Source organism: Manihot esculenta, chromosome 14, assembly GCF_001659605.2.
Source record: "Manihot esculenta cultivar AM560-2 chromosome 14, M.esculenta_v8, whole genome shotgun sequence".
NCBI lineage: Eukaryota > Viridiplantae > Streptophyta > Magnoliopsida > Malpighiales > Euphorbiaceae > Manihot > Manihot esculenta.
This window is the reverse complement of record NC_035174.2, coordinates 1263561-1320723: the sequence shown is the minus strand read 5'-3', so window position 1 is coordinate 1320723 and position 57163 is coordinate 1263561. Positions and strand designations below refer to the sequence as shown.

The window sequence follows — 57163 nt, the reverse complement described above, 5'->3', positions numbered from 1 at the left end:
TAACATTATTTATAAATATTTAAAGGCAGTAATAAAATTTTAGGAGATTATTAATTAATTGTATTATTTAGTAATTTACAAGGAGACAATATAAAATAATTACAAATTAAGAATATATTAATATACGGCAATTTTTTTTAAGGGGAAATTTGGGGGGATCAGGCCCATCCCTTGTGTCCCCTTGACTTCAGCCCTGCACATAAATAAATACAAAAATAAACCACTTTTATATGTTATTAAGTTTATAATCCACTGGTTTTCTTGGGTTGGAGAGAGTGGAAATTAGGCCAATGCCCAAGACTTGCGAGAATGGATTTTATTGGGCAATCTTTAAGTACATGGATTTTAAGATAATCTGAGCTCAACTATAAGATCCATTTGGGTTTTCTTTTATGATCTAATCGATAATTAATTACACATTTTTGTATTAACGCAAATATAAAGTAATCATATCCATAAAAGATTTAAAATTTGCATTAGTTACTGTAATCAACACAACCCATATTTTACACAGGATAATAATAATAATAATATCATCACCACAATATTTAAACTTAATTATTTTGATGAAAACTGGCAATGATAATATACTTGAATTCCTTCGTGTCATTATGTTTCAAAACAATCTTTCTAATAATTAATACTCCACAAACAAAAATGAAAAAGCAGAATTTATATAGAAACAAAAGGCTTTTTTCTTTAAAAAAAAAAAGAAAAAAATGTTAATGTGAGGTAGGTGCATCACCATGCAGGTCCTCCATTAATGATGAAATTGCAGAGACCCAAACACAATTCTCAATTATGAAAAGTGATGCAAACATCCATACACATATATATGATATGATCGATCAAAGCATGCCCATGTAATCAAAAGGCTGCAAAAGATTCCAATCATAAATAAATATCACTTTTTTTTCAATAATAAACAGGCATCATTGACTATAATTTATAGACATGATAATAAATTTAAAAAATCTTATTCTATTTAATTTTATTTTAATAAAATAGTTTGTCTATATATATATAAAACAGTATACATAAATTTATTACATTTATGTGAATAGTAATTGAAAAATACAAGATATTTATGAAGAAAAAAATTATAATTAAATACATTTATGTTTAAATTTTTTCAATATGTCTAATTCAAAAATATTAAACAACATGTGGAGGGTTTTTGGTGGGTCATTGTTGCAACAATGTATGTAAATGGTGCCTCCATTTTATGCACAATAATAAAAGTAATGTAAATGCAAGATCTCCACTTTAACCATTATAGAAGGAGTCTCTCCAAATAATCTCAAAAAAAAAAAGTTACTATACAATAATAATTTTTCCTATATGGGGTATCCATATGGCATTAATTTATACTTTTTAATTCCTTCTTCCAATGGGTCAACCTTTAATAAGTTTCATGTTATAATGCCCAAACACTTAAATAATAAAACTAATACTATTATCATGGGGATGATAATAGTTTAATATGTGATAATATATAAAAAAATAAGACACATTATAACACCTATATATATATATATATATATATATATATATATATATTTAAAAGGCTCGTTCTGAATCTTTTTATTTGATCCGATCAGTCCGATAAATCTTTCAAAACTCGTACTACAACGGGATATTAAATGTCGATACTATTGACTCAATAACAGAAATAAAAATTCACTTCTACATAAATCGGATGAGTTAGGCATGATCTTATCAAATCATGATAAGATATCGATCTCCACACATTGGTCGTTTCGCCAATACATCACTGGAGTCATAAATGCGCAAGCAGTAAAATAATAAACGTGATGCATATGATAGATATGGTATTGATTAACTTGACTCTATATTTATTAATTGACTATCTACCATTAATAGGTTATTTGATACACTTGAAAAATGATATTTTTATTCAGTTGGGCAGGATATGACATAAGAGATGTCAGAACAATCGACCAATATTATATCATTGATTTAACAAAAAAGAAGGGATCTCTTTCTCACACTCTCACATGCTTTTTATTTTTTAAATCTAGTATGGAGAGTGATAACTCTAAATCTCCTTGGGCTCCATATCCGATAGATCTGGTTCTCCCTCGTTCCCTGTTATATGGATCTGATTCCTTTTTGGGCTCTCTGATGGGTCTGTCAAATGGGTCTCTTCATGTTCTCTTTGAGGAAAGGACCTGCAAAATAAGGGAAAAGGGGGTCAGGGGTCCACCGGGGATGCCCTAGCGGAGACCCTCTGACGCTCAAGTCAGATTTACGAGCTAGAGTAGTGTGGATAAGCAAGAGTTGCAGAGAGAAAATAAAAATGGAGTTAAGGAAGAAGGAGCAGGAGAGAGAGTATCCCCTTGGAGGAGAAGACCCTCCAGTATATAGTGCTTTCCTGTCCTTTTCACTCAGGCCCGTACGTACGGGCGTGTCAAGCCTCTGCTCCATGCGTAACGGTCATTTAATGCGCTCCAGAGAGCATGCGGGTAGAGCTGGTGAGTGATTGGGCCTACTCCCTTATGGGGCTTGTGCTCATATCTGATCCGGATCATCCTGGGTTGCCGGCCCAGGCTCGTGAAGTCGAGCCGCCTCTCGAGCGTATGATCTGATGGGCTTTGGACCTGTGGCCTTCTTTTGGACCCGACCTTATTCCTAGGCTAGGAAAGATCTGGAGGTTATCAATTGCCCCTTTACCTCCTCAGCAGTTATTCCATGACTGGTGAGGGGGTAAATACTTAGACTCCACTAATGACCAGGCCGGCTCTACTGGGTCTTTACTGGTCGAACCGATCCGGGCTAAGAGTTTGGAGTCTGGTTAAACTTCTGACTTGCGAGTTTTTCTTATTCTCATGAGGGCATTTCTGTTTTTGGCTCATGATCTCGTCATTGTTGCGAGCTCAGGAATATAATACCTTGTTCCTCTTGAGATAACCTTTTGGTAGTCGGTGTGGTTTGAGCTGTGAGCTCCACTGGGATAGAGTACTCGTTCTTTTGTTGTTTTCCTCTTCCTGGGTTATTCTTGCTGAACGTCTGTTTATTGTGAGTTAATCCGAGCTGTGAGCATGGTCTTTCGCCTTCGTTTATCCTTTTATGCGTTCCTGCATTTGTGGGCCTTTTCGTAGAGGGAGCTCGGTTCTCTGTTATTTCTTCTGTATTTAGCTTTATTCTATTTGAGTGTTTTCCTGTTGCGAGTTCATCCGAGCTGGGAGCTCGGTTCTTTGCTTTTCGCTTAGGCTTTTGTGCCTATAGCCTGTGATGGTGTCTATATCGCGAGCTCCGAAGTTCGAAATTTCACTTTCTTCACTTTGGTGCCCCGAGCTCTTTTGTGAAGTCGGACTTAATTTCTTACTCTCTTGTTGAGCCTTATTCGGGCTGCCTATTGTGTTTACCAGTACCGAGCCCATTTTCTTGAGATCGTCATGGTGTTTTGACACTTTTGGCTGTTGTGTGAGATCAAAGTCTCTCTACCTGATGACTCGAGCTCCTTTGGGAGGTCGGAGTTTAGCTTTTCATTTATGGTCCCGTGCCCCAATCTTTTATGTGAGATCAGAACTATGTTCTTATGAGTTGTTTTTGCTTGTAGCACCGGATGATCTTGGGGATTCCGGCCATTTTTGCTCCGGGAGATCTTTGAGATCTTCGCCGGTCTTCTACCTCAGTGAGGTCTTCTGCCTCAGTGAGGTCTTCTGCCTCAGTGAGGTCTTCTGCCTCAGTGAGGTCTTCTGAGGTCTTCTGCCTCAGTGAGGTCTTCTGCCTCATTGAGGTCTCCTGCCTTATTGAGGTCTTCTGCCTCAGTGAGGTCTTCTGCCTCAGTGAGGTCTTCTGCCTCATTGAGGTCTTCTGCCTCATTGAGGTCTTCTGCCTCAGTGAGGTCTTCTGCCTCATTGAGGTCTTCTGCCTCAGTGAGGTCTTCTGAGGTCTTCTGCCTCAGTGAGGTCTTCTGCCTCATTGAGGTCTTCTGAGGTCTTCTGCCTCAGTGAGGTCTTCTGCCTCAGTGAGGTCTTCTGCCTCAGTGAGGTCTTCTGAGGTCTTCTGCCCCAGTTAGGTCTTCTGCCTCATTGAAGTCTTCTGCCTCAGTGAGGTCTTCTGCCTCATTGAGGTCTTTTGCCTCATTGAGGTCTTCTGCCTTATTGAGGTCTTCTGCCTCAATGAGGTCTTCTGCCTCAGTGAGGTCTTCTACCTTATTGAGATCTTCTGCCTCATTGAGGTCTTCTGCCTCAGTGAGGTCTTCTGCCTCAGTGAGGTCTTCTGCCTCTGTGAGGTCTTCTGCCTCATTGAGGTCTTCTGCCTTAGTGAGGTCTTCCGCCTCAGTGAGGTCTTCCGCCTCATTGAGGTCTTCTGCCTCATTGAGGTCTTCTGCCTCAGTGAGGTCATTGAGGTCTTCTGCCTCATTGAGGTCTTCTGCCTCAGTGAGGTCTTCTGCCTCAGTGAGGTCTTCTTTTGCCAGGACCTCACTGAGGTCTTCTATGGCTCAGTGAGGTCTTCTTTTGCCAGGACCTCACTGAGGTCTTCTATGTCTCAGTGAGGTCTTCTTTTGCCAGGAGATCTTGGGGATCCTGGTCTTTGTGCTCCGGGAGGTCTTTTAAAATCCTCGCCGGCCGTTTTTGTTTTGTTTTCTCGGGAGTTCTAGGGGATCCCAGTCTTCTTTGTTTTCCCGGGAGTTCTTAGGGGATCCCGGTCTTCATGCTCCGGGAGGTCTTTTAAGATCCTCACCGGCCGTTTTTGTTTTGTTTTCCCGGGAGTTCTAGGGGATCCCGGTCTTCTTTGTTTTTCTGGGAGTTCTTAGGGGATCTCGGTCTTCATGCTCCGGGATGTCTTTTAAGATCCTCACCGACCTTTTTGTTTTGTTTTCCCGGGAGTTCTAGGGGATCCCGGTCTTCTTTGTTTTCCCGGGAGTTCTTAAGGGATCCCAGTCTTCATGCTCCGGGAGGTCTTTTAAAATCCTCACCGGCCGTTTTTGTTTTGTTTTCCTGGGAGTTCTAGGGGATCCCGGTCTTCTTCGTAATTCGGGCTCTATGGCCTTACTGTCGCTTCATCATCTCAGCTGGTTTTGTGCCTAACTGAGGTCTTGAGCAAGATTCAGGCTCATTGGCCTTACTGTCGCTTCGTCATCTCAGCTGGTTTTGTGCCTAACTGAGGTCTTGAGCAAGATTCAGAATTCTTTCTGCAAAATAAGAGCTTGCACAGGGCGTATATAACGAGGATGCTCGTTGTTAGTTCAATAATATTTATCAGTAAATAATATGTCGCACAAGACGTGTAATACCCGGCTAGACTCCGGTATCGGAATTCCTACCGTCCGGTGGAATCTCGGATGTCGGAGACCTCTAGAAGGGTAGAACCATGTTTTTGTAAAATGTTTTCATGTTTTTAATGGTTTTAAGTATGAAATAAAATGAGTTTTTGCATGAAGAGTTCTTGGAGGAAAACCCAGGTCCGGCCGCCGAAAGTCAAGTTCGGCCGCCGAACATGCATGTGATTAGGAGGCACGTTAGGCCCCCGAAAGCATGAGTGAGGGAATTGCAGGTTCGGCCGCCGAACATTGCATGGATACGGAGGCACGTTCGGCCCCCGAACGTGGCCTGGCCAGCCACTATAAAAGGGTCCCCTTGGTCCGCACGGGCGAGCTTTTTCCCCTTCGTCGGCCAAGGTGAGTCTCCGCCGCTCCTCCCTCAATCTTGAGTGTTTTCCTTAGATTTTTCATGGTTTTAACAAGTTTATAACTTTTACTTTGAAGATTTGTAAGTTTTGAGCAAGTTTTGAGCAAGTTTTGAGCTTGGAGACCCAAGGAGCCGAATTTCTCCCAACTCCAAGTTAGGTCGCCTCTACTCTCGATCTTCAAGAGGTAAGGGTCGATCTTGAAGTCTTTTTATGTTTTAAACAAGTTTTATGCAAGATCTATGGGTAGAAATGCATGTTAGGGTATATGTTGAGTTTATGGGTTAATGTTGATGTTATGAACAATGTGTGTTGTTTGTGTGTGTTTGAAGTGTTGTAGTTGGGGTATATGACTGCTTGAGACCCCTAGGAACTTGTATGCATGCTTGGGGTTGAAAAATATGCATGATTGGTAGGTTTGGAGGCGAAATGGGCAAAGGGAGCCAAGTTTCCGCCCTTTGGCAGAAACCAGGTTCGGCAGCCGAAGGTACTTTCGGCCGCCGAACATGGCTGGGGAGGCAGGCCTTTCGGCTGCCGAAGTTGCCCCCGAAGAGAGACTTTCGTCTCTGTCTGGCACTTTCGGCCGCCGAAGGTGCCGCCGAACCTAGCTGAGTTTCGTCTCTGTCCAGGACTTTCGGCCGCCGAAGGTGCCGCCGAAAGTGCCCTGTTGAGCCATTTCATGCACATTTTCTGTGATGTTTTCATGATGTTTTAGGGGGTTTTTGGGGGATATATTAGAGTCATGTTTATATATGTTTGGTCCCTCATTGGAGTCCACCTGTGTAGGTTCGGACCCGAGGAACCAAGGACCCCAGCAGTGAGCCAGCTGCTACAGAGTTTGTCAGAGTCAGCCAGAGGTGAGTGGGACTATACTTAACCTTTTAAATTAAATGTTTTTATCATGCTTCATGCATCATGATTATATTATAGGTTGGTTGCATTAGAATCACGAATTATGTTGCATTGCATTATTATTTGATGTTGATGGGGGATGGACATTGCACGACTCACTAGCCCTTTGTACGAAGTCCTGTGGTGCCCATAATAAGGCCGGGCAATACGAAGTCCTGTGGTGCCCATAATAGGGCCGGGCATGGAGCTGAGGGATTTTTGGGTCAGTCCGTCCATGATGTGATTTGTTTGCGCAGTGACGCATTTCATGATGGCATGTTTTAAATATTCTTTTTATAGTTCTACTCACTGGGCATCTAGCTCACCCCTCTCCCCTAACCCCCAGGTTTGCAGGTACGGGATAGATAGAGAAGGCAAGAAGAGAAAAAGAAAGTCATATGCATGTAATAGCTAGATTGTGGACATGACAATTGTATTATGATGAATTGTAAAACTATTCAGTATGTTATGTAATGAGGTTATTGAGGATAGAGTTGTGCTTGACCATAGTATATTGTTAATCCCTTTTGTATGTACATGATCTTATGTTATGATGTTTATGTAAACCAGCTCAACACAGGTTATGTTACCCTTTGAGGGCACAGATGAGATCCCACAGAGGGATCAAAGTTATGTTTATATTAATGTTATGCACAGGTTGAGTTTGGTTGATGTTCATGGAAAGAAAAGTTTTAATTTTTATGCATGTTGTTGATCATGTATGGGATTATACAGGTTCACAGATTTTATGTCAGGCTTGCTACGGGTCCCGGCGGCCTTAAGTCGACCCGGATCCTAGCGCCGGTAGCGGTCCAATTTTCGGGTCGTTACAAGACGCTTAACTTTATGTTTCAATAAAATATTATGCTGGAACATGTAAAACATTGTAAAAGGTTTAAGTATTATTTATACTCTATAATTTTATAATCAATAATGACTGCAAAGCGATAAATATAGTGAAAGCAGTGCAAAAAGCTCTCGATTTTGATCCAATTGTAATGATTGATAGTAATTAATTGCTTGCAGTAGGAGTGAATTGTGGGTAAGCTAATTTTAGAAAATCATTTATAATGGCATTGAATGTAAATTATTCTAGATGGCAAATTATGACGGTCTCTCAATAAGCAGGATAACTAATTGTTATTTTTAATATTTTCCTTTTTCTTTTTAAGGATAATAGTAGAACTGAAATTAAAAATCATTACCTACCACTCTTGAAGCCCTTGCATACTTTCTGAGTTTAATTTCTTGATAGCAACCTCCATTCCAATGCCAGTTTTGGAGGGTGCAAAAGTCTTTTCATCTATTCATCCTTTGTAAACTTTACCAAAACCACCTTGACCTCACAAAGTGTCTGGCTTGAAATTCTTTGTGGCACTCATCAAATCAGCAAAGGTGAACTCCTTCAAGTTTGGTGCTTCCAAAATTTGGCCGTTTGGATTTGGCTTATTATTCACTTCACTTATCGCAACAGAGAATTGACTCTTACCTGCACTGCTGCTTGAGGCTGAGAAATTCCTGGTGGTAGTGGTGTTATTTGATGACCCTGGGATGAGAGGATTGGTGGTGGTGAAAGAGGAGCTAGAGGGAGACCCAAAGCAATTGCCCATGTTGACTTTCTCAAGTGTCTCTTCTCTTTCCTTCTTCCTTAGCAGATGCCGATCTCCACCCAAGTGCCTGCCTGGGTATTTGATCATTTTCGATTGTCTCCAGATTGCCCGATACTTGAGGGGCGCTGCTCTTCATCCAAGTTGGATGGCCCGGAATCGTGTCCCTTCCGACCTCATGCCCCTCCGACCTGAAATGTTAGTCCGACCTCGCCTATTTTTTATTTATTAATCTTCTTCCTAACCTGCTAACCTGAGATTTCACAACCGATCTGCCCTTCTCACCTTGACAATATATACACAGCCAACTCACAAAATATATATATCATTGATTCTTTTTTCTTTTTATAGAAAAAATTAAAATCTATATTCATAAACAAGCATTTCGTTCTGAAGTTTCACCTCGTCAGATCTCAAAGAAAAAGTTAGTAGTAATAAAATTTAATAAATGTTAAAATAAACAACGAGGGCAGGAAAATGAAGATTAAAAGACTGTCAAGATATTCTTGAACCAGCTGGGTCTTTCTTTTCAGCTAGGCTATTCAGCTGGGTTATTGTAAATCTCCAGCTTTCTTTTCGTATAAACTTTCATACCTCCATGTGGATCTCAATGGGTGGATTTAGGAACTCCGGTGACGAAAAGATCTCCTTCGTTCCCACAGACGGCGCCATTTGATAACTCTAAATCTCCTTGGGCTCCATATCCGATAGATGTGGTTCTCCCTCGTCCCCTGTTATATGGATCTGATTCCTTTTTGGGCTCTCTGATGGGTCTGTCAAATGGGTCTCTTCATGTTCTCTTTGAGGAAAGGACCTGCAAAATAAGGGAAAAGGGGGTCAGGGGTCCACCGGGGATGCCCCAGTGGAGACCCTCCGACGCTCAAGTCAGATTTACGAGCTAGAGTAGTGTGGATAAGCAAGAGTTGCAGAGAGAAAATAAAAATGGAGTTAAGGAAGAAGGAGCAGGAGAGAGAGTATCCCCTTGGAGGAGAAGACCCTCCAGTATATAGTGCTTTCCTGTCCTTTTCACTCAGGCCCGTACGTACGGGCGTGTCAGGCCTCTGCTCCATGCGTAACGGTCATTTAATGCTCTCCAGAGAGCATGCGGGTAGAGCTGGTGAGTGATTGGGCCTACTCCCTTATGGGGCTTGTGCTCATATCTGATCCGGATCATCCTGGGTTGCCGGCCCAGGCTCGTGAAGTCGAGCCACCTCTCGAGCGTATGATCTGATAGGCTTTGGACCTGTGGCCTTCTTTTGGACCCGACCTTATTCCTAGGCTAGGAAATATCTGGAGGTTATCAGAGAGATTCATATGAAATCTCAAATGCATCATCCACTCATCAAACCAATTATAGTTTACTGATCTGTTTATTAAATCAAATCACAGTTCAGTGCATCAAATAACTCCATTGAATCCCAGTTTGTCAGTATAAATACTAATTATTAATAAAAATGCATTTATTTTTTTTTAGAATTCATGTGATTATTGATCTATTGCAGAAAAATAATTTGATCTAAAAATTGTAATCCAATTATTCATGTTAATTACATATTAATGTTGTTTTCGTGGACAAACTTTGAAATCAACCTTGAAGTAAACAATTAACCCACGTCTCTTTTTTTGTATATAAGTGCTTGCTTACATATGAGTTGAAGACAAAACTAATTTAAAAAAAAAAAAGCATCCTAATTAACTTTTAAAAAGATAATAAATTAGTGTATAGACAGTTGTTTTTATTTAAAAAGTAAATATAAAAATAAGAAAAGAAAGGTAAAGAATGGTATTTGTGATGGTGAAATGATGGGCGGTAAGGGCATGGGCATCATCAAAGTATATTACATATGTTAACATTGACATTGCCCAGGCTGCAGCAATTTATCTTTCCCTCCTCCCTCATGAGCTTTGGTGGAAGCTTACAGTTTCTCCCACCAAATCATGGCAGACAGTAACATCATATACATATAAAGAGAGATATATATGAAAAAGCTGGTTGGTGGGGTTATCATGTTTCCCCCTAAACATAGCCTAAAAAGAAAACAGTATTAAAAGATTTTGTGTAACCTAAAGTTGGAAAATATGGGGCGTGGATCTTTTTTCCAAACAATTACTAGGAGATGACAAATTCTAAACCCATCATTGATGTTCATGCCTCCTCATCTCTCAATCAGTCTAGCCTTAGCCTAAAACATGTAATCTTAATCCAAAGGTCAAGTATTATAATTTGATTTTATTTTTTGTTGAGAATATTTTTTGAAGGTTAAATATATCTTTAATAATATATAAACAGATTAAAAAAAAAATGTAGGTTTCATCATATGATATATAAATGAAGACATTTAACCTTAAAGCTAAAAATGCAATGATTGTTAAAGGAAGAGCTAATTAAGTTTGTCGATGACATGGCCTACAACTTCACATGACAATTTGGGTGGCTTTTAAGTAAACAAATACCACCAAAATTACCTTTAATCTATTCCTTAATTAAGCATCTCAATTAAAAATAAAATAAAATAATTTCAATTTCTCAATGTCCTTCTCTTCTCTGTCGGACCTTATTAAACACCGCAAGATATACATACATATTTTCTCTGTGAAAATATATGTAAATTGATATGGAAGTAGTATAATATTTTAGTTTAATTTATTTATATTTAATAAAAATTAATTTAGTGGTGATTACATAAGAGATGAGTATGGCAATTACTATTAGGATGGATGCCGATGGTGAAGCAATTGAAAAGGACAAAAGGTTTCAGCTTAATTTGTTATTTTCCATCTCCGTTTTAAAATTAATTTGAAATCCTTCTAAACCTATAAGATAATTAATTCAGTTGAAGCATCATACATAATTAGATGATGTTATTAAGGGTTTGATCTACCAGAATTACCTAACATCAACCCCCTTTCACCATATTTACTTTTTTTTTTAAAAAAAAAAATTAATTAATTGGATTACGTGATCTACCTAATAGTATTTCAAACCAATCCACTTTAAATACTCTCAATTATTAGTTATTTCCACTTTTTAAGGTCACTTGAATTGCAAATCTTGTTTTCTAAAAGTGATTATAATAATTATTCTTTTTTATTTCAAAAAATATCCTTCTATATTTATTTTGAAAATCTCTTTAAAATTTTCAAAATTAAATTAGAGTTTTCTGAAGTATATATAAGACCACTACTCTCTTAATAAAAAATAAAATGTGTACAATAACAATTAACGCTTTTTTTTTTTTATTACTATGTCATGGGAAACTGCAACGAAGTTGCCTCCATTTTGACCAATCAATTATAAGGAAATATACACAAGAATAAATATATAAAATGTTTAATGCTCAACTCCAGAGTACCAAACCCTATACAATGAAGCGACACATTCCTAAATTTCTGCATTTGTATTAATCAAATTAATAATTTGTACACTAAAACAAATAATCCCAACTTATTTTATCAATTTAATATGGACTTTTTCATAATAATAAGATAAATTTTTATAATCTTGAGAGTTAAATTAAATTATAAGTTATTGATTGATAAAAATGGACTTTTATTTTATTATCTGATTTAATTAACTTTATTACGTTTACATAATAAATTAAGAATAATTGAAACTCTAAAGCCAAATTAAAAACAAAAATAATGAGAAGGTAAAGAACATTCCAACAACAAACCCTTAGCCTCAGGATCACATTCTTCCATAGATGATGGAACTGGAAGCCCCCATGTGGTGAACTATTAAGTATGATTCTACTCCTAATTAATTATTTGTTTAATTATGATAATCATACATAGTAAAATATCCAGCAAGGACAGTCAAATTGCTCGGCTTTCCTCACTCATTCCACCAGTAATTATAATTTCTTAATTATAAGAAACAAAACCTTAGAAATATTTGGGAACCGGCTGCTTTCTAATCACTTCTCCAATCTCATACTTACATTCATACCTACTCAAATGCCAAGAAACAAGATTGAGTATCCTTGTTAATTCCTTTAAGTTTCATCCACCTACAATAATTTTATTCTTAATCTTCACTATTTTTCTTTTTTCGAAATTTTTGGATTTAAATTCAAAAACACTAAAAGGGGTTTGCATTTTGCAACGCATGGTCTGTAAGAAAAGCGTGCAAAGGGTAGGACATCAATCATTTCCCCCCCTCCCCCCCCCCCCCAAATTAGCCCTGATATTTGTTCCTTCATACTGACTCATACTGTACAAAATAGTAAATGCACCCCCAATCAACCACTTCACTTTCAGACAAAACCCGAAAACAGAAATTGCACCCGCTATAAAACCAATAACGCACAACTCCAGGTTATACACCCTCCGCTTCAAGCTCCGTTCTCTTTCTCTCAAATTCCTCTCCCTCCCTCCCTTTATTCTCTGAAAAATGGACATACCGCCTCCAGAACAGCAGCATCAATCATCATCCGCTCGGTTAGACTTCGACAACCTTAGAGCCATCAAGGTCCTAGGCAAAGGAGCTATGGGCACTGTGTTTCTAGTTCACCACACAACAGCTGACCCTTGTGCACGTACCCCCTACGCCCTCAAAGTCGTCGAGAAATCCACTCTTCATACAAAATTCGAAGCCGACCGCCGTGCTCGCTGGGAGATCCAGGTCCTTACCAAACTCTCCGGCAGGAATACTCACCCCTTTCTCCCTCAGCTCATTTCGTCCTTGGAGACTCCAGACTTCCTCGCTTGGGCCGTCCCTTTTTGTTCCGGTGGTGATCTCAATGTGCTCCGATACCACCAAAATGATCGCGTTTTCTCGCCCGCCGTCGTGCGTTTTTATCTAGCTGAGATAGTTTGCGCTTTAGAACATCTGCACGAGATGGGGATTGTGTACCGGGACCTGAAGCCTGAAAACATTCTCGTACAACAGTCTGGTCACGTTACTCTCACCGACTTCGACCTTTCCCGTACGTTAACAAAAAGGACCGTTAAAACCATTTTTTCTTCTTCTGATCTACACCATTTTGATCAACCCTCGAATGCTCAATCTATGTCTTTATCTCTTGATTTACAAAATAAACACTGCCACCGCCACCTTATTCCCCACCGATTCCACCAACGCAATTTGACACGGTGGTTTCCTATTGTTCACAATAAAGATAAAACAGGCTTGAAAAAGACCAAGTCGGCCCGAGTTAGCCCTGTGAATCGACGAAAACTCAGTTTCGATAATGGAGAACGATCCAACTCGTTTGTGGGTACCGAGGAATACGTGTCGCCGGAGGTTGTACGAGGTGATGGACACGAATTCACGGTGGATTGGTGGGCATTGGGGATTCTAACGTACGAGATGTTATATGGGACGACACCGTTCAAAGGGAAGAACAGAAAGGAAACGTTTCGAAACATTTTATCGAAGAAGCCAGAGTTTGTAGTGAAACGAGACGAGTTAACGGACCTGATCGAACGGTTGCTTGAGAAGGATCCAACGAAGAGGCTGGGTTATCAACGAGGCGCGTGCGAGATCAAGGAGCACGTGTTCTTCAAAGGGGTAAGGTGGGACTTACTGACGGAGGTATTACGGCCGCCAATTATTCCCGTCAGAGAGGACAATAATCTAACTGAAACGGCTGAAGGAATGGATATTAGGGAGTACTTCCAGAATTTGAATTCGCCGGCTTCACTTCCTCCGTCGCCGTCATCAGAGTGGCATAGAAAGACGTCGTTAACGGAGTTCTAGTCACACGTGTGGCAGTTAGCACGTGTAAGAGAGAGGGAGTGTTAATTATTTTTTGGTATATACAAGATGAATGTAGTTGTGTACATGAAATAATGGGTAGAACGTGAAAAGAAAAGATATAATATTTTTGATGCGATTATATATGCTGATCTATCTCTTTTTTTAAATTAAAGATAAAAAAATGAATATCGCCACACGTCTTATAAGCTATGATTAGCAGACCAAATGTTCTTAAATTACGGGGTTTGCTGGAGATATTGGCCTCTCTAGTTGCTTTATATATATCATAATTACAGCTTTTCCCCTACTCCCAAATTACATTAATTTTCTATATGATAAAGAAAAGTTTTATTTTACAATTGGAGGAAGTAATTCATCATATTCTCCCATTTGATAATCCTAATTTTCTTTTTTGTTTATTAACAAAATAAAAATAAAAGAGGATGGGTTCTGCGCATTGACGTAAGCTTGTACTAATATAGGGGCCATCCGTGTGAAAAAGAAATGGTAAAGTAAGCTACCTTTGGAGGCTCAGACTGCTAAGCTATCATCTTTTACAGCAAAGCGGATTACAAGTATTTGCTTTTGCTAATATAATGAGACTACTTATAATTGTATATATGAAGCAATGATACATAGGTGATGAAATTGCTTAGAACCGCATATGAGGCAAGCTAAAATTATTCTATTTGTCGGCTTATGACTCGTAGGCCCATACTTCTTAGAGACCAAACCAACTGTGTCGTGTGTGTATACATATCTCCTAAGATCTTGGCATTTTTGCCATTTAATTCAAGTAGTAGTGGCCCTTATAGCCTATACATGGGATAGAGAGAGTAGCTAGCAGATAAGAAAAGGTTGCAGTTATATATCACTGTGTTTTCTGTCCAGATGTCTACCACCTTAATCTCCCTAGTGAAATAACCAGAAAATACCAGTGCTGTAAAACACATGTGCATAGTCATGAAATAGAATAAAATTATTGAGAGCAGTCTAAGAGGGGGGGGGGGGGGGGAGATAGAGCACGTGCAGTGTTAAATGCATGTTAAAGAGTCTTTGAGAATGATTGCGTCCCCTTAGTTTTGACCTTGATTGATGACTAGTAGACTAAGTTTTGCAAATACTCTCTTTTTCAAAGTCATGAACATTATCTGCTTATCAATGGAGCATATACAGGCTGGTAGAGTAATTGTGTATTTTATCATGATGGGAAAGGCTCCCAATGCTTCTTGTAGTGAAGGAAAACTAAATAAAATCAATATTTGGGGTTCGATGAATGGATCTCTAAGTACCCTTTTGGTGGGTTCAAATTAATTTTAAGAAAGGCTGGCCATTAAAATGATTTGAATGTGAGGTAAATAGGTTTAACTGCTTCTCAAAGTTGAAACCTTGTTTCTTTTTCATTTGGTAGGTTATACAAAAAGCAATGTTTTAATTAATGTTATATATATATTTTTTTTGAAAATGAAATGTTATATATATATAAATATTATAAAAAGTCAAATTGAAATAATTGATTAATATAAAAAAAATAATATACATGTGTGAAAGTCTTTTATCAAAGGTGTTATATTATAATGAAAAAATAAAAATTATATGCGTTACACAACCTAAGATTGAATTTTTTAAATTTAAAATTTAATGCTTAAAAGAACAATTACATTTAATACAGGAGAATTTTGATAGTAACTAAAAGAAGAAAATTACAAAATTAATCCTGAACATAGGCAATTGGAAAAAACGATTAGCTGAAATTATATGTTCTGAACTTGAAGTACAGAACACACTGCTTGTATACATGCACTACAAAAAAATGGACTATCAGCGACGGATTTAGCGACGGAAATTACTTCCGTCGGAAAAAAAAAATTTAGCGACGGAATTCGCGACGGATCAGCGACGAATATTTTATTTTAGTGTTTACGGTGATAATACCTTCCTAATTTCTTCCATTCCTTCTCTTGTGAATTCTCTTACATGCGAGCCAGAGGCTTTCTGACTGGAGAAAGGAATGTTACGTACGCTTTCGAAGGCTCTTTGAAGAGAATCTTGCAGATCTTTATTCCAGTGCAAATTCGGTTGGAGATGTTTGTCCCAATTCCGATTCTGATAGATTTTTGATGGATTAGCGACGGATTATAAAAATATTAGCGACCGAATAAATTCCGTCGCTAATCCGTCAGAAAATGCAAATAATATAAAAAAGAAAAACTCTAATCTATCTCTTTCATCCTCACTTCTAATTTTAGCCGCCCACTTCCTCTCCTCTCCTCTCATCTCATCTCCTGGATGCCACATCTTTCTCCTTGCTGCAATCGTTGCCGCCGCCGCCGTTGATCCCGTCACTGTCACCGCTGCTGGACGCTCGCCACTGCTGGACGCTCCTCTCGCCACCACAGCGTTGCCGCTCGCCACTACCGCCACTTCCGCCACTGCCTATCAAGTAAGTGGCTACTTTGATTTTTAGTTTCTTTTTATTATATTATTGAAATTTTGAGTTTTAATTTTTGAATATGTTATGATATAGTGAAAATATTATTCATTTAGGTATAAATTTGTATTAATCAAAATATATTTTTAATTTTACTAATTATATTTTAAAAAAAATATTGTTGTGGGCAGCAAGTACAGCAGCAGCCGATGCTGCTGCCGCTGCTGCTGCCGCTGCCCAGCAGCAGCTTGCTGCTGTGCACAGCAAGCTGCTGCTGCTGTGCGCAGCATACTTGCTGCCGCTGCGCAGCAGCTTGCTGCTGGGCAAGCTGCGCGCAGCAGCTGCTTTGCTGCTGGGCAAGCAGCTGCCTAGAGTTATTCTTAGATTTAAATTGTTACTCATTTAAATTTAATCATTAAATTATAATAATTTGATCATTTAAATTTTATTTTTATAATAATTTTATCCCTTTAATTTTTAATAATTGATAACAATTTAGCTTTAAAGTTGTAGTATTTGTAAAAATTGAGTATCTTCGATTTATGTTAACTTTTATAATTTACGATTTAAATTTAATAAAATAGCTATTTTACTGATAATATAAAATATTAGAAATTAAATTATTTATTATTTAAAAAAAATTAAATTATGAATTTACCTTTATATTATTTAAATATTTATAATTAACTTTAAATTTTAAAATAGATAATTATTTTATTATTTAAATAATTAAATTATTCATATATCACTGATTGTAGATATTTATCATTTAAAATTATTAAAATAATTATCATGATATCTTATCATTATATTTAAATTGTTAATTTTTTGAGTTTCATTAATTTTATTTGATAATTAATTAATATATTTTAATAATTATTATCTTAAATTTTTATCCTTGATATAATTTGTGCATTTAAAATTTTGATATTTTTTAACATATCATGATTCACTTTCATTGGTCAGATATTCCAATTGGAGATGAGTATCTGCCAATTGCAACTGCAAATGGAAGCATTCTGACTTGGTCTGTATTAGGCAGTGTATATCGCATACAGTAGTTCTGATTATTTTATCTTCTTTGATTTATATTTTATTGAATGTTTTGGTTTATACACGCACATGCACTCCCACTTATTTGTTATAAAAATGCTCATGGTTGGGTTATTTTGAAGTCAATTGATTTAAGCTTTTCGTTTACCTGATGGCATGGGAGAATTTGGTAGAGGTCAAGGTCATTCGGGTGAAAATGGAACTGTTACTAGAAGGGCCTATCCAAAAGGGCTTTATGGTATATTCTGCGAGGTATTTTTACTAATACCATCTTGTCAATTTCTCGTGGACCATTTGAATATTTTGAACATCTTATGATCTTATGCCTGTACAATTTCTAGGACCACTGGCCTTGATATATTATTATATTTATATCCTCATTCTGGTTGCCCTATATTGAGAATCCCATTTGTGTTGAAAAATTATTATGACCAAGGATATGTATTTGTACATCTCTATGCCCAAAAACCTTAGCTAGATCTATAAAATAATCAGTCAGGGTTCTTACTGTTTGTCGATTGCATTTTTAATGTTCCCTTGTTAGTGGATTAGTCAAAGATGCTTTTTGGTTAATTGCTATAAATTGCAAAACAGGAATGCCCTGTTGGGACTTTCAAGAATGTTAATGGATCTGAAATTTATTTTTACTTATTATATAAATTTATTTTTATATATTTTTAAAGACTTATTATTTGATCTTTTATTATTATTTACAATTATTGTTAATTAAAATTTATATATAATTTTTTTTTCATATGTCTAGAAGAGCAGTATTATCTTAGAGGTAGAGAGCATGGCCAGCAGCTCTCTATGAATGAAAGACATGAGGCAACAGAGATGTAAAAGGAAACACGAGAGCATACTCCACAAGCAAACGTTGTATTTTCATCATCACACAACTGTAGATTCTACTTCTCCATCAGATGTTTCAGCAAATTGATAGATTTATTTTAAATTTTATGAATATTGTTAAGTATATGGATTTGTTCTAAACTTTCGATTTTGTAAATATTGTGAAGTATTTGTGTGTATGAATATGAATTATAATGATTATGAATGACTTTTAATTTATATTAAATTTGTTTTTTAGTTGTAAACTATTTAGATTATAAGAATATCTAAATAAAATCGAAAAATATTTTGTTGACGATAATGAATATTATTGAAAATATAAATAATATTATTAATATTATTGAATATTAATATTTCCGACGGATTTCCGATGGAACTTTTCCGTCGCTAATTATTTCCGACGGATTAGCGACACGTGAATTAGGAATTTCCGAAGGATTTAGCGACGAACTAGTTCGTCGCAAAAATTTCTGACGAAATTATCCGTCGGAAAAGCCGTCGCAAATTTATCCGACGGAGTTCAGATCCGTCGGAAATCCGTCGCTACTATTTCCGACGGAATTCTGATCCGTCGGAAAAAATTAGCGACATGACTTTAAGCGACGGATTTGAGTCCGTCGGAAATCTGTCGCTGAAAGCTTTAGCGACGGATTTTTGACTTTCGGCGACGGAAAAATCCGTCACTGATAATCTGTTTTTTTGTAGTGATGTGAGTATGAGGAGAATTCCGGCTGCAATAATGGAGACAATGGTCCATGGAGTTTTTAAAATAATCTTGTCTCAATATTGCCTTCCACTTGTGCCAAGGGTTCTTGCAATAATCATTCAAATCTTCTACGAGATCACGGAAGCAGAAATTACTTGCGATGATAGCATTCTCCTGATCAAGCCTGTGAAAAAGATTAGACAAACCTTCGTTGTTTCTTAGCAGATTTTCTATAATACCTTTTTGAGCGAGCAACTCTACGTCCTTGGGACTCTCAAGTAGCGTAGCCATTAGAAAAGTATTAGGAATAGGATTCACATAATGATCAGTAGTGGAGCAATGGCATTACTCAAAAGCTTGAAGATTTCTGAGTAACATTTATGTGTCGTCCTCTATTGATATCTGTGGCATTTCCAGAACGCCCCTATCGGGCCCAGGCCCATCATAATAAAGAAAAATATTAATATTAAAAAAAAAACAAAAAAGAAGAAGAAAGCATTAAAAGCTGGTTTCGGGAAGGTCCCGAAACCACAGTAAACCTCCTCCTTCTCCACGAAGGAACAGAGCAGCCCTCTGTTATTAAAAAAAAAAAAATTTCCTTCTCTTTAAACCAAATCTCCTTCCCCTCAACCCAATCAAACCACAAACTTTTAAGATCCTTTGATTAAACTTATATCCTGCTCAGAAATTCAATAATTTCTTCCAGAGACTCCAAAATTGGATAGATGAGTTTTATCCTTTTATTTAAATTTTTATGATATAATTTATTTTCTCTACTTTTTAATAATGATTTTTGTGATTTGAGGATAAAAATGGATTATGTTTTAGTTAGATCCAATCAATGGGGTTTTATATTTCTTTTTGGATTATGTTTTAGTTAGATCCAATCAAACTCTTGTGCTCTGTAAAAATCTGGCAAGTCACGCCATAAAGATAATGCCTCCATGTCTTTAATGCAAACACAACTGCAGCTAATTCCAGATCATGGGTGGGATAATTTAATTCATGTGGTCTAAGCTGTCTAGAAGCATAAGCTATCACCTTCCCATGTTGCATGAGAACACAGCCTAAACCCTTGTGAGAAGCATCACTATAAACCACAAATCCATCTGTACCTGAGGGTAGGGTAAGAACTGGGGCTGATGTGAGACATGTTTTAAGCTTCTCGAAACTCTCTTGATGTTCATCTGTCCATTCAAAATTTGCATTTTTTCGAAGGAGTTTAGTCAATGGTGCTGCAATGATGGAGAAATCATGAACAAAGCGACGATAATACCCTGCTAAGCCCAGAAATATTCTAACCTCTGTAACATTAGTTGGAGGTTCCCAATTGACTACTGCTTCAATCTTCTTAGGATCAACCAAAACTCCATCTGCTGAGATAATATGTCCCAAGAAAACCACCCGATCAAGCCAGAACTCACATTTGCTCAATTTCGCATATAGTTGTTTATCTCTCAAAATTTGCAGTACTAACCGTAAATGCTTCTCATGCTCTTCCTTGCTACGGGAATATACTAAGATGTCATCAATAAACACAATAACAAAGCTATCCAAGTAGGGCTTGAACACCCTATTCATGAGATCCATAAAAGCAGCGGGTGCATTAGTTAACCCGAAAGGCATAACAAGAAACTCATAATGCCCGTAACGAGTTCTAAAGGCTGTCTTGGGTATTTCAGACTCCTTGATCTTCAATTGGTGATACCTGTAACGACCCGGAAACTGGACCGCTACCGGCGCTATGATTCAGGTCGGCTTAAGGCTGCCGGAACCCGTAGCAAGCCATACATACATCCTGTGAACCTGTTTAATCCCATACATGATCAATAACATACATAAGAATTAAAACTTTTCTTTCCAAGCCTAACCTGTGCATACATAACATATCATAAACCCCTCATTGGAGTCCTCATCAAATACTCCAATGGGCAACATAACATATGATAGGCTTAGATAACATAAACATCATAAAACATTTTTGGATCATATACACAAGGGATTAAAACAAACTCCAGTCAAGCACATTCTAACTTTCATTACATTACATAACATACTTTACATTACATTTGAACCATGTCCACAGCTATTCTATTACATAGACTTCTCTTACTCTTGCTGACTTCTCTATCTACACTGCACCTGCAAGACTGGGGTTAGGGGAGAGGGGTGAGCTATAAAGCCCAGTGAGCAGAAAGTAAAAACATTTGATTTAATTCCTCCATTTTTAGGTATATTATTATTCATTTTATTGATATTATTATTATTATTATTATTATTCATTCTATTTTATTTCATGCTTTCATGAAATGCAACACATCACAGCTAATCACATAAAGGATGGTATTGTCACCATTAGTCCTCAACATCTCCAAATGCCAGGGGCGTAGAATGGGCCTCACTGGTCTTTCTCTTACATAACATAACATAACATTCTAAAGTGCCAGGGGCGTAGAATGGGCCTCGCTGGTCTTTCTCTTACATAGTGCCAGGGGCGTAGAATGGGCCTCGCTGGTCTTCCATAACGCATCATCATAACATAACATCAGAGGACTATGGATCACCCAACAACCATCCACATCAACATCAAATTATGCAATGCAACATATTCGTGAATTTCTAATGCAAACATCCTGGAATATTTCATGGCATTAATGATGCATGAGTATGCTTTCAGATTCATTCATTTGATCATTTATTCAATTACTTTACTTAGAAACTTAGGGAGTTATCCCACTCACCTGGTGACCGAAGCTTTAACAACGGACTCTGAACGACTATCTCACAACCGGGGGTCTCGGTTCCTCGGGTCCGAACCTACACAGGTGGACTCAAATGAGGCACCAAACAACAAGAACATAACTCTAAACATACCCCCCAAAACCTCCTAAAAACACCTCAAAACATCCCTAGAAAACATGCAAGAAAAGGCTGGGAAGGGCACTTTCGGCGGCACCTTCGGCGGCCGAAAGTCCTTCCAGAGCCGAAAGTCAGGCAGGTTCGGCGGCACCTTCGGCGGCCGAAACTCCCAGACAGAGACGAAACTCATGCATGTTCGGCGGCACCTTCGGCGGCCGAAAGTCTCGGACAGAGCCGAAACTCCAACTTTCGGGGGCAAGCTTCGGCAGCCTAAAGCTGCCTCCCAAGCCATGTTCGGCGGCCGAAACTCCCTTCGGCTGCCGAACCTGGTTTCTGCCAAAGGGCAGAAACTTGGTTCTTCATGCCCCTTTCAACCCCCTACAACCAATCATGCATAAACTTGTTCTAAAACATGCATAAACACCATACATCACACCTAGGGGTCTCAAACTATCAAATACCCCAACTACAACACTTCAAACAACATACAAACAACATACATTGCTCATCAAAACATCAAAACCCATAAACTCATCAACAAGCCTAAACATGCATCTCTACCCATAAAACAACTTAAAACTTACTTAAAACATCTAAGGAGCTTAAGATCGGCTCTTACCTCTTGAAGATCGAGAGGGAGACGACCTAAACTTAGAGATCCACGAAAATGAGCTCCTGGGTTCCCAAAGCTCCAAAACTTGTTTCAAAAGTTCAAAACCTTCAATGCAAGCTTAAAACTCAAGAAAAATGGTGGGGATTTGAAGGAAGAACACTAGATTGGGAAGAGGGAGGTCGGAAGCTAGCTGTGGCCGAAAATGGGAGAAAGCTCGCCCATTTCGGCTAAGTGACCCTTTTATAGTGGCTGGCCAGACCACGTTCGGGGGCCGAACTTGCCTCCGCATGCATGCCATGTTCGGCGGCCGAACTTGACTTTCGGCGGCCGAACCTGGACTTCCCTCACTCATGCTTTCGGGGGCCTAACGTGCCTCCAAAACGCATGCATGTTCGGCGGCCGAACTTGACTTTCGGCGGCCGAACTTGACTTTCGGCGGCCGAACCTGGGTTTTCCTCCAAAGACTTTTCATGCAAAAACTCACTTAATTTTCATACTTAAACCATGAAATGCTTTAAAACATTTTATAAAAACATGTTTCTACCCTACTAGAGGCTTCCGACATCCGAGATTCCACCGGACGGTAGGAATTCCGATACCGGAGTCTAGCCGGGTATTACATTCTTCCCCCCTTAAGAACATTCGTCCCCGAATGTTCACCAAACAACACACAACATGGCAAACATATAACATACATATATAGCACATCAACACTTAGGGATCTAACCTTAAAAGAGATGAGGGTATTGCTGGAGCATAGACTCCCGTGTCTCCCAAGTGCATTCTTCCAAGTTGTGGTGGTTCCACAGGACTTTCACCATCGGGATTTCCTTATTTCTTAACTTTCTGATCTGCGTGTCTATGATCCGTACTGGCTATTCAACATAGGTGAGATCCTCTTGGACCTCCACATCAGGCTCACTAAGAACCTTGCTCGGATCTGACACAAACTTCCTCAACATCGAAACATGGAAAACCGGATGGATTCTTGCCATTGAAGCGGGTAAATCCAGCTTGTACGACACATTCCCAATCTTTTGCAAGATTTCAAAGGGTCCGATGTATCGTGGGGCTAGTTTACCTTTCTTCCCGAAGCGAACCACTCCCTTCATTGGAGACACCTTGAGCAATACCAGATCCCCCTCCTGAAACTCTAACTGCCTTCTGCGGATGTCTGCATAACTCTTCTGTCTGCTTGCAGCAGTCTTGATTCTCTCTCTGATTATGGGTACCACCCTGCTGGTAATTTCTACTAGCTCAGGCCCTGCCAAGGCCTTCTCTCCAACTTCCTCCCAGCAAACAGGTGATCTGCACTTCCTTCCGTACAAAGCTTCATATGGAGCCATCCCGATGCTAGCATGATGGCTGTTGTTGTAGGCAAACTCCACCAAAGGTAGATGCTGCCTCCAAGAACCGCCAAAGTCCAGCTGATCAAGCATAATTTAGCCACATTTTTATTATCTTCTTTATTGCTTATTTACACATTTTTCAGTTTAATTTATGGTTTTTACCTTGTTTTTACAGAAAAGGAAGAATTTGGAAAATGGAAGAAAAAGTGCAGAAAATTTACAAAAGGATGGTTTGCCCAGTGATTTGCCCAAAAATCTGCTCCAATCACTGCCCAGATCAAGCTAAAGAAAATACCCAGAAGCAACAGACAGCAGTGATATGGGCAGGTGATTTGACCAAAACAATCGAAGATCACTGGCCAAAGCACTCGCAAAGGCATAGAGGACTGACTCACAGAGAAGCGATTTGCCCAGTGATTTGCCCAATCACTTGAAGAAACTGGTCAAATTGCCGGGCAAATCACTTTGAAAGCAGAAAATTACAGCAGAGCGGGAAAATGGACAGCAAACAGAAATCCGAATTTTCAGAAGTCCAAATCCAATCCAATCACTTCCAACACTAATCCAAGAGCCACGAAAGAACTTCTCATCCAAGGAAATCCAATTGCAATCAAATTCAACATCAAAAGAGGAGTCCAACATCAAATCAAAAAGGGATTTCAAAACCCTAGACAATTCTTCAACTATAAAAGGGGAGTCTCAAAACCAGCAAAGGGACTATCTTCTGTTCAGTAACTCAACTCGCCAGAAACTCTCCAGCATCTTCACTTTTCTTTTCTTTTCATCCTTTTGTGTATTTAGTCCACCATGAGTGGCTAAACTCTTTCTTTTCTAGTTGAAGTTGGTGAATTTCAGATTTTGTGATGAATTGGGAGATTTAAAACTCCATTGTTAAACTCTTGTTTGCTTTCAATATTTATGCAATTTGATCTTTCCATAATTATTACTTTGCTTTTAGAATCAATAAGGGCCCATTGCTTTTAAATTGCTTAAGTAATATTGTTTGAATGATTTAGGTCCGTAATTGCTTAGGTTATTCAAATACACATTTAATCAAATTGCATAATCTAAACTTGACCACGCAGTTGGCAAGGATAGAATTGGGTTCCTCTAAGTCTTAATGCAATCAACAGTTGTTCGATGCTACAATGCCCCAAGGACGTTCCTTGGCAACTTGTTGATTAGTGTTTGATTAGCGAACGTTTCCTAATCAAACTAGAACTAAGGAGGAATTTGGATTGTGAGAAGCGTCTTCCACATCCTAAACTAGTTTATTGAGATAAACAAGAGTATCGAATAATCAATGATCAATTCTAAACAATCTGAAAAAGATCCATACTTCAACTAGAATCTTTTCTCCTATTAATTTACTCATATTTAAATTATTGCTTTCTTTTGCTGTTTAATATTAAATCAACAAATTAAACCCCCCTCTTTTAATTATTTGTTATTTATTTACCTTGGTCATTATTAGGAAGGTCTTTAGTGTCAATTCCCTGTGGTTCGACCCTATTGCCACTATCTGCAAATTTATTTGTTGATCGTTTAATAGGTTTATTTTTGACGGCTTCGACAACCGCTTATCAAAAATTGGCGCCGTTGCCGGGGATTTGATTTAAACTAACGTATTTTCCCTTTATGACCAGGTCTGGCCGTAAAGACACTCTTCTTTACGACCCGGAGATTGAAAAGACTGCCAAGAGCTTAAGGAAGCAAGCAAATTTGAGGAACCAAGCCTCAAGACCATCTTCATCAACAACTCCACCTCACAGACCACCTACTGCCCCTGCTGAAGAAATTTCTGCACCAGCAGAAACTTCCATCATCGCACCTGCTACAGCAGAATTTTTACCAGAAACTGAATTTCTGGGTATGGCAGAAAATCCAGCTATGGCAGCACCACCTGCTGCACCTGTAGAAGCTGAAAATCAAGCTAGAAACTTGCTTGTACAAGTACCCCAGCCACGGGAAAGAACTCTCGGAGAGCTAGATGAACCAGAAGGAGACCAAGCACCCTTGTGCATTGAGTATCCCCCATTGACAGCACCTTTTGAGCTTAAGACAGGTCTGATCCATCTCCTTCCCAAATTCAGAGGCTTAGAAAATGAAGATCCTCACAAGCATTTGAAGGCATTCCATGTGGTGTGTTCCACCTTGAGACCCCAAGGTATTCCAGAAGAGGATATCAAACTTAGAGCCTTCCCTTTTTCCCTTGACGACTATGCCAAGGAGTGGCTATTTTACTTGCCACCCGGATCCATCACATCATGGACTGATATGGTGAGAGCATTCTTGAGAAAATTCTTCCCAACCTCAAAAGCCATAGGCATCCGTCGAGAAATAAGTGGCATAAGGCAAAAGCACTCTGAAGACTTGTATGAATACTGGGAAAGGTTCAAAAGGCTGTGCACAAGCTGCCCTCAACATGATATTTCTGACAAATCTCTCATTCATTACTTCTATGGAGGTTTGCTACCCTCAGAAAGAAAATTTATTGACGCAGCCTGTGGAGGATCAATTGAGAAAAAATCAGTTCGATAGATGAGAGACTTAATTTTCACCATGGCTGCAGCTTCTCAACAATTTGGAGACCAAGAGCTGCCAACAAGGAATGTGAATGAGGTGAGTAATTCCATTTTATCATCCCAACTTTCTGAACTCACCAATGCTGTCCGTAGCCTTGTTGTGAGTCAAACCCAACAAGTCCAGCAGATTCAGCAGCCCAAGACATGTGGAATATGTGCCAACAACCACCCAACTGATCTATGTCCTTCCCTTCAAGAGGAGGACCAGCAAGTCAATGCTGTTGGAGGTTTTAATGGGCAAAGAAGGTATGATCCCTATGCAAATACTTATAATCCAGGTTGGAGGGACCATCCAAATTTCAGTTATGCAAGGGGACAGCAATATCCAAGTTACCAGCAAAGAAACCAAGCTCAAGCTGCACCTCAAAATTCTAATGCATCTCTTGAAGAGATTGTGAAAAATTTGGCAAATACTGTGCAGAATCTTGAGAAACAAATGGGGCAAATGGCTTCATCCTTAAACAAAATTGAATCACAAGGAAAGCTACCTTCCCAAACTGAGATAAATCCAAGGCAAAATGCTAGTGCCATCACATTGAGGAGTGGAAAGGAGTTGCAAGACAATAGGGCTGAAAAAGTGCAAAAACAGGGCATGGAAGAAATTCTGCCAGAAAGTGATCAGGGCAGTGATTTGCCCAGTTTGCTTGTAGAAACTGACCCGATCGCTGGGCAAACTAAGCTGTTCAGCAGTGATTTGCCCAATTCTCCAGAGAAGGCAGAAAGTTATTTGCCCAAATCAACAGACCAGGCAGAATCCAGCCAAAGGCAGAAACAGCAACCTATGGAGAAATTCAAGGTACCTCCTCCCTTCCCAAAGAGATTTGCAAGGTCCCAAAAGGAGAAAGAAGAAAAAGAGATACTTGAGACACTCCGCAAAGTGGAAATCAACATTCCCCTACTTGATGCTGTGAAGCAAATTCCAAGGTATGCCAAGTTTCTCAAAGAGCTATGTACCAACCGAAGGAAACTTGCTGAACGTGAAAAGGTAAGTGTGGGGGAGTGCGTTTCAGCTGTCATCCAAAGGAAACTACCAGTCAAATGCAAAGATAGAGGAATGTTTGCGGTTTCATGCAAAATAGGCAATGTGGGAATAAAGAAGGCCATGTGTGACCTTGGAGCTTCAATAAATGTCATGCCTCTGTCTATTTTTAACTTGTTGAATGCAGGTACACTCAAGGGCACCAGCATTGTGATCCAATTAGCTGACCGATCCATTGTCTATCCTAAAGGAGTGCTAGAGGATGTGTTGGTACAAGTGGACCAATTAGTCTTTCCAGCAGATTTTTATGTTATTGACATGGAGGAAGACAAGAGCAACACCACCTCTGATATCCTACTTGGGAGACCATTCTTGAGCACAGCAAGAACAAAAATTGATGTGCATGATGGCACATTGACTATGGAGTTTGAAGGGGAAGTTATCAAATTTAATGTTTATGATGCCATGAAATTCCCCAATGATGTTTCTCATGTTTATGGACTTGATGTTATTGATAATTTAAGTCAAGAAGTTTTTGATTTTGATCAAGAAAACTTACTTTATGAAGGTCTTTGCAGGAAAGGAAAAGTGGACAGCAACATCTCTGAAGAAGACAAAACAGCAGACTGTTGTAACTTGCTGGATGTGGGTGATTTGCCCAGTGATTTGCCCAGAACACCAGAAAATCTGCTCAAATCACCGCTCAAATCGGACAGCAGGCAGACAGAAAACCAGCAGACAGAAAAGGCACCAGAACTGAAACCCTTGCCTAACCACCTCAAATATGCCTACTTGGGAGCTGGAAATACACTTCCAGTAATCATCTCCAACCAGCTCAGCCAAGAAGAAGAGGAAAAGCTCCTGGATGTGTTGAGGAGACAAAAGAAGGCAATTGGGTGGACATTGGAGGACATAAAGGGTATCTCACCCTCAACATGCATGCATCGGATACTTATGGAGGATGAGTGCAAACCTGTTCGTGAGGCACAAAGAAGGCTGAATCCACCTATGATGGAGGTTGTAAAAAAGGAGATTGTGAAGCTCCTAGACATTGGGGTAATCTACCCCATTTCTGACAGTAAATGGGTGAGTCCCATCCATGTGGTACCAAAGAAGACCGGGATTACCATTGTCCCTAATTCTGAAGGAGAGCTAGTACCCACTCGTGTACAAAATGGGTGGAGAGTTTGCATGGACTACAGGAAGCTCAACACAGCCACAAGGAAGGACCACTTTCCCTTGCCCTTCATGGACCAAATGCTTGAGAGACTTGCTGGAAAAAGCCATTACTGCCTCCTTGATGGATATTCTGGATTTTATCAAATCCCCGTTGCACCAGAAGACCAAGAGAAGACCACTTTCACATGCCCATTTGGCACATTCGCATTTAGGAGGATGCCCTTCGGTCTTTGCAATGCACCAGCCACTTTCCAAAGGTGCATGATGAGCATTTTTTCTGACTATGTGGAGAGGATCATTGAAGTCTTCATGGATGACTTTACGGTGTATGGCAACTCATTCCATGAATGCCTAGCCAACTTGGAGAAGATACTTCAAAGGTGTTTGGAGACAAACTTGGTTCTCAACTATGAGAAGTGCCACTTCATGGTCAGCCATGGCTTAATCTTAGGCCATATTGTTTCAGCAAAAGGGATTGAGGTGGACAAAGCCAAAATCGACACCATCAAAAATCTGCCCTACCCAACCAGCATTAGGGAGATTCGATCATTCCTTGGACATGCTGGTTTTTACAGGAGGTTTATCAAGGATTTTTCTAAAATAACTCAGCCTCTTTGCAGATTGTTACAGCAGGATGTACCATTCAACTTTGATGACAGCTGCAAATCAGCCTTTGATTTGATCAAATCACTCCTAATTTCTGCCCCAGTCATCCAGCCACCTGATTGGACCCTTCCATTTGAGATCATGTGTGATGCCAGCAACTTTGCTATAGGTGCAGTATTGGGACAGCGCATAGGTAACTCTCCTCATGTCATTCACTATGCCTCACGCACCCTAGATGCTGCACAATGCAATTATTCCACCACGGAAAAAGAGTTGCTGGCTGTTGTGTTTGCATTGGAGAAGTTTAGACCCTACCTACTTGGTACAAAGGTGATTATATACTCAGATCATGCTGCACTAAGGTATTTAATCAAGAAAAAAGAGTCCAAACCTAGGCTGGTGAGATGGATATTGCTGTTACAAGAGTTTGACTTGGAGATCCGTGACAAGAAAGGCAAGGAGAACCTTGTGGCTGATCACCTTAGCAGAATTCTGACCGAGATGGAGACATGCCCCATCAATGAGACCTTCCCTGATGAGCACCTCTTTGCTGTCCAAGAAGAGGAACCATGGTATACTGATATTGTTAACTTCCTTGCCATAGGTGATTTGCCCACTGATTTGCCCAAACACATAAGAGACAAGATCAAGAAAGAGGCAAGGTATTATGTGTGGGATGAGCCTTACCTATGGAAGCATTGTGCAGACCAAGTCATAAGGAGATGCATCCCAAACCATGAGATCACATCTGTCCTAACTTTCTGCCACTCTTACAGCTGTGGAGGTCACTTTGGGCCACGCAAGACAGCCTTGAAAGTCCTTGAAAGTGGATTATTTTGGCCTAACATATTTAGAGATGCTTATTTATTTTGTAGGTCATGTGCAAGATGCCAACAAACGGGAAACCTTGGCAAAAGAAGTGAAATGCCACAAGCACCCATTATGGTGTGTGAAATCTTTGACATATGGGGCATTGACTTCATGGGACCATTCCCACCTTCCTTTGGCAACACCTACATACTACTTGCTGTGGATTATGTGTCCAAGTGGATTGAGGCCAAAGCAACAAGAGCTGATGATGCAAAAACAGTGGGTGATTTTGTAAAATCCCACATTTTCTCAAGATTTGGACTGCCCAAGGCCATAATCAGTGACCGAGGCACCCATTTTTGCAACAAGGTAGTAGAAACTCTCCTCAAGAAGCACCATGTCATCCATAGAACCTCTACTGCCTATCACCCTCAAACAAATGGGCTGGCTGAAGTGTCAAATAGGGAGATCAAGTCCATCTTGGAGAAAACGGTCTGCCCAAATCGCAAGGACTGGAGTACACGCCTCAATGATGCCTTATGGGCATATAGGACAGCATATAAAACCCCAATTGGGATGTCTCCATATAGGCTGATTTATGGGAAAGCCTGCCATCTACCGGTGGAACTTGAACATAAAGCCTATTGGGCTGTGAAGAGCTGTAATCTTGATGAAAAAGAGGCTGGAGTTCACAGAAAATTACAGATTCAAGAGCTTGAGGAGATTAGGCGTGATGCATATGAAGCTTCATGGGATTATAAAGCAAGGACCAAAGCCTTCCATGACAAGCACATCTCCAGAAAACACTTCCAGGTTGGTGATAAGGTTTTGCTCTTTGATTCCAGGTTCAAATTATTCCCTGGAAAGCTTCGGTCTAGGTGGATTGGGCCATTTTTGGTTGAGCATGTTTATCCACATGGAGCGGTTGACATTAGGAGCCCACAAACAAGCAAAGTTTTCAAAGTTAATGGGCATCATTTGAAGAGATTCTATGAAGGTTTTACTGTCCATGTTGTGGAGGAGGTTCTCTTGGATCCCCCTTCCCAAGACTGCTGAGCAAGACACTGAAGTCCAGCCCAAGACAGAAAACAGGGCGCTACTGGGAGGCAGCCCAGAGGCAGTGATTTGCCCAGTGATTTGCCCACTGCTTGCCCAAATCGCCGGGCAAATCGACTGAATGTACCATAGTCACAAGCGATCGGGGCAGTGATTTGCCCAATTGCCCAGATAATTTGACCAAGATCACCGGTCCAATCGCAAAATCAAGCACATCATCAGAAAAGGGCGTGAACAGTACCAGCCCAGCAACTACAAGGAGAAGCGATCTGGCCAAGTGATTTGCCCACTGCTTACCCAAATCACTGGTCAAATCACCCTGTCAAGAATCCAGAGGGCCAGCAATAAATGATCAGGGCAGATCACATACCCTAATTACTTTAAGTAGTCTTTTCTTTTATTTTTAATTTTTACGCTAAACTACTGTTTTTATCTCTTCTTCTTCTTCAAGCTTTCTTCTCTCCGACCACCACTCACCCACCGGCAAACTCAGGACCACCATGGTAAGAATCAAGATGAGGGCCACCGGCGGACCATTCATGTGGAAGAAATTAGGGTTACCCAGACCACCCAGCCCCTCTGACAGTGACGATGAAGCGTGGGACACACCACCAACAACCACCACCAATGTAATACCCGGCTCGAGTCCGGCATTGGAATTCCTGTAGTCCGGTGGAATCTTGGGTGTCGGAACCCTCGAGAAGGGTAATGCATATGTTTTCCAAGGTAGTTTCACTTGTTTTCATGTTTTGAAGTGTGAAAAGCATTGAGTTTTGAAAGAAAAGCAACAAGGGAGAAATGCAAAGGTTCGGCCGCCGAAGGTTACTTTCGGCCGCCGAACATTGCATGGTTGCGGCTTCACGTTCGGCTGCCGAAGGTGGTCTGGCCAGCCACCTATAAAAGGGCCAAGGGTCGGTGGAAGGAGGTTATTTCTCCTCCACTTGCAGCCAGAGGTGAGTTCCAGCCTCTCCTACGTTGACTTTCATGTTTTTCATGATTTTCATCAAATCTTTCAAGAGTTTTAAGAGTTTTGGTGATGTATGAAGGTTTTGAGCAAAAGAACCAAGGTTTGAAGCTTGGAGCTTGGAAGAGCTTTTCTTCATATCTCCACGTTAGGATCCTTCATCCTCACGTTGTGTAAGAGGTAAGTGAAGATCCTGAGCTTCTTTGATGATTTTGAAAGCTTTTATGTAGTTTGTATGGGTAGTATGCATGTTTAGGTTTAGGTGAGGTTTGTGGTGATTTGTGGTGTACCAACATGATTAAGTGTTATGTGTTATGTTTGTTTGGGGTTTTAGGGTAGTTTTAGACCCCTTTGTGCATATATATGTGTATATGCTAGTTGGGAGTAGTTGATATGCATGTTTATAGGTTTTTGGGCAAAGTTTGCATGAAACAGAGCAGGGTTCTGTCCTTCGGGCAAAACCAGGTTCGGCCGCCGAACCCTTTGTGGAGGCAGTTCGGCTGCCAAAGGTTGCCCCCGAAAGCTAGGCTTTCGGTTTAGAAAGAGACTTTCGGTCGCCGAAAGAGGGAGTTCGGCCGCCGAAAGTGTGTGAGTTTCGTCTCTGGACGAGACCTTCGGCCGCCGAAGGTGCCGCCGAACATGCATGAGTTTCGTCTCTGGAGTGGGGTTTCGGCCGCCGAACCTGCCGCCGAAAGTGCCCTGTCCAGCTTTCTTTTGCATGGTTTATGTGAGGTTTGAGGTTTGTTTAGAGGGGTTTTTGGGGAGTTTCTTAGAGATGTTCTTGAGTGAGTTTGGTCCCTCAATTGAGTCCACCTGTGTAGGTACGGACCAGAGGAATCAGGGAACTCAGCAGTGAGTCCAGTGTCAGAACCTGCAGAGTCAGTTCAGAGATAACAAAAGGTGAGTGGAATTTAACTTAATGTTTTAATATGATAACTGATATTTTCTCATGCTTCATGCATCATGATTATGCTATAGGGTGAGTGCATTAGTGTACACAAAGATGATGCATTGCATTTATCCTTGTACTTGGCATTGCTCCTTGTACATTGCTTATGTGAGACGGCACGGACTTCGTGAGGATTCATTAGCCCTCAGAGGAAGACCTGGAACAGCCCTACGGGGACCAGGCACAACACAAAGACCTGGAACAGCCCTACGGGGACCAGGCACATGGTACTTAGGTACCCCAGATGAGATAGAGGGATTTTTGATCCGTCCGGCCGAGGTGATGTGCTTATATGTTGCATTCCATGAGAGCATGTTTTATCACCTGTTATTTTACTATTCTACTCACTGGGCTATCGTAGCTCATCCCTCTCCCCTAACTCCAGTTGTGCAGGTTCAGAGGTCAGAGAGAATTCAGCAGGGTACAGGAAGAGTACAGAGTTTTGTAATAGCTAGCGTGGACATGTAATTGTATAGAGATAGTGTATATGTATAGAATGGTGCTTGATTTATAAGACTTGTAATCCCTTTGTAGCGTCACATGATCAGTTTATGTATGTTTCTTTATTGATGTGTGTTTATGCGCAAAACCCGGCTTAACATTATGAGTTTGATCCGCCTAGAGCCATGAGGAGCTCTAGTAGGGATTGGTAGAGCACAGAGAGAGTGCATGCACAGGTTAAGCCTTGGAATGAAGAAAAGTTTTATGTTTTTACAGCAAATGTCTGATCATGTATGGGATTTCACAGGTATACAGACAGAATAGCAGGCTTACTACGGGTCCCGGCGACCTTAAGTCGATCTGGATCCTAGTGCCGGTGGCAGTTCGGTTTCCGGGCTGTTACAACCAACACCGAGACACCACCGGCCACAAGTACAGAAACAGGACGCACCGACTCACCAGCCGTCCAGATATATCGCCGGCAAACGAAACGGCAAAGAACGCCGCCATCCACAATAGCCCCGACGGCAGACCCTGAGGGCAAAAAGTTACTCGAAGCCACCACTCCCACCGGCAACAGCCAGAAACGGCCAAGAACTCAGTCGCCACCGAGGTCAGAGCCAGAGTCGAAACCTACCATCGCCAAAGAAACTGATGCGCCCACGGATCTGCCACGTGATGTGCCCACCGATTCCACCACCGATGTGCCCATGGACACGACTACTGATGCGCCCAGCAATGTGCAAAGCACTATGCCAAGCGCTATGCCAAGCGCTGATATGCCCACTGATATGACCAAGGATCTGCCAAGTGCTGCGCCCAGCAATGTGCCACACGCTGTGCCCAACGATGTGCCTACTGATTTCACCAGCGCTGTGCCCAGTGATACGCCCACGGACTTACCAAGCGATACGCCTGGCGATGTGCCCAGCGACACACTAAGCGATGTGCCCAGCGACGCACTAAGCGATATGCCCAGCAATTTGCCCAGCGATTTGCCCAGGCCAGCATACCCAGATCACATCGTCAAAGCACTGACATTCAACAAAATTTCTGAGCGCACCAGGTTGCTTAAAATTTCATCTCTGCCATGCCACCCTTGGAGCACTGAGACTCCATTCCCAGGTACGTTCTCTGATCTCTGCTATTGGCTGGGACACTTTTTTCCTCCTGCGCATGCCTTCCTTCCTTGAACTCACACAGGAGTTTTTCACCACATTCTATTTTGATAAGAATGCCATGCATAACCTACACACACCTGGCACAATTGGATTTAGGTTATTAGGGAAGCGATTTCGCTTATCCCTGCAGGAATTCGGCATAGCCATGGGCTGTGAATGCCCTCAGTCCACCTGGGACTTCCCTGCTGAGTTTGATCCAAGCTCTGTGTACTTGGAATTAAGTGACAATCCACCAGACTCTTACTCTCCTACTAGGTCCAAGGACCTATACCTCAGTAACCCAAGTCTGAAATACCTTCACAGATTCCTGGCATACACATTTTCTGGGAGGAAGGATGCTTCCAACATCCTGACCAGAACTGAATTGTATATCCTTTGGTGCATGCACAGGGGCAGAAAAATTCATCTTGGATATTGGGTTGCCACCCAACTATCCAGCATCATACAATATAATAGGCCCTTGATTTTTGGTCCTTTGATCACTTCCATTGCAGTGAATCTCAAACTATTGCACCCCGCACATACTGACCTCTCCCCCACCCCCAAAACAACCCCCTTGGACCTACGCACATTGGATGATATGGGGTTGCTTTGCAAGGTGGGGGATGTTTTTTCCATTGCACCTGCAGGTCCAGTAACACCACGCCATGAGCGTGTTTTCAGAAGGAAGAAAGCCACCATAAGCACCACCACCCAGCAGCCAGCCATTATAGCAGATACTGCAGATCAGGCAACACAAGCAATAGGGCAGGAACCAGCAAATGAGCCACCTCCAGCAGCCCACCAGCAGGATGCTCCTCAGCCACCTGAAGACGAAGCCCCCAACCAGACAGTAGAGGCTCGTCTCAGAAGGATTGAAGATCGAATGCAAAGGATGGAGCACTTGTTGGACCTGCTGGTGGACCATTTTCTGCCCCAGCACCGTGACAGATAGCGATTTGCCCAGTGATTTGCCCAGTGCTTGCCCAAGTCACTGGTCAAATCACCCCCAGGCCAGGAAATATCTTTCCCTTTTCTCCTTCATTTTTCTATATGTTTATTCACACATTGAGGACAATATGTGGGATAGGTGTGGGGGTACTGGAGAGTATTTATTCACTGATCACACCACATTTTTACCTTTTTGATTTCTTTTTGTTTCTTTTTGTTTCTTTTTGTTTCTTTTTGCATTATTTTTACCCTTTTTTTTCACACACCAGAATTTTTTCACACTCCTAGCACACACACACAGAATTTTGTAGCTAATTGTTTTACTTAACACAGTTAACAAGGTTGAAAGAGTGCCCTTATCTCATGACCCCATTGATTTGCCACCCCTTTAAGCCTAAACTGAATCATTCACAGTATGTTACCTTCACTTAGGAAGTTCTTTACTTGAATTGAATCCTTAAATTTGTTGTGGTCAAGGGAAATAAAAATAAAAATACATGCAAATAAAAAGCTAGTGTAACTCCCTATGAACTGATTTGCCCAAACTATCATGACAAACCAGCACAAATCACAAACTTGTTCCAATGGTCTAAGACTATGAACTGAGCCTAATAGCTACTTGGAGAAGTAACTGACTGAGTAACCGGGGGTGTATCACCCATGTACACAATCGCGTAAAAAGGTCAGTAACTTTTTCAAGCAAATAAGTTTCGATGGTCTAGACTATGAACAGAGCTAGTAGCCACTTGAACAAGTGACTAACTGAGTAACCGGGGGTGTATCACCCATGTACACAATCGCGTAAAAAGGTTAGTGACTTTTTCAGGCAAGGATAAGAATAAGTGCCGCTGAAAATAAAAATTAAATAAAAAGGGGAAAGAGAGAAGGTGGCAAGTCACTCCTAGGGGTTACATTAAACCTAACATAAAAGAATAAGCATGATTGAATCAAAAACCTTTCCCTTGACCATGGTAGGTGAAAGGAAACAAGGAAAGGAGAGGATGACCTTAGTGCATGTACTCTATACTGTGATAATTCAGATTAGGAGTCTAGGGAGGGCTGATTAAGTGGTACTTAGGCTCTAAGGAAAAAGGGGGCTTGATTAGCTAAGTTATTTGTTGCTTGAGGACAAGCAAAAAGCTAGGTGTGGGGGTATTTGATCAAGCATAATTTAGCCACATTTTTATTATCTTCTTTATTGCTTATTTACACATTTTTCAGTTTAATTTATGGTTTTTACCTTGTTTTTACAGAAAAGGAAGAATTTGGAAAATGGAAGAAAAAGTGCAGAAAATTTACAAAAGGATGGTTTGCCCAGTGATTTGCCCAAAAATCTGCTCCAATCACTGCCCAGATCAAGCTAAAGCAAATACCCAGAAGCAACAGACAGCAGTGATATGGGCAGGTGATTTGACCAAAACAATCGAAGATCACTGGCCAAAGCACTCGCAAAGGCATAGAGGACTGACTCACAGAGAAGCGATTTGCCCAGTGATTTGCCCAATCACTTGAAGAAACTGGTCAAATTGCCGGGCAAATCACTTTGACAGCAGAAAATTACAGCAGAGCGGGAAAATGGACAGCAAACAGAAATCCGAATTTTCAGAAGTCCAAATCCAATCCAATCACTTCCAACACTAATCCAAGAGCCACGAAAGAACTTCTCATCCAAGGAAATCCAATTGCAATCAAATTCAACATCAAAAGAGGAGTCCAACATCAAATCAAAAAGGGATTTCAAAACCCTAGACAATTCTTCAGCTATAAAAGGGGAGTCTCAAAACCAGCAAAGGGACTATCTTCTGTTCAGTAACTCAACTCGCCAGAAACTCTCCAGCATCTTCACTTTTCTTTTCTTTTCATCCTTTTGTGTATTTAGTCCACCATGAGTGGCTAAACTCTTTCTTTTCTAGTTGAAGTTGGTGAATTTCAGATTTTATGATGAATTGGGAGATTTAAAACTCCATTGTTAAACTCTTGTTTGCTTTCAATATTTATGCAATTTGATCTTTCCATAATTATTACTTTGCTTTTAGAATCAATAAGGGCCCATTGCTTTTAAATTGCTTAAGTAATATTGTTTGAATGATTTAGGTCCGTAATTGCTTAGGTTATTCAAATACACATTTAATCAAATTGCATAATCTAAACTTGACCACGCAGTTGGCAAGGATAGAATTGGGTTCCTCTAAGTCTTAATGCAATCAACAGTTGTTCGATGCTACAATGCCCCAAGGACGTTCCTTGGCAACTTGTTGATTAGTGTTTGATTAGCGAACGTTTCCTAATCAAACTAGAACTAAGGAGGAATTTGGATTGTGAGAAGCGTCTTCCACATCCTAAACTAGTTTATTGAGATAAACAAGAGTATCGAATAATCAATGATCAATTCTAAACAATCTGAAAAAGATCCATACTTCAACTAGAATCTTTTCTCCTATTAATTTACTCATATTTAAATTATTGCTTTCTTTTGCTGTTTAATATTAAATCAACAAATTAAACCCCCCTCTTTTAATTATTTGTTATTTATTTACCTTGGTCATTATTAGGAAGGTCTTTAGTGTCAATTCCCTGTGGTTCGACCCTATTGCCACTATCTGCAAATTTATTTGTTGATCGTTTAATAGGTTTATTTTTGACGGCTTCGACAACCGCTTATCACCAGCACACACATTCTAAGCATATCCTCTATAGTCTGGATGGTCCTTTCGGACTGTCCGTCCGTCTGGGGGTGGAAGGCAGTACTGAAATCCAACCTAGTACCCATAGCATTCTGCAGACTCCGCCAAAACCTGGAGGTGAACTGGGGCCCTCTATCTGACACTATCGAAATAGGAACCCCATGCAGCCTGACGATCTCATCCACATATATCTGCGCCAACTTGTCCACAGAGTAGCCACTCCTGACAGGAATGAAGTGAGCAGATTTGGTGAGTCTGTCCACAATCGCCCATATGGAGTCCACTCTGTTGGACGCTGCCGGTAACCCCACTACGAAGTCCATAGCTATGTTTTCCCATTTCCATTCTGGAATCGGTAGCGGGTTAAGCATTCCAGCCGGCTTCTGATGTTCCAGCTTCACCCTCTGACACACTTCGCAGGCTGACACAAACTGTGCCACTTCTTTCTTCATCGCTGGCCACCAATAAACTCTTTTCAGATCCTGGTACATTTTGGTGGCTCCGGGGTGAATGCTGTATCTTGCATTATGAGCCTCTCTCATAATGTCTCCTTTTAGCCCTATGTCATCTGGTACACATAATCGACTCCCATAGCGGAGGATCCCCTTACTGTCGAATCTGAACTCACTACCACTGCCTGACTGAACAGTCCTGGCAATCTTCACTAACTCGGGGTCCTCATGCTGTTTCTGAGCAACTTGCTCAAGGAACACGGGTGTCACTTTCATCTGAGCCAACAAGGCACCTGTACCCGACAACTCTAACTGTAGCCCTTCTTCGATGAGCTTGTAGAACTCCTTTACTACTGGTCTTCGTTCTGCTGCGATGTGGGATAGACTGCCGAGTGATTTCCGGCTTAAGGCATCAGCTACAACATTAGCCTTACCCGGATGATACTGGATTTTGCAATCGTAGTCACTGAGCAGTTCTACCCATCTCCTCTGTCTCAAATTCAAATCTCTCTGACTCAGGATGTACTGTAGGCTCTTATGATCTGTAAAGATCTCACATTTTACCCCATAGAGGTAGTGCCTCCACATCTTGAGTGCAAAGATTACTGCCGCCATCTCCAGGTCGTGTGTGGGGTAATTCAACTCATGCTTCTTCAGCTGCCTAGAAGCATAAGCAATCACCCTCTCATTCTGCATCAGTACACAACCCAGTCCCACACGGGACGCATCACAAAAGACTGTAAAGTCCTCATCACTAGATGGCAGAGCTAAAACTGGTGCTGAAGTCAACCTCTTCTTAAGCTCTTCAAAACTCTCTTTGCACTGGTCGGTCCACAGAAACTTCTGATTCTTCCTGGTTAACCTGGTCAGAGGAGCTGCTATCTTTGAGAAGTCCTGAACGAACCTCCTGTAGTAACCAGCCAAACCCAAGAAACTTCTAATCTCTGTCACTGAAGTGGGTCTAGGCCAGTTAGCCACAGTTTCTGTCTTCTTGGGGTCCACCTCAATACCATTCTCTGACACTACATGCCCCAAGAACGAAATGCTCCTCAGCCAGAACTCACATTTAGAGAACTTGGCATACAAGCCATGTTCCCTCAAAGTCTGCAAGACCAACCGCAGATGATGGGCATGCTCTTCTGCATTCCTGGAATACACTAAGATATCATCTATGAAGACAATAACGAAGTGATCCAGGTATTGGCTAAATACTCTGTTCATGAGATCCATGAATGCTGCAGGGGCGTTTGTTAACCCGAACGGCATTACTAGGAACTCATAGTGCCCATATCTGGTCCTGAAAGCTGTCTTCGGCACGTCTTCATCTCTGATCCTCAGCTGATGATACCCAGATCTCAGATCTATTTTGGAGAAACAACCTGCTCCTGTTAGCTGGTCGAATAGATCATCGATCCTAGGCAACGGGTACTTGTTCTTGGTAGTGACCTTGTTTAACTGTCTGTAGTCGATACAAAGTCTGAGGGATCCATCCTTCTTTTTCACGAACAACACTGGAGCACCCCAAGGTGAGGTACTCGGTCGGATGAAACCCTTGTCTACCAGCTCTTGCAACTGTTCTTTAAGCTCCTTCAGCTCTGCTGGCGCCATCCTGTAGGGAGGGATAGAGATCGGTCTGGTTCCTGGCATCAATTCTATCTTGAACTCTATCTCCCTAGGAGGCGGTAAACCTGGCAGCTCGTCTGGGAAAACATCTAAGAACTCTCTAACCACAGGCACTGAGGCGGGCTCTCTGACATCTCTGTCTAGCTCTCTCACATGAGCTAGATAACCCTGACAACCCCTCCTGAGCAGCCTACGAGCCTGTAGGGCTGATATTAAACCTCTAGGTGTACTCCCCCTGTCTCCTCTAAAGACAACCTCTGACCCATCCTGACATCTGAACTTAACTACCTTGTCTCTGCAATCCAAGGTAGCACCATGGGTAGATAGCCAATCCATCCCTAGAATGACATCAAAATCTGTCAAGTCTAGAACCACAAGGTCGGCGGATAGGCATCTTCCCTCTATGAAAACTGGACTGTACTGGCAGACTGACTCTGCCACTGACGGGTCACACTTGGGTCCACTGACCCATAGGGGACACTCTAACCCAGAGACCATCAAACCCAACCTCTCGACCGCTCTCGGAGAAACAAAAGAATGGGATGCACCCGGGTCCATTAAGGCATAAGCATCTGAACAACCAATGATGATATTACCTAACACCACGGTGTTGGATGCGTTTGCCTCCTGCTGTGTCATTGTGAAGATCCGTGCTGGAGCTGACGGACCTTCCCCTCTGTAAACTGATGAAGAAGAGGCTGACCCTCTCCCTCGGCCTCTGCCACTAGCCTGTGTTGCGGCTGAAGCTGCTGGCTGTGCCACACTACCTGAAGTTGTCTGCTGGGGTCGTGCCATAGGAACTGCTCTAGGACACTCCATGGACATGTGTCCCTCCTGCCCACACCGGTAGCAGGCTGTCGTCCCAAAATGGCATACCCCTCTGTGTAGTTTACCACACCTTGCACAAACTGCATTATCAGCGCCAGAGCTTGAGCCACTTCCTAATCCCAGACCTGACTTGATCTTGCTCCAGAACTTACTCTTCTTTGGTTTCTTAGTGGTACTGCCCCACTTCTTACTAGCTGAACTCAAGGATGAAGGGTCTATCCTTCCCCCACCTGGGGTCTTAGAACCCGAAGGCTGTGTCACTGACTGTTTAACTGTCCCCTCGATGATTGCACTAGCCTCCATTCTCCTCTGTAATTGTTTTGACCTTCTCCAGGTACACAAACGGATCATCACCTGTATCAAACTGGGGAGCACCCAACTTAATGTAGTCAGTCATCTTGACTTTGTTCCCTCCAGATGAGCTAGGTTGAGGTCTTTGGGTTTCTGTAACTGCGGTTTCTGCTGGTGGTGGAGGTGCGGCATCCCCTGGGATAGGGTTTGCTGTGCCTGGATGGAAGGATGGAGGTGGGTACATAGGGTACTGTGGATACTGTGGGTAGAAAGGTGGGTATGGCATGTGAGAAGGGTAAGGATTAAAACTGGGGTAATCCGATGTACCTCCCATCGAATACCCGGGGTATGGTGAAAAAGGTGGGTACTGGGGTGGTGGAACAAACCCCGAGGCCTGAGTGCCTCCCTGAGACTCACCCATGCCCTCTTCTGGCATGCTTACACCAAGGCTACCGTCCCTCCTCTGCTCCATATCCATCTCTTCTTCTCCATCAACTGACATTCTTTCCTGAACTGTACCCCTTACTGATCTGCTTCTACCCAGATCCAAAGACCTTCTAGGGTCCCTCACTGCTCTGTCCCTGTTGGACCTGCTTGACATTGCCCTTGGCAATGCTGGAGGACGGGCGCTCGTGCCCTCATTCTCCGGTGGTACTCTAGTCAATCTAGCTGATTGATGAGTTCCTCGCATTTTGTTTACTGAAAAACAGCACACATCACATAAACATTAGCATCGAATGGTTCATGTGGAAACACATGAACCCTCATCACATACATATCACATAACATGGCATATCATACTTTCATGCAAGACAGGACTCTACATCCTATCCTAGTGGACATGATTTCCTATTGTGCTTGACCTTTCTATCACATCTATGAGCCCGACACTCTAGGTCCGACCATATGAACCTAGGGCTCTGATACCACTCTGTAACGACCCGGAAACCGGACCGCTACCGGCGCTAGGATTCAGGTCGGCTTAAGGCCGCCGGAACCCGTAGCAAGCCATACATACATCCTGTGAACCTGTTTAATCCCATACATGATCAATAACATACATAAGAATTAAAGCTTTTCTTTCCAAGCCTAACCTGTGCATACATAACATATCATAAACCCCTCATTGGAGTCCTCATCAAATACTCCAATGGGCAACATAACATATGATAGGCTTAGATAACATAAACATCATAAAACATTTTTGGATCATATACACAAGGGATTAAAACAAACTCCAGTCAAGCACATTCTAACTTTCATTACATTACATAACATACTTTACATTACATTTGAACCATGTCCACAGCTATTCTATTACATAGACTTCTCTTACTCTTGCTGACTTCTCTCTCTACACTGCACCTGCAAGACTGGGGTTAGGGGAGAGGGGTGAGCTATAAAGCCCAGTGAGCAGAAAGTAAAAACATTTGATTTAATTCCTCCATTTTTAGGTATATTATTATTCATTTTATTGATATTATTATTATTATTATTATTATTCATTCTATTTTATTTCATGCTTTCATGAAATGCAACACATCACAGCTAATCACATAAAGGATGGTATTGTCACCATTAGTCCTCAACATCTCCAAATGCCAGGGGCGTAGAATGGGCCTCACTGGTCTTTCTCTTACATAACATAACATAACATTCTAAAGTGCCAGGGGCGTAGAATGGGCCTCGCTGGTCTTTCTCTTACATAGTGCCAGGGGCGTAGAATGGGCCTCGCTGGTCTTCCATAACGCATCATCATAACATAACATCAGAGGACTATGGATCACCCAACAACCATCCACATCAACATCAAATTATGCAATGCAACATATTCGTGAATTTCTAATGCAAACATCCTGGAATATTTCATGGCATTAATGATGCATGAGTATGCTTTCAGATTCATTCATTTGATCATTTATTCAATTACTTTACTTAGAAACTTAGGGAGTTATCCCACTCACCTGGTGACCGAAGCTTTAACAACGGACTCTGAACGACTATCTCACAACCGGGGGTCTCGGTTCCTCGGGTCCGAACCTACACAGGTGGACTCAAATGAGGCACCAAACAACAAGAACATAACTCTAAACATACCCCAAAAAACCTCCTAAAAACACCTCAAAACATCCCTAGAAAACATGCAAGAAAAGGCTGGGAAGGGCACTTTCGGCGACACCTTCGGCGGCCGAAAGTCCTTCCAGAGCCGAAAGTCAGGCAGGTTCGGCGGCACCTTCGGCGGCCGAAACTCCCAGACAGAGACGAAACTCATGCATGTTCGGCGGCACCTTCGGCGGCCGAAAGTCTCGGACAGAGCCGAAACTCCAACTTTCGGGGGCAAGCTTCGGCAGCCTAAAGCTGCCTCCCAAGCCATGTTCGGCGGCCGAAACTCCCTTTGGCTGCCGAACCTGGTTTCTGCCAAAGGGCAGAAACTTGGTTCTTCATGCCCCTTTCAACCCCCTACAACCAATCATGCATAAACTTGTTCTAAAACATGCATAAACACCATACATCACACCTAGGGGTCTCAAACTATCAAATACCCCAACTACAACACTTCAAACAACATACAAACAACATACATTGCTCATCAAAACATCAAAACCCATAAACTCATCAACAAGCCTAAACATGCATCTCTACCCATAAAACAACTTAAAACTTACTTAAAACATCTAAGGAGCTTAAGATCGGCTCTTACCTCTTGAAGATCGAGAGGGAGACGACCTAAACTTAGAGATCCACGAAAATGAGCTCCTGGGTTCCCAAAGCTCCAAAACTTGTTTCAAAAGTTCAAAACCTTCAATGCAAGCTTAAAACTCAAGAAAAATGGTGGGGATTTGAAGGAAGAACACTAGATTGGGAAGAGGGAGGTCGGAAGCTAGCTGTGGCCGAAAATGGGAGAAAGCTCGCCCATTTCGGCTAAGTGACCCTTTTATAGTGGCTGGCCAGACCACGTTCGGGGGCCGAACTTGCCTCCGCATGCATGCCATGTTCGGCGGCCGAACTTGACTTTCGGCGGCCGAACCTGGACTTCCCTCACTCATGCTTTCGGGGGCCTAACGTGCCTCCAAAACGCATGCATGTTCGGCGGCCGAACTTGACTTTCGGCGGCCGAACCTGGGTTTTCCTCCAAAGACTTTTCATGCAAAAACTCACTTAATTTTCATACTTAAACCATGAAATGCTTTAAAACATTTTATAAAAACATGTTTCTACCCTACTAGAGGCTTCCGACATCCGAGATTCCACCGGACGGTAGGAATTCCGATACCGGAGTCTAGCCGGGTATTACAATACCCAGACCGCAAATCAATCTTAGAGAATACTTTAGCACCTTGAAGCTAATCAAAAAGATCATCAATGCGGGGTAAAGGATACTTATTTCGCACAGTGACTCGATTCAATTGTCTGTAATCAATACACAACCTTAAGGAACCATCCTTCTTTTTCACAAATAGCACAGGGGCTCCCCAAGGTGAAACACTGGGTCTTATGAAACCTTTATCAAGTAGCTCCTGCAATTGTGTTTTTAACTCCTTTAATTATGCTGGGGCCATTCTGTATGGTGCCATAGAAATAAGAGCTGTACCTGGATTTAAATCAATAGAGAATTCAATCTCTCTATCTGGAGGCAACCCAGGAAGTTCTTCAGGAAATACATCAGGAAACTCGTTTACTACTGGTATATCCTCCAATTTAGGTCCTTCTAGGTTACTGTCCACCACATAGGCTAAGTATGCTTGACAACCCTTCCGAAGCATCTTCCTAGTAGTTATGGCGGAAATCACATAAGAAGGAAGTAAACGCCTCTCCCCAAAGAAAGTGAACTTGGACCCTTCTGGACTATTAAATACCACTGATTTCTCAAAGTAATCTATTGTGGCATGATGACGGGATAACCAGTCCATACCTAGGATGACATCCAGATCTTGTATATATATTCATATATGTTACTTTGTTTATTTAAGTTATGTAACAGCCCGGACATGAACCCCGGCACTGTTACCGTTCACGGCCCAGGGCTATCCCTCGCCTGGCCTCTTGCCACCTCGGGCTTTCCACTGGCGTCGTGAACAGCTCTTAACATCCATTCACCCTCACGGGTTCCTGGCAGGATTTGTCCCCTTGGGTTCTTGCATCGAATGCATCCTTCCCCAAGTGGATTTGGTCCAAATTTCCCTTTGGAAATTAGGTCGCCTCCCCCACTACTCGAACCCTTGACCTCCCACTTTAAGGGAATAGTCTGGTGAGAGTGAGTACCAATTGTTCCAACCAAACTATTCCCTTAAAGTGGGAGGTCAAGGGTTCGAGTAGTGGGGGAGGCGACCTAATTTCCAAAGGGAAATTTGGGCCAAATCCACTTGGGGAAGGATGCATTCGATGCAAGAACCCAAGGGGACAAATCCTGCCAGGAACCCGTGAGGGTGAATGGATGTTAAGAGCTGTTCACGACGCCAGTGGAAAGCCCGAGGTGGCAAGAGGCCAGGCGAGGGATAGCCCTGGGCCGTGAACGGTAACAGTGCCGGGGTTCACGTCCGGGCTGTTACAGGAAAGGATAACGATAATTTATATTTCTAGAATGAATGAAAATTGAATTGAAAGCACAGCTGAATAAATAGCCGATTACACTCTGTATATGCACCGAATAGATAACATCTTGATGACATATGATTTATTTTCAGCATGATATATATTTATATTGTCTTTGGGACAACGCTTGATATACAGATAGCCTTTGGGGCGTATGTCAGGTGGTCACCCTTTGGGGGTAGCTTTGCACATGTGTATGACCAGTATTTTATTTGCTCTTGGGCCAAAATTGTCATCATAGAGCCTAAGATGTCAGCATTGCTCTCAGGCTGTCATTATTTTATCACACCTGAGATGCCAGCATTATCTATAGGGAACATATTATGAGTGTATGCGGATTCTATTTTTCACAGTTTATTTTATATTAATTGAATTAAATTGTATTTATTCAGCTGACTTATTTTAGCTAAATATTAGGTACTATTAAGTACTTAAACTTTATATTTCCCCTTTGTTATTTATTTATCCGCTCACTGAGTATGTTGTACTCACCCTTATACTTTTACTATTTCAGTTCCTTTTTGGTGATCCGTTCAGTCTTTCCTTCCACATCGTCCACTCAGAGTCTAGAGGAGATCGGACCAATCCTAGGTCTTTTGTAATTTTTTTTGTAATTTGGATAAATCATGTATAGATTGTACAACCCAATGAAGAATGTATTTTGTTTTTTGTAAATATATTGTGGATTGGCTAGATCCACCATCAGTTTTCTATTTGGAAATTATAGCAGGTTATATGTATTTATATGTATAAATATTAGGAAAAGTTCTGTCAGTTTTCCGGGTCATATTCGTCTCTACAGATTAGAGAATTGGTGTGACAATTTTTGGTATCAGAGCTTAGGTTATAGATTCTGTAGACTTTTCTTGAGTTAGTATTCTTAATTGTATTCTGATAATTCTTTTCACATTTTCGTTTGTAGGACAATGCCGCCCATAGTAGGTAATAGAAGTCGGGGCCGTGGTGTTCGTACAACTAGATTAGCTGATATTGGTCGACCTCATAGGGATCCTTCAGTTACACCTCCACCTCTAGATAGGATGGCAGATCATGCTTTGCTTGAGAGCGGAGAAGGGCATGGAGATTCTGCTTCTCATGGTGTTAAATCAAGAACATATCCGGCTGCACCTTCATTTCCTTCAGCACCTGCAGTTGCACCTTCTGTCGCACCTGCAGCTCCACCTTTTGTTTCACCTGTAGCACCAGCCCATCCTTTTCAGATCAATGCAGACCTGGGTGCTTTTGTGGCACAAGTAGTTACACCAGCTGTTATAGCCAAACCTAGAGATCCATGGGAGATAGTGGATCGTGCTAGACTTTTGGGAGCTTATGATTTTGAGGGCTCTTCTGATGCTGACATTGCAGATAAATGGTTAAAGAAAGTGGTAAAAGTGTTGGAATTAATGAAGCTGACTGATGCAGATAAGGTAGATCATGGTCATGGTTTGCTTCAGGGTAAAGTTGATGGTTGGTTTGATGGCATTCGTCGCAGACATGGAGTCAGACTAACTTGGGATCAATTTATTTATGAATTTCGCCAGGAGTATTTGTCAGAAAGTTACAGGAAAGGTAAACAGGATGCCTTTTTCAGGTTGTTTCAGGGAAGCCTCTCAATAAGAGAGTATGTTGACAAGTTTGAAGATCTTTATTGCTTTGTTTCAGACATACTGCCTTCTGAGGAAGCTAAATGTGACAGATTCAGACAAGGCCTACATGTCAATATCAGATCTTCTATGACCTGGTTCAGAGGTAATAATTTCAGAGAGTTGGTGGAAGCAGCTTTGAATGTTGAGAAAGTTAAGCAAGAAGAGAAAGAGTATGAGCAAAGGATGAGTAGAAAGCATGTGCAGGGTTCACAGGAATTCAGAGAAAGACCAGCGAAGAGAGGGAGCAGTTCATTTCAGTCCCAAGCTGGATACAGAGGTAGTGGTAGAGGTTCCTTTGTTAACACAGAGCAGCAGGTTGCTCGACCACAGTCTAATCAGAGTTCAGTAGCACAGTCAGTGGGTAGTTCCTTTGGGGCACAGACACGTGGGCAAGGATATAATTCTGGGTTTGAGCAAAGGAAGAGACATTTTCCTCAATGTGTCACCTGTGGTAAATATCATGTTGGGGAGTGCAGAAAATTCGATAAGGGTTGTTTTGAATGTGGCTCTTTGGGGCATTTTAAGAGAGATTGTCCATTGCTGATAGCCAGAGAAAGTGGTTCTCAGCAAGGGTCAGTGGCACCTCAGAATCTAAAGTATGGTATGACACCATCACAAGGAGTACCTACGGCATAAGTTGGACCAAGCACAAGCAGAGCCAGTGGAGCTACTTCATCTTCTCAGCCTAGACTAATGATGCAACCTGGTAGACCTCGCACTCAAGCCAGAGTTTTTGCTATGACGCAGCAGGACGCACGAGCATCTCCAGAGGTGGTGACTGGTATGTTAACTATTTTTGATAAAGATGCACACATTCTTATAGATCCTGGTTCCACTCACTCTTTCATATCTCAATCATTCTCTAAGCATACTGATAGAGAATTAAAACCTTTAGACTGCGGCTTAGCTGTGAGTACTCCAGTTGGGGATTCTGTTGTATGTGAATATATGTATAGGGATTGTGTTGTTAAGTTGGGCAATCATGAGCTGTTAGTGGATCTAATTCCTTTGTGTCTACAGAAGGAGTTGAATTTAAGGCAGAGACGGTGGATTGAGTTACTTAAGGACTACGACTGTACCATTGAATATCATCCAGGTAAAGCTAATGTGGTAGCTGATGCCCTTAGTCGCAAGTCCTTTAGTAATTTGGCCTATCTCAAAACAGTTCGGCTTCCTTTGTTACTAGAGATCAGATCCTTAAGGGTAGAACTAGCAGTGGATGATGCAGGAGCATTGTTAGCAACTCTTAAAGTTTGACCAGTATTGATAGAAAAAGTCAGAGAAGCCCAAAATCAAAATGAGCAGTTGAGTAAAATAGGTAATGAAGTAAGAGATGGCACCCGTACCGACTTTTCTCGAAGGGAGGATGGAACGTTAATGTTTGGTGATAGACTATGTGTACCCAGAGTGGAAAGCTTGAAGAGAGAAATTATGGAGGAAGCCCATTGTTCTGCTTACTCTATGCATCCAGGCAGTACAAAAATGTATAGAGATCTTAAAGAAAACTATTGGTGGCCAGGCATGAAGAAAGAAATAGCTGATTTTGTGTCCACATGCTTAGTTTGCCAACAGATTAAAGCAGAACATCAACATCCAATAGGAAAGCTGCAACCGCTCCCTATTCCGGAATGGAAGTGGGAACACATTACTATGGATTTTATTTCTGGGTTACCTCGTACTTCGCATGGACATAATGCAGTATGGGTGATAGTTGATAGATTAACCAAGTCAGCACACTTTTTGCCTGTCAGGGTGGATTATTCTTTAGACAAGTTAGCAGAGATCTATGTCAGTGAGATTGTAAGACTTCATGGTGCTCCAATTTCTATTGTTTCAGATAGAGATCCAAGATTCACTTCTCATTTTTGGCCTAGCTTGCAAAATGCTTTAGGCACTAAGTTGAAGTTTAGCACTTCTTTTCACCCTCAAACTGATGGTCAATCAGAAAGAACTATTCAGACATTAGAGGATATGCTGAGAGCTTGTGTGATGGAGTTTAAAGGAAGTTGGGATAGGTATGTGGATTTAATGGAGTTCTCTTATAACAATAGTTATCATTCGAGTATCGGCATGGCTCCTTATGAAGTTTTGTATGGGAGGAGATGCAGAACACCATTGTGTTGGAATGAGGTTGGGGAAAGACAATTAGAAGGTCCAGAACTAGTACAACACACCGCAGATAAAATTCAGATGATCAGAAGAAGATTAAAAGCAGCACAAGACAGACAGAAGAGTTATGCAGATCTGAAGAGAAGGGATATTGAATATAATGTTGGCGACAAAGTATTTCTGAAGATCTCACCTTGGAAAGGGGTTGTACGTTTTGGCAAACGTGGAAAATTGAGTCCGCGATTCATAGGACCATATGAGATTTTAGACAGAATTAGACCAGTTGCTTATCGTTTAGCACTACCTCCAGAGCTATCTCAGATTCATGATGTCTTCCATGTATCCATGTTAAGGAGATACAGAAGTGATCCTTCCCACATTCTCCAGAAACAGCCTATCGAGTTGAGAGAAGATTTAACATATGGAGAAGAGCCAGTAGAGATTATTGCTAGAGAAGAGAAGGTTCTAAGGAGCAAGATAATACCCCTGGTTAAAGTTCGATGGAGTAACCACTCTGCTAAAGAAGCTACTTGGGAAAAAGAAGAGAATATGCGAATTCAATTCCCACATTTATTCCCTTCACCAGGTATGTAAAATTTTGAGGACGAAATTTCTTTTAGGAGGAGAGAATTATCGGGCCAGGCCCATCATAATAAACAAAAATATTAATATTAAAAAAAAAAAGAAAAAGGAAGCATTAAAAGCTGGTTTCGAGAAGGTCCCGAAACCAAAGTAAACCTCCTCCTTCTCCACGAAGGAACAGAGCAGCCCTCTGTTATTAAAAAAAAAAAAAAAAATCCTTCTATTTAAACCAAATCTCCTTCCCCTCAACCCAATCAACCCACAAACTTTTAAGATCTTTTGATTAAACCTATATCCTGCTCAAAAATTCAATAATTTCTTCCAGAGGCTCCAAAATTGGGTAGGTGAGTTTTATCTCTTTTATTCAAATTTTTACGATATAATTTATTTTCTCTACCTTTTAATAGTGATTTTTGTGATTTGAGGATAAAAATGGGTTATGTTTTAGTTAGATCCAATCAATGGGGTTTTATATTTCTTTTTGGATTAATGATTTTCATAGGTTGATCTGAATAATATTTATAGGTTATTGAGTATTTCTGTTGAGTTTGGGTATTTTTGGGAGGTCTAGCTATGCTGAAATTCTGCCGAATTTTTCTTAAAAATATATATATATAAATATATTTAAAATTTCGTATTTTACGTTTTATATTTTTATCCTAGAATATTTATTTATTATTTAATATATTATTTTCTTTTTAATTTTAGGAGAGGATCCAGCTTCCATGATAGATTATAGGGGTGCTCCTGCGACCTAGGTTATTCTATCCTCAGTATTGGTGAGTGGATAAATATATAACATTGATATTTTTTCTTAAATATATATATTCATATATGTTACTTTGTTTATTTAAGTTGGGAAAGGATAACGATAATTTATATTTCTGGAATGAATGAAAATTGAATTGAAAGCACAGCTGAATAAATAGCCGATTACACTCTGTATATATACCGAATAGATAACACCTTGATGACAGGTGATTTATTTTCAGCATGATATATATTTATACTGTCTTTGGGACAACGCTTGATATACAGATAGCCTTTGGGGCGTATGTCAGGTGGTCACCCTTTGGGGTAGCTCTGCACATGTGTATGACCAGTATTTTATTTGCTCTTGGGCCAAAATTGTCATCATAGAGCCTAAGATGCCAGCATTGCTCTCAGACTGTCATTATTTTATCACACCTGAGATGCCAGCATTATCTATAGGGAACATATTATGAGTGTATGCGGATTCTATTTTTCACAATTCATTTTATATTAATTGAATTAAATTATATTTATTCACTTATTTTAGCTAAATATTAGGTACTATTAATGTAACAGCCCGGAAACCGGTACCTCTCTGTAACGGCTCCCAACTGCTCGGCACTAGGATCCAGATCGGCTTAAGGCCGCCGGGACCCGTAGTAAGCCTCTATACATCCTGAACTCTAGGTATAATCCCGTGCATGATCAAACTTTACTTGAAAACTTAAACTTTGGTCTCATAAAAACCTTTAAACTTGTTTTTCCTTACCTCAGCTTGACCTATGCATGAAAACATAGAACCTCATACTAGATGGGTCATCAAGCTTGCTTTAAAACATATCCGCTTTGGGTCAAGGGATTGGAACCCTTTCTTCCCTCACGGGCCATTCAAAACTCATAACATTTAAAACATTTTCTCAAGATCATGCATAACAAAAAGGGATTTACCAACACTCTAGGCAAAGCACAATTCTATACATCTCATGCTACAACACATGGCATATCTATACTTTTCTTAACTTGGCTCTATCTCTTTATGACATTACTCTTTCTATTCTTTCATATCCCTTATATACATAAGGACCATACGTCAAGTCCATCTATCATGTCCATATATCATCATACTCATGTCCACCACTAAACTACGCAAGCAACAAACATACATAGCATTACATAACATATCATCTCTTTAGAAACTTTCTTACATAACTATCACTATCTCCATAAACATATACATACAACATCTTTTATACATAAACAAAACACAACTAAGCTATTACAACCAAACATGGCAACCCATGCTTGAACCTCTTCTTTCCCCATAGCTTACTCTGACTGAACTCTGGCTTACTTACTCTGGCCCTGCAAAACTGGGGTTAAGGGAATGGGGTGAGCTACAAGAGCCCAGTGAGTAGAAACAGAGAAAAACATTTGATTTAGTTCCTCCATTTTTAAGTATATTATTATTCCTTTTATTGTTCCACCCTTTTTATGTATTTTATTATAAAGACATTTTATTTTATTCTTTCTTTTTCTTCTTATTCATGCATTCATGAAATGCGTCATATCACAATTATATCACAACAAACATCTCACCCCCGCTTGAGTTCATGCTAGCAAATCTCTTCCTCTTGCGGGTGATTTTAGAGGGTTCACGTAACGTCCTTCCCCTCAGGGTTAGACATGACCCCAACATTCCCTCTGTCAAAACTTGGCCCCGAAGGAGCTCTCATGGGGCTTTCCTATATGTACTCACCCGACTGACAAAGACTCATGACAGACTTGTGGGCTATTGAGGTCGCCTTGGTCCACCCATCACATCATATACATAGCACATTATGCAATGCGTCACTTTCGTGAAACTAGTGCAATCATCCTATAACATATAAACATGGTGCATGGGCATGGTGAACTAGTGCAAACATCCTATTACATAACATGATGTATGAGTATGCTTTAGGCATTAGGTTTTCTTAAAAATAAAAGATTAAGTTTAGTTCTACTCACCTGAAGCCTCTGCTCAACAAACTCAGGGTCAACTAGCACTGAAGCTAAACACCTCTCCTCAGGTCCAATCCTACACAGATGGACTCACATGAGGTACTAAACACATTCTAACAACTCATAAGCAACTACCCAAAAACCCCTCTAAACATCACTGAAACATGCATAGAAAACAGCCATGAAAAGGCTGGACAGGCACTTTCGGCGGCACCTTCGGCGGCCGAAAGTCTCCTCCAGAGACGAAACTCGGGTAGGTTCGGCGGCACCTTCGGCGGCCGAACCCTCTCTCCAGAAACGAAAGTCAGGCACTTTCGGCGGCCGGACATTACCTTCGGCGGCCGAAAGTCTGCTTTCAAGCCACAACTCAACTTTCGGGGGTAAGGTTAGGCGGCCAAACCATGCATCCATAGGCATGTTCGGCGGCCGAAACCACCTTCGGCGGCCGAACCTGAGTTCATCCAGAACTCAGCCTTCGTGCATACCAGCCTCCCAAACCTCACAAAACAACCCCAAACCTCACATACTCTCTCCCAAGCATGCATACACACTCCCACAAGCAAAGAGAGCAAAAAAACTAGCTTAAACTCCTCAACACAACATCACATAACATACATTGGGCATAAAACCCACAAAAAACCTTAACATGCATATCTACCCATACTCAAACATTAAAACCTCTTAAAACTTCATAAAAACACTAGGGAAGCAAAGATCTACACTTACCTCTTGAAGATCGAGGGTTGTGTGATCTCTAACTCGGAGGTGTGGAGAATCCAAGCTCCAAAAGCTCCAAGCTCCCAAAACTTGATCCAAGCTTTAAAACTCTTCAACATAACCATAAAATTCATGAAAACATGAAGGAGATGAAGAAAAACATGAAAACGGCCAAGGAAGGACAAAAACTCACCTGAGCTCGGGAATGGGGAGAAAACTCGCCCATTTCCGATCTGAGGGCTCTTTATAGGTGGCCTGGTCATCAACCTTCGGCAGCCTAACGTGCCCTCTAAACTCATGCATGTTCGGCGGCCGAACTTCACTTTCGGCGGCCGAACCTTGGCTTGCTCCCACAAGACTTTCGGAGGCCAAAGGCGCTCCCGAAGCCTTCACATGTTCGGCGGCCGAACTTCACTTTCGGCGGCCGAACCTGGCAAACGCCTCCTTGGTCTTTTCTCTTCAAAACTAAAAACCTTTCCTTTTCAAAACCATAAAACCCTTAAAAACATTTTAGAAAACCTTTTAGAAAACCCTTGCCATACCCCTCAAAGAGGATCCGACACCCGAGATTCCACCGGACGGTAGGAATTTCGATGTCTGAACGAGCGGGGTCTTACATTCTTCCCCCCTTACAGAACATTCGTCCCCGAATGTTCAAACAAAAACACACAAACAAAACCTCAAACTTGCGCTTGAACGCCACAAGCTTCTGCTGCGCTACTTTGATCCTTCTCTTCTTCTTCCTTTCTCATCTTTACTAACTGGCTCCTTCTCACTGTTAACCCAAAACTAATTCTAACTCTCACAGGTAGTACCCGGATTTCAGATCTATCTTGGAAAACAAACAGCCTCTGCTAGCTGTCCCAATAGATCATTAATCCAAGGTAGAGGTTACCTACTCCCAGTAGTAACCCTGCACAACTGCTGACAGTCGCTACAAAGGTTCAAGGATCCATCCTTCCTTTCCCTCACAACTCTGGAGCGTTCCAGGGTGAGGTACTGAGTCAGATAAAACCCCTGTCTACCAAGCATCTACTACTCCTACACTCCTCCTATAACTCTGCAGGTGCCATCCTGTGAGGAAAGAGAGAAACGGTTCTGGTACCAAGTACCACCTCTAAACCAAACTCTACCTCCCTGACCGATGGTAAACCTGATACTAGCCTGGAACCTCTGAACACTCGTTCTATCTATGGCACTAGGGCTGGTTCCTAGACTTGCCTGCTCAGCTCACAAACCCAAGCTAGAACTCTCTACTAACCACTCCTACACACTCTCCGAGCCTGACAGCTGACATCAAACTTCTAGGCATCCTACACGGTCCCCTCTGAAGCCTACCTCAGACCCATTCTGCATTTCGATCCCGACCACCTTGCGCTGCAGACGCAAGTATTACCAGCTCCACAAGTAGAAAACCAATCCATCCCCCGGCTGACATCCAGACACTCAAGTCTAGGACCTCATGCTCGGGTGGAAGGCATCTACCCTCATCGGACACTGGCCTGAATCTCAGTCACAGATGGATCCTACCCGGGTCTACTATCCAAAGAGAACACTCTACACCCAGAAGCTATCAATTCAACCGTCTGAGGGCTCCTAGAGCAACTAACAAGAACACACCAGAGGTACAAAACACACACATCAGAACATGAACGAGTGAGTGTACCTGGCACCACTGTGTCCGATGTGTCTGCTCCTCTTCCTCGATCACTGGCTTGAGCCACATCACCTGCAGCTCGCTGCTGGGACCACACTCTCCTGGGCACAGTAGGACAATCACGTGCGAAGTGCCCTTCCTGTCCGCACCTGAAGCATGCCGTTGTCCCAACTCGACAAGGCCCTCTGTGCAACCTTCCGCACCTCAAACATCTTGTAGGACCTCGGCCAGAACTCGAACCATCTTCAACATCTAGCCTAAACCTCTTCCACAGCCTACCCTTCCTAGTCTTGCCCCATTGCTTAGGGGTTCTGGCTCTTCCCCACTTTCTACCTCTCTTGGCAGCTGTACTCAGCATGGAGGGATCAACTTCAACTTCGCCTGAACTAGAGATCCTAGAATCCTTAGCCTGGGCGTCATCTTCAGACTCTCCCATACTTTCCTCATCCATGTTCACTTGTAGACTAACATCCCTCCTCCGCACCATAACTTCTCTGCTGACTTCTACAGACCTTTCAGGGTCTCTTGCTCTGTCATCTCCACCTGACCTTGCAAGGGGAAAAGGCTCACTTTCCCACTCAGATGGATCTGACTCCGTAGAGCTCCTAGCACCTTGCATCTCAGCTTGTCTGAAACACAACAGGCACACAAGCACACATAAGCATCACATCACATCATGTGGTCCATGACAAACACATGAACTCACAACACATAGCATAGCATCATATCATATGGTCCATGTGATAAACACATGACCCCTCAAGCAACATATATCATGGATGAACCTGTCACCTACAGCCTCAACATAGCAGAACATGCCATGACCAACTGTGCCAAGGGCCACACCTGGTCTCTCAGCTCATCTCATATCAGTACATATCATGCCATCTCGCAGCTAAGGGACTATCAACATCCATAATACAACATAAATGCACATGCATCACACATGGCATTACACATCATCATACAAGACAGGACTCGACATCCTATCCTAGTGGACATGATCTTACTCTTAATCTTTCTTAATGTGCTTGCCCTCCTAACATCTAGCACAACCTCTTTCCGATGTCTGAGCATCTTCGCATCAAAACACCGTACTCTCGAGGAACCGATGCTCTGATACCAACTGTAACAGCCCGGAAACCGGTACACCTCTAGTAACGGCCCGACCTGCTCGGCGCTAGGATTCGGATCGGCTTAAGGCCGCCGGAACCCGTAGCAAGCCTGCTAAACATCCTGAACTTTAGGTATAATCCCGCGCATGATCAAACTTTTTCATAAAACTTAGGCCTTGGTCTCATAAAAACCCTTAAACTTGTTTTCCTTTCCTTAGCTTGACCTATGCATGAAAACATAGAACCTCATACCAAATGGGTCATCAAGCTTTCTTTAAAATATAACCGCTTTGGGTCAAGGGATTTGAAACCCTTTCTTCCCTCACGGGCCATTCAAATCTCATAACATTAAAACATCTCATATAACTTGAAAACATTCTTAAAACATTTCTTTAACTTTCTTATTGATCATGCAAAACCAAGGGATTTACCAACACTCCTAGGCAAAGCACAATTCTATACATCTCAAGCATATACTTTTCTTACTTGGCTCTATCTCTTTATAACATTACTCTTTCTATTCTTTCATATTCTTTATATACATAAGGACCATACAACAAGTCCATCTATCATGTCCATATATCATCATGTCCACAACTAAACTATACAAGCATACAAGCATTCATAGCATTACATAACATATCATCTCTTTAGCAACTTACATTACATACTATCTCCATAAACATATACAATAAGCAGCTAAGCTATTACA

General features: G+C 41.4%; 2 protein-coding genes across 2 annotated transcripts; both read left to right on the top strand.

Moving 5' to 3' along the window:
• Window positions 1–12386: 12386 nt before the first annotated feature.
• On the top strand, window positions 12387–13996 carry LOC110631167 (serine/threonine-protein kinase UCNL). The gene has a single exon (XM_021778904.2). The coding sequence runs from the start codon at window positions 12550–12552 to the stop codon at window positions 13855–13857; it is 1308 nt and encodes a 435-aa protein (XP_021634596.1). The 5' UTR covers window positions 12387–12549; the 3' UTR covers window positions 13858–13996.
• A 17478-nt stretch (window positions 13997–31474) lies between these two features.
• Window positions 31475–34626, top strand: LOC122721734 (cell surface glycoprotein 1-like). The gene is made up of 3 exons (XM_043950370.1): window positions 31475–31564; window positions 33673–34414; window positions 34601–34626. The coding sequence occupies exons 1-3, from the start codon at window positions 31475–31477 to the stop codon at window positions 34624–34626; spliced, it is 858 nt and encodes a 285-aa protein (XP_043806305.1).
• The last annotated feature ends 22537 nt before the right edge of the window (window positions 34627–57163 follow it).

Excerpts from the sequence above, each read along its gene's own strand:
- LOC110631167 (XM_021778904.2), top strand. The coding sequence starts at position 12,550 with ATGGACATACCGCCTCCAGAACAGCAGCATCAATCATCATCCGCTCGG.
- LOC122721734 (XM_043950370.1), top strand. The coding sequence starts at position 31,475 with ATGTGGAAGAAATTAGGGTTACCCAGACCACCCAGCCCCTCTGACAGT. Across the intron at positions 31,565-33,672 it reads CACCAACAACCACCACCAAT|TTCGGTTTCCGGGCTGTTAC; the intron begins GTAATACCCGGC and ends TGCCGGTGGCAG. Across the intron at positions 34,415-34,600 it reads CACTGAGACTCCATTCCCAG|GAATTCGGCATAGCCATGGG; the intron begins GTACGTTCTCTG and ends TTATCCCTGCAG.